The 71,823-nt window shown below is 48.7% G+C and overlaps 1 protein-coding gene across 1 annotated transcript; it reads right to left on the bottom strand.

The window, feature by feature from the left end:
* Positions 1 to 25,901: 25,901 nt before the first annotated feature.
* Positions 25,902 to 58,255, bottom strand: LOC138083701 (CMRF35-like molecule 2). The gene is made up of 5 exons (XM_068977523.1): positions 58,219 to 58,255; positions 52,248 to 52,595; positions 51,768 to 51,879; positions 50,531 to 50,677; positions 25,902 to 26,067 (listed from the first exon to the last, which is right to left on the bottom strand). The coding sequence occupies exons 1-5, from the start codon at positions 58,253 to 58,255 to the stop codon at positions 25,902 to 25,904; spliced, it is 810 nt and encodes a 269-aa protein (XP_068833624.1).
* Positions 58,256 to 71,823: the final 13,568 nt, after the last annotated feature.

Here is a 71,823-nt window from a genome sequence, read left to right as displayed (position 1 = left end):
AATCATAAATAAATAAATAAATGCATTTTTTTAGATAAAGGAGAGGGGGCAGGGCACAGAGGAGCGGGGCTCCCTGCAGGGAAGTGGGGAGGGGAGCGCAGAGTCAGTGGAATAAGCAGCTCGGTGGTCAGCAGCCCAGAGCCAGGGGAAGTATGCAAAGAGGTGGGAGGGGCAGCAGAATGAGGGGTGGGGAAGGCGCCTCTCCTTCCTTCCAACTCCCCCGCGGCAGCCTCTGCTTCCCAGGGACCCCGGACCTTAGGAGGCCAACCTAAAAGAGGGGCAGGCGTCGGGCTCAGGGAGGGACCCTGGCCCTGGGCAGGAAGGTGATCTGAGATGCACGGTGGGTGGGGGGCGGGGCTGCTTGCAAGGAGGGTAAGATGGGGCTGTTTGTCCAGCAAGGCTGGGCCTGAACCCCGAGCGCTACATTCTTCCCGATCACAGACCAATGTCTCTCCATCACTCGTCTCCCGGCTCTGCAGCACTCTCCTCCCAGCCCCGCCACACATGTCATGCTGTTCAACTGACGGCCACCTCCTCAGACCCTCACACACACTTGCAGGGAGATCTTGGGCAACTGGGATGCTCTGTGTCTCCCCAGCCACGGAGGACACGTTATCACACCCATCAAACGCTCTAAAGGACAACAATTCATGAAATGGGGAAGAGCAGAAAAACATAAGGGAAGTAGATGAGAAATACTAAAAACTAATGATTTCGACACATAGAGGGCGCTTTGCCTGTGGGTTCAGTTCGAGTCCCTGGAGAGCAGCTGGCATTGATGACCCACAGGGCGGGGACCGGGGCAGGACCATGTGGCTGCTCCCAGTCTTCCAGGTGAAAGGGGCTGGGTTTCAGCAACTGGGACCTGCCAGGCTGGGCTGGGACACAGAGAGGGTCTGTGCTCGGGGTAAACAGCTTTCCTGAATGAAAGCTACACGGCTCAAAATAGCCTGGAGTTAAAGCTCCCCTCCAGGTCCTCCCCGCCATTCTATACAGAGTAAAGAACTTTCTCTCCCCAAAGAAAGGAATGGATGCGAAGATGGATTACGTTCAGCTCCCAGCCGATCCCAGTCTCCGGCCGGTCTCAGGAATTCCTTGCCCCAGTTGTTGAAAGCTAACTAATCAAAAGTAATCTTGAGGAAAAACAGACCCCCTCAAAACAATGTATTTTCGCATATATATGCTTTCTATATATACCTACTCTCTTCTTGACTTAGCGCAGCAGCCCAGTAATCTGACTGCTGCCCCTTCTCACCTCATTAAAGGTGATCTGTTCCTGTAAAGTGCCAGTCGCGTTCTTTTTCGAACCTCACCTTCTCTAGTTCCCTTGACTTACATTTTTGGTGGCGAAACCCGGGAGGTTGAGGTTCCTTCTCATTCTCCACGGCCGGCTCTTCAGAGCGTGGAAGCCTGCCGAGCTCACGTTCCTGCCCGGGCTTTCAAGACTTCCTCGAGAGGACGCCCTGCGCCTTCGTGAACGGTACAAGCCCTTAATAAGGGCTTTATTGGTTTTCCACGTACCCCGAGGAGTACTGGCCTCTCTCTCTCTTTCTCTCTCTTCCTCTTTTCTCTACATTCTTTTTTTCATGAGACTGACCAACTCCAGGGCAGAGGCCTCTCGCCATTTGACCTTCCTCCATCCACCACGAATTCTTGCCTGACCCAGTAGCCCAGGGAAGCTCAGATGGTACTCTAGGGCGCCATAGACTATTGTTTTTCCGGTTTCCCAGGGTACCCTCCAGCCAAAAGGCCCTCTGGGGAGGTACTTGGGGGACGCCCCTCCCTCCTTCAGAGCCTCTCTCCCTTTGTCGGGTTGAAGGATTAGGGGATGACATTTTCTCTCCACCGGACAGTCGTTAGCCATTTGCTGTGGGGTCAAGCCAATCCATTCCACGGGACTCTGTCTTGGCCTGTGTAAAACGAAACCTCAAACCTCTACTCTTGACCACTCTTAAGGTTCATAAACTCGAGTCACTTTGCACTCAAATTTGGCCTCAATACAAATAGGGTAACCAAAACCACTGGCCTGAGTTCAGGACTTCTGATTTCAATATTTTATCAGATCTCACTAACTTTCTCAAACAGAAGGGCAAACGGTCAGAGATCCCCTATATTCAAGCCTTCTGGAAGCTTAGAAGCTGTCCTTCTCTCTGCAAGGACTGTTCAGTTCAGTTCAGTCGCTCAGTTGTGTCCGACTTTGCTACCCCATGAATCACAGCACACCAGGCCTCCCTGTCCATCATCAACTCCCAGAGTTCACTCAGACTCATGTCCATCAAGTCCGTGATGTCATCCAACCATCTCATCCTCTGTCGTCCCCTTCTCTTCCTGCCCCCAATCCCTCCCAGCATCAGAGTCTTTTCCAATAAGTCAACCCTTTGCATGAGGTGGCCAAAGTATTGGAGCTTCAGCTTTAGCATCATTCCTTCCAAAGAAATCCCAGGGTTGATCTCCTTCAGAATGGACTGGTTGCATCTCCTTGCAGTCCAGGGGACTCTCAAGAGTCTTCTCCAACACCACAGTTCAAAAGCATCAATTCTTCGGCACTCAGCCTTCTTCATAGTCCAACTCTCACATCCATACATGACCACAGGAAAAACCATAGCCTTGACTAGACGGATCTTAGTCGGCAAAGTAATGTCTCTGCTTTTGAATATGCTTTCTAGGTTGGTCATAACTTTCCTTCCAAGGAGTAAGCGTCTTTTAATTTCATGGCTGCAATCACCATCTGCAGTGATTTTGGAGCCCCCCAAAATAAAGTCTGACACTGTTTCCACTGTTTCTCCATCTATTTCCCATGAAGTGATGGGACTGGATGCCATGATCTTCATTTCCTGAAAGTTGAGCTTTAAGCCAACTTTTTCACTCCCCACTTTCACTTTCATTGAGAAGCTTTTTAGTTCCTCTTCACTTTCTGCCATAAGGGTGGTGTCATCTGCATATCTGAGGTTATTGATATTTCTCCCAGCAAGGACTGTTCTACCTATCAAATCCTTCTCTGCTCTCTCTCCCCCTCCACTACAAAAGAATCTGAATCTAAAGCCCCTAAAAGGCCCCCTAAACCCTCAGCCCCCGATTTCGACCCGGCAAATGGGCCTCCTCCCTACCACCCCAGAGGTGAGGCTTCCGGAGACAAGACACCACCCTCTAGCCCTTCCTCCTCCAAATTGGGAAGCGATGACCCCAAAACCCCAAAAGAGATTTCCTCTCCCCCGCTCCATCAACCAGGACCCTAAGCAAACACAGATTTTCTCCCAGAGAGGAAGGGACCAGAGGGGCCTACACTGGTCTGTGTGCCTTTCTCAATTTCTGATGTGAGCCAAATTGAACAAAAATTGGGGTCTTTTTCAGAAAACCCTACTAGATATAGGAAGGAATTCCTCTGTCCCACACAAGCATATCATTTAACCTGGAATAATCTCTATAACATCCTAAACGCCGCTTTAACCCCTGATGAAAAGGAACGGATATAGCGGACAGTCCGAGCTCATGCTGATCAGCTCCATAACCAAGACAGGGCTAATCTGGTGGCTCATGATGCAGCCCTTTTAACTGAGCCCCATGGACTTATCAAGCCGGCAGTGCCAGCATCCGGTACCTGCATCGTGTGATCACCAGTTTACCAGGAGGAATGCTAAAAAGCTCTCACATTCCTGTGAACTACAATTAGACTAGGGAAGTGACTCAAGAAAAGGATGAAAACCCTGCCCTTTTTCTTCCACAGCTTACTGAGGCAGTCCAGAAATACACTAACCTAGATATTTCCACCCCTCCGGACTCCTGTACCTACACGTCCAGTTCATAAGTCAGTCAGTCCCCGATATTCACTGAAGACTACATCAGTTACAAAAGGGCCCTGAAACCCCTTAGCGAGAGCTCCTAGAAATAGCCTTTCAAGTTTTCAATAATAGGGAGGAAGAAGCGAAAAAGGAAAAAGAAAAGAAAAGAAAGGCCAAATATGCTTTATTCGCTGCAGCTATCCAAGAAAAAACATCAACCCGTTTGGCCCGCCAACTTCGGCCCAGCTGTACAGGACCTAACCCTCCAGGACCCTGCTTCAGATGTAACCGAAAGGGACACTGGGCGAAGGCCTGCCCCAACCCCCGGCCACCCACCAAACCCTGCCTCCCCCTGCAAACAATGGGGCTACTGGGAAATGGATTGTCCTCAGACACTACCCACCAAATCTCGGGGTTCACCCCAGGCCCAACAACAATGGGCCGGGAACCAGACTCTGGGGGGCCTGGCACCCCAGACCATTGGTCTTCAAATGAGAGGGGAATTGACTTAATTGTGCCTGAATTATTCCAGTGATGGACCCCAAGCTTCAGACGCCAAGTCCGTCCTGTACAGATGGACTCGGAGCTTCAGGTAATTGGCACGGTGGCTGGACACAAAGTCTCGTTCCTAATAGACACAGGAGCAGCCTTTTTACTTTTAACCTCCTTTCAGGGCTGTCTCCAACCTTCAGAAGCGGCCATCAAAGGGGTCACAGCCGTCCCTTGTTCTCCCAAAATAACCCCTCCTCTCCTTTGTTCTTTTGGCAAAACAACACTAACACATCCTTTCATAGTAGCTCCTCAAAGCCCAGTGGCATTGACAGGATGTGATCTTCTGGTTAAGCTACAAATTTCTATAAACCTCCCATTCTTAGATCCCATATCAATTCTTTGCATCCAAATGGCACCCAAACCCACCCCTCACTCCCAAAACCTGCCCTCTGATCTTCCCCTGATAGAGTCTCGGGTTTGGGACACCGAAGCCCCATCGGTAGCTTGACACCATTCCCCGGACAGGTTTTTCTTAAAAACCCCTCTCAGGTCATAACCCAAACTCAGTATACCCTGACCACAGAATCCTGATAAGGACTTAAACCAATAATCTCTCCCGACTGCTCAAAGCCGGCCTTTTGCGGCCTATCTGTTCTCCTCATGAAGTGAGGTGAACTGAAGTGAAGTGAAGTGAAGTCGCTCAGTCGTGTCCGACTCTTTGCGACCCCATGGACTGTAGCCTACCAGGCTCCTCTGTCCATGGAATTATCCAGGCAAGAATACTGGAGGGGGTTGCCATTTCCTTCTCCAGAGGATCTTCCCAACCCAGGGATTGAACCCAGCTCTCCCGCATTGTAGGCACACGCTTTACCGTCTGAGCCACCAGGGAAGTTCTCCTCGTAATGATAATACTACTCCTATACTGGCAGTCAAAAAGGGACCCCACTCCTGGCATCTAGTCCAAGATCCTCGCAAGATCAATGAGGCCATAGTACCTGTACGCCCCATGGTCACTAACTGCTACCCTCTTCTCTCACTTATTTCCCCGACACACTCTACTCCATGGGACTGGACCTCAAAGATGCCTTCTTTACTAAACCTCTACACCGCTCTTCACAGCCTCTATTTGCCTTCACCTGGATGGATCCAGATACATAGCAATCTCAACAATTAACTCAGACCGTTTTACCACAAGGGTTTAAAGATAACCTTCATTTTCTCGGGCAAGCCCTCCAAAGAGACCTACAAACTTCAGACCTAGGCTCTACTGCTGCTGCTGCTGCTAAGTTGCTTCAGTCATGTCCGACTCTGTGCGACCCCATAGACGGCAGCCCACTAGGCTCCTCTGTCTCTGGGATTCTCCAGGCAAGAATACTGGAGTGGGTTGCCATTTCCTTCTCCAATGCATGAAAGTGAAAAGCAAAAGTGAAGTCGCTTAGTCGTGCCTGACTCTTAGCGACCCCACAGACTGCAGCCCACCAGGCTCCTCCATCAATAGGATTTTCCAGGCAAGAGTACTGGAGTGGGGGGCCATTGCATTCTACCTTCTCCAATATGTAGATGATTTATTGTTACGTAGTTTCTCTCACCGAAACTGCATAGTCCACACTGCAACAGTATTAAATCCTCTAGGCAACGGGGGCTATAGCATCTCGCTCTCCAGAGCACCGATTGCTTCCACCACTGTCAGTGACGTGGGATTGCTTCTCACTCCCAAACCCAAAATGATCCCAGCTCAGAGACTTCGAGCCTTGACACAGACCCCCAGGCCCCAAACCAGGAGGGAACTTCTTTCTCTATTAGGTCTATTAAACTTCTTCCAAATGTGGGTCCCCAATTTTCCCCTCCACGCAAAACCTCTCCACCAAGCTACTCAAGGAAACTTAGATGAACCCTTATTGGTTCCCACCTCTCTCCACACCCCAATACAGACTCTTATCAGACATTTACTACATCCAGGCCCCTTCTCTTTCCTTGCCTGATTACACCAGGCCTCTTTTCCTTTTTGTACATTCTCGACAAGGACATGACTTAGGGATTCGGCGCCAGAAATTGGGGGACATATGGGGCCCTCTAGATTACTTATCCAAACAACTCAATCTCATCACGTCGGATGGCCTCCTTGCCTCCAGGCCTTAGCTGCAACTACCCTCTTAATGCCTGAAGCCCAAAAACTAACCTGAAACGCTCCTCTAAGTGTATGCTCACCTCATTCCTTCAAAGATTTACTCTCTCATCAGGCTTTCCTTTCTCTGCCCGCTGCTTGACTACGGATCCTCCAGACACACCTCCTCGACCCCTCCGTTTCTCTTGTGCCTTAAACCTCTTAATCCTGCTAGCTTACTCCCCACACCAGATCCAGAACCAGAACACCTATCGCATGACTGTGTTCAGACCTTAGATATGACACTTAATCCCTTTGAACATGTAACTGGTCAGCCCCTTACTGGCTCCAAAGTCCCAGAATACTGGTTCATAGACGGCAGTGCCCAGACATAAGCCCCATCTGGGGCTGGATGCACTATAGTCCAGGGACAGCCTGACAAAGTGATCCCCCTCGCCTCACCAAGTCAGCCACACTCCCAGCTCACACATCCTCACAGCAGGCTGAACTGATAGCTCCTACACAAGCTTTGACCCTAGCCAAAGACCGACGGTAAACATTTACACGGACTCCAAGTATGTCTACAACATATTACATTCCAACATTATAATCTGGAGGGAGAGGGGATTCCTGACTCAGAAGGGCACACCTATTCTCAATGCTGCTTTTATTTCTGAACTCCTCCTTGTGGCTCAGCTCCCAAAACAAGCTGCTGTAATACATTGCTGGGGACATCAGCGACATGGTCCTATCTCCTTTTATAACATAGATCACGAAGCAAAGCGGCAGGCCGCCTCTGTTAGTCCTGTCTTTACTGTAGCCCAGATTGACGAGCCTGACATCTGCACATTACTTCCATATTTACACTGCCTTTTCCACCCCTCTGCAAGAGTACTGAAGACTTTCCTTCGGAACTTTACTGGGCTGACTAAGGGTGATGTGACTTATTTAAATAATCTGACCCAAACTTGTACCACTTGTCAGCAGACAAACCATAATTCTAACATTCGCCCCCCCTTTCCTTTCCCCACCCACCAAATTGGTGGACATCTTCCCACACAAGTAGATTTCACCCACAAGCCACCCATGGAAAGGGTTAAATTTCTCCTAGTCTTCGTAGATACATTTTCTGGGTGGATTGAAGCTTTCCCGACTACAAACAAATGAGCCCCTCCTGTGGCTTGTCTTATTCTTACTGAAATCCTCCCCAGGTTTGGAATGCTTTCCTCCCTCCAGTCTGACAACGGCCCGAGTTCACATCCCAGATCACCCAAAATACTGCACGGACCCTTCAAATTCCTTGGAGGTTTCACATTCCTTATCACCCCCAGTCCTCCAGTAAGGTTAAGAGAGCCAACCAAGTCCTAACAGAAACTCTGACCAAATTAACAATTGAACTTCATCAAGATTGGACTAAACTCCTTCCTTTAGTCCTCTTAAAGGTCTGGACCTTACCAAAAAAACCTCTAAATGTCAGTCCGTTCGAGGCCATGTTTGGGAGGCCCATAGTACTTTTAGGACACCCCCATTCCCCTGACGGTCCCAAACTGCCATCCCCTTTTCCCTTACTCGCCCAGATACGAGATGCCCTTTGAAGACATATGGATAACCTACTCCCTCGACCACATCCCTATCTCCCCATACCCATCCCTCCAAATAGGAGGCAAAGTCTATGTGACAGGTCAGTCCCACTCAGACCTAACCCCACAAGGACCCTACACGGCAATACTGCTGCCCCCTACCGCTGCAGAATTAAAGGAAATCACCCCTTGGGTGCACGTTACTCAACTGAAAAAGGTTATGCAGCCCAGTGATGAGAATGCTTACCAGACTAGTACTTATCAAGTTTCTCACACAGCCCTACAACGCTAAAGTTCTCACGGCTTCCACAGGCCCCAGCTGACGATGAATGAGCCTATCGGTTTCACGGCTACAATTATTTCCAGAACAACTCCTGGCAGATATCTGGGTCTCGAGTCCTCAAGGATCCACGTTCGAACACGTTGAAGATTACATCTCCACCCGGTGGCTGCAGGGAACGTTTTATAACTTTTACCCTTTTGAAATCCAATTCTTCTCCAGAATGGTTTATCTTATATTCACTTCCCCAAATGTTGGTTAACATCTTCTTATCTTCTTTCTTTCCTCTGACCCAAGAACTCTTTCAAAACCCTAAACTCAACTATCTATTCCGGACCCTTAATTTAACTCACACTCTCCCCAGTGCTTTTAACCCACAGTTGGCTAAAGACTGCTGGATATGTCTTTCCCTAACTCCTCTGGGAGATTCAGCCCTCTCCACATCCATCCTAGACTGGACCACTGGTAACGTATCCCTACACCACGCATACCGTGGAGAGCCTTTATTCGTCTCATATCTTAAATATCTTCACTAGTGATCATATCTGGAATTCGGACAAACTCTGAGAATCTTTACTCACTGACCTTCCCTCCGACAATGGAAAACCTCCAGTAGGAGGCCCTGTCGCCCAGAGAGCAGCACTATTACAGAAGTGAATTGAAGCCACTCAGTCGTGTCCAACTCCTTGCGACCCCATGGACTGTAGCCCACCAGGCTCCTCCGTCCATGGGATTCTCCAGGCAAGAACACTGCAGTGGGTTGCCATTTCCTTCTCCAGAGGATCTTCCCGACCCAGGGATCGAACCCAGGTCTCCTGCATTGCAAGCAGACGCTTTAACTTCTGAGCCACCAGGAACGTCCCCCTATTACACTGTTACAACCAGCTCCTTTTCGCATATCTAAAAATTCCCGAAACCGTTCATATGACCAACCCGTGGGCATAATCCCTAAACCCATGTGTAGCCATCCCTCCACTTTGCTCTTTGCCCCTGGAGAGGCTATATAGAATGTTTCTGGTCCTACAGGACATTTTACCTTCGCAGCACGGCTTCCCTCAGCACACTCCTCCACTTCTCCCATCACTGGGGCCACCTTAGCGGGGTCCCTGACCCTTCTTGAATGAACGATCAACCCCGCCCCCCCTCCCCCCGCCCCCCGCCCTCAAGACTCCTCTTCGCCATCAACTTTAGCTGTTGTATTGTGACACCTGGCCTCTTTTCCTTGTGTGGGACGTCTACACACCTCTGTTTACCTACCAATTGGACCAGAACCTGCACCCAGGTATACTCCAGTCCAAACATTTTTAGAGCCCCCAGTGATCAACCCCTACCTATTCCTCTCATTCACAAACAGATGAAATGAGCCATTCATCTCATTCCCCTCTCAGTGGGACTAGGAATAGCAGCTGGAATTGGAACAGGAACCACTGGCCTAACCACCTCCCTCCAAAACTACCTACCAGACAGCCTCCAGGAAATAACCCAGGATAATAATAACTATCCAAAATCGACTCGATTCCTTGGCGGCAGAGGTGTTACAAAATAGAAGAGGATTAGATCTACTAACTGCAGAAAAGGGAGGTTTGTGCCTTTTTCTGGACGAATCCTGCTGGTTCTATGCCAACCAGTCGGGTGTTGTCCAGGAAGCTGCAAATCCTTACAGATCGAGCCTCTCGAATCCACCAGAGATTAAGCAACTCCTGGCAGTCATAGTTGACGGATTGGAACTGGATGCCTTGGGTTTTGCCCCTTCTCAAATCCTTCATATTCATTATCCTCCTCTTCACATTTGGACATTGTTGGTTTAATCTTTTCCAGGGATTCCTCCAGGACCGAATCCGAGCCATTTCTAAACATCAAGTCAAGACTGCTCTTCTGCTCGAGATTCTGGCAGCTAGAATAGAAAATCAACACTACAGGCCTTAGACTTCCTTCCTCCCAGACCACAAACCCCCGACCCTCGTTTATCAGCCCTGAACATTGACAATGCCCACCTCTCTTTCTCTTTTTATATATTCCTTAGGATCTGGAATGAAGGAAAGCTACACAGCTCAAAATAGCCTGGAGTTAAAGCTCCCCAACAGGTTCTTCCCACCATTCTATACAGAGTAAAGAACTTTCTCCCCTGAAGAAAGGAACGGACGCTAAGATGGATTACGTTCAGCTCCCAGCTGATCCCAGTCTCCGGCCAGTCTCAGGAATTCCTTGCCCCAGTTGCTGAAAGCTAACTAATCAAAAGTAATCTTGAGGAGAAACAGACCCCCTCAAAACAATGTATCTCCGCATATGTAAGTTTTCTATATATACCTACTCTCTTCTTGACTTGGCACTGCTGCGAAGTCACTTCAGTCATGTCCGACTCTGTGCGACCCCATAGACGGCAGCCCACCCGGCTCCTCCGTCCGTGGGCGCAGCAGCCCACTAATCTGACTCCTGCCCCTTCTCGCCTCGTTAAAGGTGATCTGTTCCTGTAAAGGGCCGGTCTCGTTCTTTTTTTGAGCCTCGCCTTCTCTAGTTCCTTTACCTTACAGGGCCTATTCATTCATCTGTGCACTTAAAGAAAGGTTAATACGTTTATGTTCTCTGACAGGTTCGAAGTTAGGTGTTGGGGGAAAAAAATGGAAATGAATAAAATGAAGATCTGCTTTCTAGGGTACCGTTTCTGAAGGCTGCCAGATAGATAAGAAGACAGGAGTATGGGTGGACAGATAGATAGAGGGAGGCATGCGTGTACGGATGTGTGCGTGAATGTGTGAATCTGAGGAGCTTTCTTTTTTAATATTTATACATTCATGTGGCTGCATCAGGTCTTAGCTGTAGCACAAAGGATCTTCACTGAGTCACGCGAGATCTTTCACTGCAGCCCGTGGACTTGCCAGTTATAGCTCTCCAGATGGCCGTGATCTCCCTCCCTCCCAGGCTCTGACACTGACGCCACTTTTCTTTATGCATGGAGTGTTTTTCTTATAATAAAGAAGCATTTTGCTGTACCCTGAACCTTCCAGAAATGAGAAGGTGAAAGAAAGAACAAGAAGAATATATAAGAAAATGCTGTTTAATTCTATAATACTTGCCTTACTGCAAAGCTATAGTATTCAAGATAGTACAGACTGGCATAAGCACGGACAAATTGATCAATGGGAAAGAATGAAACATCCATAAAGAACTCACATGTTTGCTTTTTGACAAATCATCTAAAGAAATTCAATGGGAAGAAATGGGATCTGGGTAATAAGAATTCCAGAACATGGGGAGACCGATTGGCATCACTGCTTTGGTCAATTTCAAAGGTTCTTCTGCCAGGCTGGTTTACTGTAGATCCAGTAGAAACAGAATCAATAGGAACAGTTTCTCCAGAGCTGGGTGATGGGGAGGTTTCCCCTGGGCCTCCTGAGGTCGTCAGTACAAAGTCATCTTCTGTGCAAATAGGTCCTCTGCTCATTCCTCCCCATCAGACCAGTATAACACAGTCAGCCCAGTTCAGTTCAGTCATTCAGTCATGTCCGACTCTTTGCGACCTCATGAATCGCAGCACACCAGGCCTCCCTGTCCATCACCAACTCCCAGATTTTACTCAAACTCACTTCCATCAAGTCAGTGATGCCATCCAGCCATCTCATCCTCGGTCGTCCCCTTCTCCTCCTGCCCCCATCCCTCCCAGCATCAGAGTCTTTTCCAATGAGTCAACCCTTCGCATAAAGTGGCCAAAGTATTGGAGTTTCAGCTTTAGCATCATTCCTTCCAAAGAATACCCAGGACTGATCTCCTTTAGAATGGACTGGTTGGATCTCCTTGCAGTCCAAGGGACTCTCACGAGTTTTCTCCAACACCATAGTTCAAAAGCATCAATCCTTGGCACTCAGCTTTCTTCACAGTTCAACTCTCACATCCATACATGACCACAGAAAAAACCATAGCCTTGACTAGATGGACCTTTGTTGGCAAAGTAATGTCTCTGCTTTTTAATATGCTTTCTAGGTTGGTCATAACTTTCCTTCCAAGGAGTAAGTGTCTTTTAATTTCTTGGCTGCAATCACAATCTGCAGTGATTTTGGAGCCCCCCAAAATAAAGTTTGACACTGTTTCCACTGTTTCCCCATCTATTTGCTATGAAGTGATGGGACCAGATGCCATGATCTTCGTTTTCTGAATGTTGAGCTTTAAGTCAACTTTTTCACTCTCTTCTTTCACTTTCATCAAGAGGCTTTTTAGTTCCTCGTCACTTTCTGCCATAAGGGTGGTGTCATCTGCATATCTGAGGTTATTGATATTTCTCCCGGCAATCTTGATTCCAGCTTGTGCTTCTTCCAGCTCAGCATTTCTCATGATGTACTCTGCATAGAAGTTAAATAAGCAGGGTGACAATATACAGCCTTGACATACTCCTTTTCCTATTTGGAACCAGTCTGTTGTTCCATGTCCAGTTCTAACTGTTCCTTTCTGACCTGCATACAGGTTTCTCAAGAGGCAGGTCAGGTGGTCTGCTATTCCCATCTCTTTCAGAATTGTCCACAGTTTATTGTGATCCACATAGTCAAAGGCTTTGGCATAGTCAATAAAGCAGAAATAGATGCTTTTCTGGAACTCTTGCTTTTTCCATGATCAGGTGGATGTTGGCAATTTGATCTCTGGTTCCTCTGCCTTTTCTAAAATTAGCTTGAACATCTGGAAGTTCACTGTTCACGTACTGCTGAAGCCTGGCTTGGAGATGACTGCAGATAGACATAACTGTGAATGGAAAGACTTCCTGGCTACAGACAGGGGAAGATGGGGTGAACGACAGGAAGCTACCTTTGCTCTGGGTCAGTGTTTTTACTTCTTTGGTCTGTAGTTGTGCTTTTATGGAATTTTCCTTTTCTCTTGGCTTTGACCCAGTAGAATTTTGAAGGACAAAAGGTCCGTCTTATGGAAGGTGTATTCCTTCCTTGACTGTTATTCAAGGAGGCCCTTGGGTCTGGTTGAACTCTTCACAGTGCAGGAGGCGGTGGTCCTGCCCTCAGGGCAGGAGGTGATAGGTACATGGATTTGGGTTTTCCAGGTTCATCTGCCATCTCCAGTCCCAAAGAAATGAGCAGCCTGGAGCAGGGCTCACCAACCGTGTGGTGTTGATAAAACCCTGGGTGAGAGACCTACATGAAGTAGTGGTCCCGAGGGGCTGACTGGGACAGCTGCCCGTTCGCTGTTAAAACCCCGATCAGAGAAGGAAGTAAAAAAGGACCACGTGTCCATCAAGGACAACTGGGAAGACCACTCAATCACCATGACCATGGAGAAAAGTGAAATGAAAGTGAAAATTGCTCATTCGTGTCAGACTCTTTGCGACCCCATGTGCTATATAATCCATGGAATTCTCCAGGCTACAATACTGGAGTGGGTAGTCTTCCCCTTCTCCAAGGGATCTTCCCAACCCAGGGTTCAAACCCAGGTCTCCTGCATTGCAGGTGGATTATTTACCAGCTGAGCCACCAGAAAAGCCCAAGAATACTGGAGAGGGCAGCCTTACCAATCTCCGGGGGATCCTCCCAACCTAGGAATCGAACAGGGGTCTCCTGCATTGAAGGCGAATTCTTTACCAACTGGGCTATCAGGGAAGACCCAACCAGGGAGAAGCTCAGGCTAGACGATTCAGACACTTACTGGTGTGGGATTGAGAGAATTGGACGTGACCTGGGGGACCACGTTGACGTGACCATTGTCTCAGGTAAGAGTATATGTATGTGTGTGGATGTGACTCTTCAGGGCCTGCTCTGTCCAGGGACCCAACTGTCCCTCAGAGGGAATGTCACAGGGGTGGGGGAGTCCTGGGGGCTCACGGAGCCCCAGCTGACCACCTGGCCTGGGAGGGGCAGGGCTTCCCCTCGACGCTCTCCTGGCTCCAGGGCCGCCTCCGGCTGGGATCAGGCTTTCCCAGCACCCTGTTTCCCTGCGCACAGTCAGTGCCCGAGTCCGCTCCCAAGGAGATGAAGGTGGTGGTCCTGTGTCAGTCTGTGGGCCAAGGGACCCTCCTCTGTGGGACCTGGAGACCCCGATTCCTGCCAGTGATTTCCTGGGACCCCTGCTCTGCTGGGGGTGTTCCTGCTCTTTCTAGAGTTTAAGTCTGAGACTTCAGAGCTGCCATGCCCACCCCCTGTTCCATATCCCATCTCGGGGGAAAGACCCAGCATAGTAAGAGTGCTGTGGTTTATTATTTGGTCTGGAAGGCCTCCACACTCAAAGGGCATTGAAATCTACCAAATTCATTTGTCATGATATTCTCTTTACTTCACGAATATGGTATATCACACCTACTGATTTTCTAATGTTTAAACAGTTTTGCTTGCTTGGCATAAACCCAAATTGGTCATGAGGCATGTTTTTTCTTACCTGTTTCTGGATTCCGTTTGCCGATGTTTTGTTTCAGACTCTTGCATTTACACTCATGAGTGATAACTGCCTATCATATTTCTTCCTTTCACTGCCTTGTCAGGTTGGCATCAAACCTATGCCAGTCTTATGGAATGGATTAGGAATTACATCTCCTTTCCTCTGTTCCAGAATTTTTTTAAATATACAAGATAGACATTATTTCTTCCTTAAATATTTAGTAAATATTGACATTGAACTTTAAGAAATAATCTAGCATTTTCCTTGGGGAATATTTTTAATAATGGAGTTGATTCATTTAAATGGTTGTAAGATTATTTCAGCTTTTCTAATTCTTTTTGTGTTAACTTTTATATTATTTTTCAAAGAATTTCATCAAAAGTTTCAGATTTATTGGCATAACTTTGTTTAGTGTCATTTCATTATTGTAGCCACGTATCATCTTATCCTTGTATTCAGTCCAGTTCAGTTCAGTCCCTCAGTCGTGTCCAACTCTTTGCAGCCACATGGACTGCAGCACGCCTGGCCTCCCTGTCCATCACCGACTCCCAGAGCTTACTCAAACTCATGTCCATCGAGTCGGTGATGTCATCTTATCCTCTGTCGTCTCCTTCTCCTCCTGCCTTCAATCCTTCCAAGCATCAGGGTCTTTTCTAGTGAGTCAGTTCTTCACATCAGGTGACCAGAGTATTGGGGCTTTGGCTTCAGCATCAGTCCTTCCAATGAATATTTAGGACTGATTTCCTTTAGGATGGACTGATTCGAACACCACAGTTCAAAAACATCAATTCTTCAGCTTCGACGCTCAGCTTTCTTTACGGTCCAACTCTCACATCCATATATGACTACTGGGAGAACCATAGCTTTGACTAGACAGACCTTTGTTGGCAAAGTAATGTCTCTGCTTTTTAATATGCTGTCTAGGTTAGCTTTTAAATATGTGCAGGATATACAGTGATGTCTCCCATCTCACTAATGATTATTCAGACCTCTGATCTTTCTATTGTAAATATCTTTCAAGGGCTTTTTAAAAAGCAATCACTGACTTTGTTGATCTTCTCTTTTATCTTATTTTCTACTTCATTAACTTTTGCTCTTTTTTTCCAGTATTTTCTTCCTCCTACTTTTTCCTGAGCAAGTGACCACTGCCTGTCATTACGGCCCAGGGTGGGAGAACCATGTGAAGAGGTGGTGTCAAGACGGTGATCAGCAGAACTGTATCATCCTGATCAAACCATGTCATGCATGCAGAAGGAGACAGCGAGCCGTGTATGCTGCAATCAGAACAGACGCGTGTTCACCGTGACCACGTCTTTTGAGAAAAACACTTGTTTTTCTCACTTGCTACCTAAGCATTTTATAGGAAGATAACCCTTCTCACACTCGGAGCTTGGACATTCAGATAAAGATCGGAGTGTAAGATTCCCACCAGAAGTTCCTGCCTTACCGCTCCCGGGCCACCTTTAAAAATAACCACTTAGGGACTTCCCTGGAGGTCCAGGGAAGGCTCTGCACTCCCAAGGCAGGGGGCCCAGGTTTGATCCCTGGTCAGGGAACTAGATCCCACATGGTGCAACTAAAGATCCTGCATGCTGCCACGAAGACCCAGAGCAGCCAAACACATTTTGAAAAATAACCACTTCGCGTTAAGACTGCTAAAAGTCAGCGACCTCTGCTCTAACCACCTACCAAGTCACAGGTGCTTGCTGCCCTGCTCTCTGTCTTCTCCTCTCTCGTGACCTGGGACTGAGAAGCGCCCTTTCCTTGGCTCATTGCCACCCTGCCTCACCTCCCCAACCCTTCTTCTGAGATCTGTCACTAATAAATCTTTTGACTCTACTTCCCTCATACGGGAGTACTGACTCTGCCTTCAATCAAAGGTTTCCCTGGTGGCTCAGCGGTTAAGAATCCACCTGCAATGCAGGAAAGGCAGCTTCAATCCATGGATTGGGAAGATCCGCTGGAGAAGGAAATGGCAACCTACTCCAGTGTTCTTGCCTGGGAAAGCCCAAGGACAGAGGAGCCTGGTGGGCTACAGTTCATGGTGTTGCAAAGAGTCAGACACGACTTAGGCCCTGAACAACAACAACAACTTCAACCAAAAGGACTTCGTGGGTTTCACTTCCAAAGTGGGATATTTGGATGCTGACAGTCAGCTACCTGCCGACCCTGTGTGAGTTGCTTGTACCTCTGCATTCAATGGATTATCATTTTCATATTCTTTTTTTTATTTTGAGGGTTTCAAACTCTTTTTTAAATTAATTTTTATTGAAGTATATTTGATTTACAATGATGTGTTTCAGGTGTATAGCAAAGTGATTAAGTTGTACATAATACATATCATTCCTCAGAATCTTATAGGTTAATAGTAATACAAAACACTGAGTTGAGTTCCCTGTGCTATAAGTAAAGTAGGTCCTTGCTGGTTATCTGTTTTGTATATAGTAGTGCGTGTATGTTCATCTGCTGCTGCTGCTGCTCCTAAGTCACTTCAGTCGTGTCCGACTCTGTGCAACCCCACAGACAGCAGCCCACCAGGCTCCTCCATCCCTGGGATTCTCCAGGCAAGAACACTGGAGTGGGTTGCCATGTCCTTCTCCAATGCATGAAAGTGAAGAGTGAAAGTGAAGTCGCTCAGTCGTGTCCGACTCTTAGCGACCCCATGGTCTGCAGCCTATCAGGCTCCTCCACCCATGGGATTTTCCAGGCAAGAATACACAAACTCCTAATTTATCCCTCTCCTTTCTTTCCCCTTTAGTAGTTGTAAGTTTGTTTTTTCAGCCTCTTCATCTGTTTCTGTTTTTTATATGTTCATTTGTATCATTCTTTAGATTCCACATATGAGGGATGTCATGTGATATCTGTCTTCCTCTGGCTTACTTCACTGAGTATCTTCCTCTCTAGGTCCAGCCACGTTGCTGCAAAGGGCACTGTTTCCTTCTATGATCTGCATAGTTTTCTTTTGACACACTAGCTCCAGCTTCTCAACACATCTGCAAGAGCTCAGGGCAAACAACGCAGACACGTACTCATGTGGGGCTGAGAGAATCAAAGCAGACCCTGGGGTCTGAGCTAAAGTGACCACTGACCCAGGTAAGGAGCCTTCCTCCCTGCATCGTGTTGCTGGGAGATTGAGGTTTCAGGATCCCCTTCATTCTCATTCAGACTATAAAAATGAATCCCCGAACCCTTCCCTGAGACCACATGTGCGAGTGTGAGTGAGAGAAGGAGTGAGTGTGTGACATCAGAAGAAGATGACTGTCTTAGCCTCTTAGAGCAGGATGTGCTCAGCTCAGGTAGAAGAATTTGAAAAAGACCAGTTCCCATTTTGATCATTGATGGCACCCACTCTGCCTTCCTTGGAACTGGGCAAGCCTGACAGTCCTACTGCAACAGAACCTCCAATTTTTATCGTAAGATTTTCCCAGTATTTCATGGGATATACTTATATTTTCAAAGTATTTGCTGTTTAGCCAAACTTCAATTATAATTGAGTGTCCTGTGGAGCTTTTCCCAAGACTTTTTTTTTTTAATGTATACCACTTTAAAGTTTTATCAGTTTAAAATATTGCGTCTGTTTTTTATATTTCTTGCTTTCTTGGCCACAAGGCATGTGTGATCTTAGCTCCCTAATAGGGAGGACACCCCCCACATCCCCTACACTGAAAAGTGGAGTCTTAACCACCAGGGAAGACAGGGAAACCCCAAGTATGCTACAATTGTATTTGTTAAACCTGATAACTCTGTCCTCTGGGGGCACTCAAGCTGAGGCCCCCACACATGGTCCCTCTGACATTTCCTTGTGTCAGCAGAGTCTTTGGGAAGTCTGGGTTGGGCCTCCCCAACCTCATTTTGCCTTTGAATACAGTCAATTTCCCACCTGAGCTTTAGGTATGTGGAGACAAAAATCATCAGCTGGATGGCAGGACAGGAGGCTGAAACACTGATCTCTCTCCTACATGCCCCTCAACTCTCAGAGGGTAAGAGAGTGTCTCAAGGTTTGGCCTCTAGCTTTAGAAGAAAACAGTTGACCTTTTCTAAACTAGCTCCCTGAGGCCCTGCCCCCTTCCTCCAGAATGAACCAACAGGAACAGCTTAATTCATATCCCAGGACTCAGTCTAGGAAATTTTCCTGAGAATAAAGAGTCTTCTCCAAGCCCACCCTCCCCAGCCCACCCTAGCTCATAGCCACTGATTTGTTCTAACTCCAGGGTCTGACTGATGAATTACTCCACAGTCCCCAAAATGCATGGATGATCTCCTTGCAGACGCCAAGTGAGAGTCACAGCCAGACTGAATACATTCAAGAGAGGGAATAAAATGGAGATATTAATGGGGCAGGGACTTAGGGTGACAAGTAGAGGCTGTGAGGTCACTCTCATCTTCAGGTGTGCCCAGGACGTGAGGGATGGCGCTGGTAGAATCTCATTTCAAACACACAAAATACATCAGGGCAGGGATGCCAGAGTCTTCTGACCACTTTTTAAGAAAATATTTTCTTTATTTATTTGGCCGCATTGCGCCCCACCCCCACCCCCCAGGATCTTCATGAGTCATGCGGAATCTTTAGTTGCACTGCACGGTCTCGGTTCCCCAACCAGGGATCGAACCCACAGCCCCTGCATTGCAAGGCGGATTCTCACCCACTGGATCACCAGCAAAGTCCCTCTGTCCACTTATACTTGCATACTTCACATGCAGTTGGCATATTATCATCGTTTTGCACATTTTTCTACTTTCATGGGGGCTAGAATTTCCCAGGTGGCTCAGTGGTCTACCTGCAAATGCAGGAGATGAAGGAGACATGGGATCAACACCTGGGTCGGGAAGGTCCTCTTGGGGAGGAAATGGCAACTCACTCCAGTATTCTTGTCTGGGAAATCCCATGGACAGAGGAGCCTCGTGGGATACAGTCCATGGGGTCACAAAGAGTCAGACACAATCAAGCACACACACAGAGAATCTCAAACCCACAGTTGGCTGACCCCTGCCCCACACACAATGCAAAAACAAGTGCATTACGTTGTGTGTGACACAGACTTGAGATCATATATGTCCTCCAAGGAACTGGGCCCAGAAGAAGGCATCCGCTCTTCCATTCCTTCCTGTAGTTTCTCCTGTGTTGGAGGCCTCAGGATGAAGAAGGCCAGAGGCTGTGCAGGGAAGGACGAAACTAGAGCCAGACTGGAGCCTCACAGCAGCAGGTTTCCAGGGACTAGGGGACTGATTCTTGAAGTGGGGAGCCACGCTGCCTCAAGAACCACAGTCGCCACTGACGACCATCAATGCCTGAGAAAAATGCCTTTTCCTTCTGTTTGAGGGTCTTTTGCTCCTGGAATGTTGAAGACCATGGGGGCTGCTGGTTTTCCTGGGGCTTCCCCCTGGAGCTCCTCAGAGGCCTGTTGACCCAGAGGACAGCACCAAGCATGCCCAGGAGCAGAGGCACCTTCAGGAAGACCAGGAGCAGGAAGTGGATGCTGCCCAGCAGGGGCCTGTGGGGGACACGGGGACAGGAAGTGAGACGCCCCCCAGGGCCCCTCCTCCCAGCTCCCCCAGTGCCTGGGTTCCAATAATCTACATGAGGGCCAGCCTGGGACCCCAGGATACAACTGTCTTCACCCCCCAGACTCTCCTTCTTCATGTCTCCCTGTTCTGACCCTTGCTGCTCTCCTGGCCAGGAAAGGACCAGTGTCCTCATCAGAAGGAGAAGAGCTTAGAATATAGACACACACAAAGGGGAAACCACGAGATGCACAGCAAGGAAAACGGCCGTCTACACAGCCAAGGAGGGAGCCCTTGGGAGAAAGGAGATACGCTGACACCTTGACCGCAGACCCTGGCCTCCAAGTTGTGAAAAATGAATGTTGTCTAAGCCGCCTGGCCTGTGTTACTTTGCCATGCCAGCCAAGCTAATACAAGAATCATCCCTTATTCTTTACTCTTAACAGAAATTTGTCAAATGAAGTCATTTATCAATTAATCACTTAATTCTGTTTGGAACATTAATTATCTAATGTAAGTACCTGGAAAGCAGACAGCTGGATATTTGAATAATCCTCATATCCCCTCATATTTCTAAAACAGGGATGGGCAGGCTTCCCTGGTGGTCCAGTGATAAAGAATCCACTGCCAATGCAGGAAATATTAGAAAGCCCATGCACAGCCATGAAGACCGAGAATATCCCCCCCAAAAATAAAATAAATAAAAAATTTTTTGAAAAAAGGGATGGGCAGGAGTGGGTACCCAGTGCTTATTTGTTGGATAAATGAGTGCATCAGCCATCTCATGAAGGTCAAAAGCCCTAATTGGTACTTACAGGTGTCCTTCCAGGACAATTGATGCTGTGAACATGTTGGCATTGGAGGTGGGGCGGGTGGAGATCGACGCTGCTGTTGCAAGACATACAGACCAGGTTACACAGTACTCTATCTGTCCACCCACCTGCAGCCCCAAAAGTGCCTCTGAGTCTGGGGGATCTGGGTTTGGGAAGCATGGGCCTCCCTATCCTGAGTGTCGGAGCAGGACCAAGTGAGGGGCCAAGAGCCTGGACTGCTCATATCTCCTTGGCCTCCAGGAGACTCAGAGCCTCAGAGGCAGTGGGGCTGGCACAGGTCCAGATGTTAGAGGGGCCCAGGGTCGCCTCAGGCCAAGGGCACCTGGAGGGAGCGGAATTCAAATGCTCCAGCTGCTTGTGATGGGGCTGCAGCCAGTGCCTCCCCCATCTATTTATCCATGAGGACAGGAGTAGAATGGGGGTTACCAGGCAGCTGACACAGCCAAGATCTGCAACTTCAAAGGCCAGGACCAGCCCTGAGCAAAATCCCGAGGCTCAGGAAGAGCCTACATGGGGAGGACATTATTAAGCTCCGGCGATGGGGAGAGTCCCTCTCAGGAGTGTTGTCAGGATTGACTGAGATGAACCTGGTCTGCTTTGCAAGTATAATGAGCCTCACAGGTTCAGGGTGTATGTGTAGGGAGCTATTGACTGTGTGCCCACCCCTCTCTGCCAGAGGAGCCCCGTGAGCTGGTGTTGCCCGCTCCGAGGGTCAGCAGAAGCAGAGCCCAACAGACAAAATCGGTCAAACCAAAGTGCCTCTGCTAACATGCCCAGGAGTGCTTGCCTTCTAGATGGATTGAGGAAGAGTGTCATTCAATGCAAAGGCATAAATGGCTCATGATGGGGTTTCATGCATCAGAAATGCAGCCTTCTGACTGCGGACCCCTGTCCAGACCCCAACATTAAGCACAGCATCGCCCACTGGGCTGGGACTTCCCCCTGAGATGGGATATGGAACACGTGGTGGGAACGGCAGCTCTGAAGATCCAACCCCAAATTCCAGAAAGAGCAGAACACCCCCAGGGGAGCAGGGATCCCAGGAAAGCACTGGCAAGAATAGGGCTCTCCAGGTCCCACAGAAGAGGGTCCCTTGGCCCACAGACTGACACGGGGACCACCACCTTCATCTCCTTGGGAGCAGACTCGGACACTGACTGTGCACAGGGAAACAGGCTGCTGGGAAAGCCTGATCCTGGCTGGAGGTGGCCCTGGAGCCAGGAGGGCGTCGAGGGGAAGCCTGGCCCCTCCCAGCCCAGGTGGTCAGTGGGGGCTCCGTGAGCCCTCAGGACTCCCCCATCCCTGGGACATTCCCTCTGAGGGACAGCTGGGTCCCTGGACAGAGCAGGCCCTGAAGAGACACGTCCACACACACACATAGTCTTACCTGGGTCAACGGTCACATCAACTTTGTCCCCCAGGTCAGCTCCAACTCTCTCAATCCCACACCAGTAAGTGTCTGAATCATCTAGCTGGAGCTTCTGCATGGTCACGGTGAACAAGCGGTCTTTCCAGTTGTCCTTGATGGACACGCGGCCTTGCTTCACCTCCTTCTCTGATCCACGGTTCGTTTTAACAACAAACCGGCAGCTGCTCCAGTCAGCCCCCCGGCACCACCACTTCACGTGCGGCTCCCACCCAGGGTCGTATCGACACTGCACAGTCAGTGAGCCCTGCTCCACACCTCTCACTGCTCTGGGACCCGAGACTGCAAATGAGCCTGGAAACACAAATCCATGTACGTGTCACCTCCCGTCCTGGGGGCAGGGCCACAGCCTCCTGCATTGTGAATAGTTCAACCAGACCCAAGGGCCCCCTGAGCTGAGTAACAGTCAAGGAAGGGATACACCTTCCACAAGATGGACCTTTTGCCCTTCAAAATTCTAGTCAAAGCCACCAGGAAAATCCCATAAAAGCACAACTGCAGATCTCGAAGAAACCCAAACACTGATACAGAGCAAGAGCAGTTTCCTGTAATTATCCCCTCTTCCCCTGTCTGCGGCCAGTAAGTCTTTCCATTCCAGTCGTGTCCATTTGCAGCCATCCCTGTGTTACTCTGCTGTGATGGGGAGGAAAGACCAGAGGACCCGTTTCCACAGATGACTCTGCACTGACGACCTCAGGAGGTCCAGCTGAAACGCCCCCTTAACACGTCTGTGGGGAGGCTGTTCCTACTGGTTATGATGTAGTAAACCAGTAAACTGTAGTACACTGGGTATGGTGTAGTAAATGTACTGGCAGGGGCCTCCTTGAAGCTGACCAAAAGCGTGGTTGCTACTGGGGCTCCATGTGCTATGGACTCCATACAGGACACATCCCATTATGTCCACTGAATTGTAAATTCCACTCCCAAATTCCTGGGAGAAGTGCTTTTGTAGGACAAAAGCAAGGACAGGTCAGGTATGAAACAGAGCAACACCTATGAATGTCTTCAGGTGTCTTGTAAGGTTTTTATTAAATCTAATGGAAATGATTCAATCAGGAGATCAACACTGAGTAAACTGAAAAAGCTATTTCTCTCTTCTCTGCAACCATCTGCTCCAGGTCAGCGATCACTTGCTCATTATTTTCTGTCTGGGTCTGTCTATTCAAAGCTATGGTTTTTCCACTAGTCATGTATGAATGTGAGAGTTGGAGTATAAAGAAAGCTCAGTGATGAACAATTGATACTTTTGAACTATGTTGTTGAAGAAGACTCTTGAGAGTCCCTTGGACAGCGAGGAGAGCCAACCATTCCATCCTAAAAGAAGTCAGTCCAGAATATTCATCATAAGGACTGATGCTGAAGCTGAAACTCCAATACTTTGGCCACCTGACATGAAGAACTGACTCATTGGAAAAGACCTGATGCTGGAAAATATGCTGGGAGGAGAATGGGATGAAAGAGGAATAGATGGTTGAATGGCATCACCAACTCAATGGACACGAGTTTGAGTAAACTCCAGGAGTTGGTGATGGACAGGAAGGCCTGCCGTGTTGCAGTCCATGGGGTCACAAAGAATCAGACATGACTGAGTGACTGAACTGAACTGAACTGAAACTTGCATAAAGGCACTCGGAGCACTGGAAATAACTTAAATCAAACATCCATTAAGAACTATTTAAATTTGCTGAAGTCAGCACAAACCCGGAGCCTCCCAGTGGCTCAGGGGTAAAGAATCCATCTGCAATTCAGGAGCCACAGGAGACAAGTTCCATCCCTGGGTCAAGAACATCCCCTGGAGGAGGGCTTGGAAACCCACTCCAAAAGAGTTGGACACGACTTAGCAACTTAGTGTGCATGCATGCAAATGTAAACCCATTCACAGAAACTCTGAGCACTTCTTTAGAGTCAATAAACATTCAGCGTGATTGTTCAGCACGAGTTTGAGTTGGAACTAGAAGCATGTGCATCATGATCTAACAACTTCAAACAACACGTTTTTTTAAAGCACATAGAGAACATTTACAAAAATTGACCATTAAAGAAACCTGCTGCAAAATAGGCTATGAGAAGCCTGTGCACCTAGAGAAAGATCCCGAGCACCCTGATGACCCAGGGCAGCCAGAAATAAGGCTTTAAAAAACTCTTCAGGAGTGGATTCCTTCATTACCCCCATTTTCCTTCATTCATCTGTGTCTGTAGAATGGCTGAGGTTGAAAAACTCTGTCCTATGTGGGGACACTTTGGTTTGGTTTGGTTTCTTGTTTCCCAGCACCTAACATAGAAGCTGTGAGGTGTTAATAGTAAACATGATATTTGATTAACAAGTAAGTGTCTGGATGAATGAATGGACCCTGCCGTGTTCCCTGCCATGTTCCCCCAGGACAAACCCTCAGGATTTCCTACCTCAGTCACTCCAGGGTCTGAAGCCCTGCCCCACTCACCTGGGATGATGAGAAGAAACAGAGCCGGGAGCAGAAACGTGGTCTTGCCTCCCATCCTCGGACCTAACGAGCTCTCAGTCCCTTCAAGGACCTGAAGGCAAGATCAGAAGTGGACATGCCGGATCGCCCTCAAACCTCAAGTGAAGTCCCCTGTATCTCCTTTGCACTTGTCTCTGGTTCACTTCTCACTGTCAGCACCTACTTCTGCATTTTACAGATTAGGAGAAAGGGGTGTCACTCGTTCAGAGGATGAATTGCAGCAAGTGATGAGAGCTGTGTCTAGACCTCTGTGCCTTGGGGAAAACAAGTGGTCCGAGTCCAGGCAGGTTGCCCACGAGGAGCAGAGACATCGCTGCTGGGGGGAGGGGGCAGAGCTGGTGGTGAGTTAGGAGAGAGGACCCCAGAGAAGGGGTTGGAGGCAGGAATGGACTCAACTGGGTCTGCACTTGGGGAGAAGGCGGAGCTCAGGGCTCAGGTCCAGCCTCGCTGCAGAAATAGCCCCATCCTCCCCTCCCTGCAGGCAGCACCCCCACCTGCATCTCAGACCACCTTCCTGCCCTGAGCCTGACCCCTGCCCCTCCCTGGGGTCAGCTTCCTTTGAGGTCCTGAGTCACTGCAGAGCAGAGGCCGCCCTGGGGCAGGATCAGAAAGGAGAAGCCCCTTTTCCTTTCACACATTCTGTCGAGAGGCTTCCTCTCCCACGTCTGCACACACCCCGGCTCCTGGCTGCTGGTCACCACCCTGCACAGGCGCTGCTTATCTTCCGTCTCCTGGGTGACCCTCCCCACTGCCCACGGGGCCCTGTGTCCCCTGCTCCCTCTCCCCCTCCTCTCTGGACTGATTCTTTGTCTCTCCTTTTCTCTGTCATATTTTAGGAGGTGAGTTTCTCTCAGCCTCTGACCCCTTCTTTCTCACTCTGTCCTGGCCAGTTCTGTTTATTTCATGTAATGTGTGGTTTTGTGGCTTCTGTGCTGCTAAGAGCTACCCAGAGGTGAACAGGCCCAGCTCCCCAGGCTTGGCAAGTGTGCTGAGTGCCCCCATGCTGTGTGTGTATATGTGCGTGTGTGTGTGTGTTTAAGCCCCAGGTCGAAAGACTCCCCCTCAGTCACCATGAGATTCCACCGCCGGGATCTGTGCCTTGAGATCTACTCCCAGGCACACCCTCTGATCGCGATGAAAGGAACTCATTTTCTTATCTGCAGCAGGGGAGCCACTGTCTTCTAACGGGTGTTCAGACCTCTTCTGCCCACCCTGAGGGTTCAAGCACCTGGGCAGGCAGTGAGGAGCTTAAGTGCACTCGTCTCAGGGACTCAGTTTCCTTCTAGGAAATGTGTGTCCTGAATCACTAGTTGCAGCTGAGGATTTAACCCTGGCTGAAATTCCACTTCTCTTAAATGTAGGTCTCAGTCATTTCTCCAAAGGAGACATCCCAATGTTCTACGTAGGCACATGAGAAGATGCTCAGCATCACCAATTAGTAGAGAAATGCAACTCAGTGAGATATCACCTCACACTGGTCAAAATGGCCATCATTAGAGAAGTCTAGATTTAAGCAACACTGGCTAGAGGGCGGAGAAAAGGGAACACTCCTACCATGTTAGTGAGAATATAAGTTGGTGCAGCGACTATGGAAATTGTGTGGAGTTTCCTCAGAAAACTAAAAATAGAATTATGATATGATCCAGCACTCCTACGTCTGGGAATATACATGGACAAATCTCTAGCTCAAAAAGATGCATGTACCCCTATGCTCATAGGAGCACTGTTCACAATAGCTGAGACATAGAAACAAGCTAAATGTCCATGAACAGATGAATGCATGAGGAAAAGGTGGTGTGTATATGTGTACACATACATACACACACTGGAATATTGCTGCTGCTACTGCTGCTAAGTAACTTCTGTCGTGTCTGACTCTGTGCAACTCCATAGACGGCAGCCCACCAGGCTCCCCCGTCCCTGGGATTCTCCAGGCAAGAACACTGGAGTAGGTTGCCATTTCCTTCTCCAATGCATGAAAGTGAAAAGTGAAAGTGAAGTCACTCAGTCGTGTCCAACTCTTTGCGACCCCATGGACTGCAGCCTACCAGGCTCCTCTGCCCATGGGATTTTCCAGGCAAGAGTACTGGAGTGGGGTGCCATCGCCTTCTCCACACTGGAATACTACTAAGCCATAAGATTAGACATCAATTACAGGAGAAAAATTTTAAAAATTCCAACATATGGAGGCTGAACAACATGCTGCTGAATAACCAACAAATCACAGAAGAAATCAAAAAAGAAATAAAATATGTATAAAAATGAATGAAAATGAAAACACAACAACCCAAAACCTGTGGGACACTGTAAAAGCAGAGCTAAGGGGAAGGTTCATAGCAATACAGGCATACCTCAAGAAACAAGAAAAAGTCAAATAAATAACCTAACTCTACTCCTAAAGCAACTAGAAAAGGAAGAAATGAAGAACCCCAGAGTTAGCAGAAGGAAAGAAATCTTAAAAATTAAGGCAGAAATAAATGCAAAAGAAACAAAAGAGACCATAGCAAAAATCAACAAAGCCAAAAGCTGGTTATTTGAGAGGATAAATAAAATTGACAAACCATTAGACAGACTCATCAAGAAACAAAGGGAGAAAAATCAAATCAATAAAATTAGAAATGAAAATGGAGAGATCACAACAGACAACACAGAAATACAAAGGATTATAAGAGACTACTATCAGCAATTATATGCCAATAAAATAGACAACTTGGAAGAAATGGACAAATTCTCAGAAAATTATACCTTTCCAAGACTGAACCAGGAAGAAATAGAAAATCTTAACAGATCCATCACAAGCATGGAAATTGAAACTGTAATCAAAAATCTTCCAGCAAACAAAAGCCCAGGTCCAGATGGCTTCACAGCAGAATTCTACCAAAAATTTAGAGAAGAGCTAACACCTATCCTACTCAAACTCTTCCAGAAAATTGCAGAGGGAGGTAAACTTCCAAACTCATTCTATGAGGCCACCATCACCCCAATACCAAAACCAGACAAAGATGTCACAAAAAAAGAAAACTACAGGCCAATATCACTGATGAACATAGATGCAAAAATCCTCAACAAAATTCTAGCAAACAGAATCCAACAACACATTAAAAAGATCATACATCATTACCAAGTGGGCTTTATCCCAGGGATGCAAGGATTCTTCAATATCCGCAAATCAATCAATGTAAATACACCACATTAACAAACTGAAAAATAAAAGCCATATGATTATCTCAATAGATGCAGAGAAAGCCTTTGACAAAATTCAACATCCATTTATGATAAAACCCTGCGGAAAGCAGGAATAGAAGGAACATACTTCAACGTAATAAAAGCTATATATGACAAACCCACAGCAAACATTATCCTCAATGGTGAAAAATTGAAAGCATTTCCTCTAAAGTCAGGAACAAGACAAGGGTGCCCACTCTCACCACTACTATTCAACATAGTTTTGGAAGTTTTGGCCACAGCAATCAGAGCAGAGAAAGAAATAAAAGGAATCCAAATTGGAAAAGAAGAAGTAAAACTCTCACTATTTGCAGATGACATGATCCTCTACATGGAAAGCCCTAAAGACTCCACCAGAAAATTACTAGAGCTAATCAATGAATATAAGTAAAGTTGAAGGATATAAAATCAACACACAGAAATCCCTTGCATTCCTATTCACTAAGAATGAGAAAATAGAAAAAGAAATTAAGGAAACAATTCCATTCACCATGAATGAAAAGAATGCAATACTTAGGAATATATCTACCTAAAGAAGCAAAAGACCTATATATATAGGAAACTATAAAACACTGGTGAAAGAAATCAAAGAGGACACTAATACATGGAGAAATATACCATGTTCATGGATCAGAAGAATCAATATAGTAAAAATGAGTATACTACCCAAAGCAATCTACAGATTCAATGCAATCCCTATCAAGCTACCAACAGTAATAATTTCACAATTCGTATGGAAATACAAAAAACCTTGAATAGCCAAAGCAATCTTGAGAAAGAAGACTGGAACTGGAAGAATTAACCTTCCTGACTTCAGGCTATACTACAAAGCCATAGTCATCAAGACAGTATGGTACTGGCACAAAGACAAAAATATAGATCAATGGAACAAAATAGAAAGCCCAGAGATAAATCCACGCACCTATGGACACCTTATCTTTGACAAAGGAGGCAAGAGTATATAATGGAGAAAAGACAATCTCTTTCACAAGTGGTGCTTGGAAAACTGGTCAACCACTTGTTAAAGAATGAAACTAGAACACTTTCTAACACCATACACAGAAATAAACTCAAAATGGATTAAAGATCTAAATGTAAGACCAGAAACTATAAAACTCCTAGAGGAGAACATAGGCAAAACATTCTCTGACATAAATCACAGTAGGATCCTCTATGACCCACCTCCCAGAATATTGGAAATAAAATCAAAAATAAACAAATGGGAACTAATTAAAATTAAAAGTTTCTGCACAACAAAGGAAAATAATAAGGAAGGTGAAAAGACAGCCTTCAGAATGGGAGAAAATAATAGCAAATGAAGCAACTGACAAAGAATTAATCTCAAAAGTATACAAGCAACTCCTGCAGCTCAATTCCAGAAAAATAAACGACCCAATCAAAAAATGGGCCAAAGAACTAAACAGACATTTCTACAAAGAAGACAAACAGATGGCTGACAAACACATGAAAAGATGCTTAACATCACCCATTATCAGAGAAATGCAAATCAAAACCACAATGAGGTACCATTTCACGCCAGTCAGAATGGCTGCTATCCAAAAGTCTACAAGCAATAAATGTTGGAGAGGGTGTGGAGAAAAGGGAACCTTCTTACACTGTTGATGGGAATGCAAACTAGTACAGCCACTATGGAGAACAGTGTGAAGATTCCTTTAAAAACTGGAAATAGAACTGCCATATGACCCAGCAATCCCACTGCTGGGCATACACACCGAGGAAACCAGAATTGAAAGAGACACGTGTACCCCAGTGTTCATCAGAGCACTGTTTATAATAGCCAGGACATGGAAGAAACCTAGATGTCCATCAGCAGACGAATGGATAAGAAAGCTGTGGTACATATACACAATGGAGTATTACTCAGCCATTAAAAAGAATACATTTGAATCAGTTCTAATGAGGTGGATGAAACTGGAGCCCTTATACAGAATGAAGTAAGCCAGAAAGAAAAAACACCAATACAGTATAATAACACATATATATGGAATTTAGAAAGATGGTAATGATAACCCTGTATACGAGACAGCAGAAGAGATACAGATGTATAGAATAATCTTTTGGACTCTGTGGGAGAGGGCGAGGGTGGGATGATTTGGGAGAACGGCATTGAAACATGTATATTATCATATGTGAAAAAAATGAATAATGCCATTTTCTGGAGAAGGAAATGGCAACCTACTCTAGTATTCTTGCCTGGAGAGTCCTATGGACAGAAGAACCTCGTGGGCTACAGTCCATGGGATCACAAGACTCAGATACAACTGAGCAACTAACACAATACCATTTTCATCAACATGGGTGCAACTAGAGATTACCCTACTAAGTGCAGTAACTCCGAAAGTCAAAGACGAACACCATATGATATCACTTATATGTGGAATCTCAAATATGGCATAAATGAACATATCCACCAGACAGAAACAGACTCACAGATGTAGAGAACAGACTTGTTGTTGCCAAGGGAGAGGGAGGAGGGAAGGAAAAGGCTCAGAGTCTGGGATTAGCAGACGTAAGCTCTTACATGTGGATGGATAAGCAGCAAGATCCTACTATATACCACGGGGGACTGTCTGCAATATCCTGTGATAAATCACAATGGAAACGAATATTTTAAAAAGAACGTCTCTATACGTATAACTGAGTCACTCTGCTGTACAGGAGAGGTCAGCACAACATTGTCAATCGACTACTTCAATTAGAGAAATAAAATGAAAACAGCCGTTATAGAAACTGGGTCCTGACCTGATCTATACACGATTGTTTCTTCCGATAAAGAAAACAAAGGTCCCTTTAAATGCTAAGAAGAAGTATATAGATGTTCACCAAAAGCATGGGCCAGAATGTCAGGGCAACACTCCTCATAACAGTCAAAATGTGACATGACTCAGACACCCACCACCAGAAAGGATCGGGACTTCCCTGGTGGCTCAGTGGGTAAGAATCCACCTACCCGTGCAGGGGACATGAGTTTGACCCCTGGTCCAGGAAGGTTCCACATGCTGTGGAACAAGCAAATCTGTGTGCCAGAGCTACTGAGGCCTAGGGCCTGAGACCTGCAGCTGCCAAAGCCCCTGCCCCTGGAGGCCCCGCCCCTGGAGGCCCCGCCCCTGGAGACCCCCACTCCTAGTGAAAAGGAAAAGTTAAAATTTTACATCACCTCCTTCTCCTTCTGCCTCTGTAACTCAGTTTGCCTCTTGCAAAATCTAGATCACGTAGGTCATGTTGTCTCAGAAAGTGGGGACTTGCAATACGAGGAACTGGAATTTATCTCACTCACCCTTGTCCTGCTCTTTGCAATCGCCCAGCCCCTGCAAACCTGCTTCATCGTGCATGTCCAGGCCAGGCTTCTCCTTCCCCATTTTGACTACTGTTCCCGCACATGCAAAACCCCTTAGTTTAAACCTGCCTATTAACAGCTAGTGTTGCCCACTACAGTCTGTCTATAAAAACTCTGTAATCCCTTTGTTCAGGGCTCAGACCTTGGACTGTTAACTCCTCTGGGCCCACCATCATAATCAACCTGATTCTCCAACTCTCTGAGTGTGGTGCTTGTTTTCCCGAGCACTGGTTTCTGCAACATTTCTGGAGGCCCCAGCAAGATTCTAACCACGCCGGCCCCTTGAGCCACCAGACTGGTGGCTCTGCCAGGCTGGAGCGAAGGAACCCAAAGATGAACGAGGAGGTGTACCACCTGGCGGTATCCCGGGTTCTCTTTTGGACCAGTGTTCCAACACTCCGGACGGCCAAGCTGCAATGGGACTCTGGAGTGACAGACCAACTCACCAGGAATGGTCACAGGATAAGACAAGGCTCCAGGACTGGTCCCCAGGCAGGAACCTACACCAACAGGTAGAAGAGGAGACTGATCACCTCCCTGGGCTCCCAGGAAGGGAGCATCAGATAGGGAGAACTGGGGACTCCAGAGGAAGGGAGGCACTATGATAGCCTCTGAATGATTGTGAGTGTGTGATTGCTGATTGTGACCAACCTAGCTTGAGAAACATATATACAGGTCAGGAAGCAACAGTTAGAACTGGACATGGAACAACAGATTGGTTCCAAATAGGAAAAGGAGTACATCAAGCCTGTATATTGTCACCCTGCTTATTTAACTTATATGCAGAGTACATCAGGAGAAATACTGGGCTGGAAGAAGCACAAGCTGGAATCAAGATTGCTGGGAGAAATATCAATAACTTCAGATATGCAGATGATACCACCTTTATGGCAGAAAGCGAAGAGGAACTAAAAAGCCTCTTGATGAAAGTGAAAGAGGAGAGTGAAAAAGTTGGCTTAAAGCTCAACATTCAGAAAACGAAGATCATGGCATCTGGTCCCATCACTTCATGGGAAACAGATGCGGAAACAGTGGAAAAAGTGTCAGACTTTATTTTTGGGGCTCCAAAATCACTGCAGATGGTGATTGCAGCCATGAAATTAAAAGATGGTTACTCCTTGGAAGGAATGTTATGACCAACATAGATAGCATATTAAAAAGCAGAGACATTACTTTGTCAACAAAGGTCCATCTAGTCAAGGCTATGGTTTTTCCAGTAGTCATATATGGATGTGAGAGTTGGACTATAAAGAAAGCTCAGCACAGAAGAATTGATGCTTTTGAACTGTGGTGTTGGAGAAGACTCTTGAGAGTCCCTTGGACTGCAAGGAGATCCAACCAGTCCATCCTAAGGAGATCAGTCCTGGGTGTTCATTGGAAGGACTGATGCTGAAGCTGAAACTCCAATACGTTGGCCACCTCATGCAAAGAGCTGACTCATTTGAAAAGACCCTGATGCTGGGAAAGATTGAGGGCAAGAGGAGAAGGGGACGACAGAGGATGAGATGGTTTGATGGCATCACCAACTCAATGGACATGGGTTTGGGTGGACTCCGGGAGTTGGTGATGGACAGGGAGGCCTGGCGTGCTGCGATTCATGGGGTCACAAAGAGTCAGACACGACTGAGCAATTGAACTGAATTGAACTATCTCACTGTAGTGGGAAGCCTCATTCTTATTAAAAGTCTCTTATGATAGATTCTCCCTACTAACTAAACTGCTCCATAGTATAGCTGACTGCGCCCACCACCCCCCCCCCCCACCGCCGCCACTTTACAATAGGCTCAGTTGCTATAGCTGTGACAACCCAAAGATGGGGAGAAAACCTTTTGCTAGTGTTCAGTTATCTGTTATGTGCAAGTTGCTTTGCAGCCTTTTGGTGTCCCTTGCCGTAACAGATGATGCTGCCCCCATCAAGGCCTTTTCTTTCTTTGTGGGACAGATGCTTACTTATGTCTACCTGTCAATTAGATGGGTATCTTCACCTTAGCCTTCCTCACTCCCCAGATGAATATTGTCCCTAACAACCAGACTCTCACGGTACCTCTGGCAGCACATATGTGGTCAAAGAGGCATCCAGTTTATACCCCTACTAGGTGGTCTGGGAATCACAGCTGGGATAGGTATGGGAATAGGAGGAATTGCTTCATCAACCACCTTTTACCATACACTATCCAAAGACTTCACCGACAACACTGAGAGAGTGGCCAAATCTTTAGTGGCCTTACAAGACCAACTCGACTCCCTGGCTGAGGTGGTTTTACAGAATAGGAGAGGGCTAGACCTACTGACAGCTGAAAAGGGAGGACTCTGCCTCTTCTTGAACAAAAAATGCTGCTTTTATATAAACCAATCAGGAATAGTCAGGGACATGGCCCAGCAGCTAAGGGAACAAATCATAAAATGGAGAGAAAAACTAGCTAATTCCTGGGGTAATTGGAGCAATATCTGGAGCTGGGCATCGTGGCTTCTCCCTTTAACAAGTCCTCTCTTCATGCTCTTTGCAGTGCTCTTGTTTGGCCCTTGTATTCTCAATGTTATTACCCAGTTCATAACCTCTTGGATTGAATCCATAAAGTTACAAATGGTAAAAGCTCAGTATAGGCCCCTAAATGATGGGGAGCTCTGAATGTCCTACCGAAACATGAGATGATGCTTTCTACAATGAGTGATAGAAGCATCAAGGGGGAGAATGAAGAGGAAAGGTTAAAATTTTACATCACCCCCTTCTCCTTCTGCCTCTGTAACTCAGTTTGCCTCTTGCAAAATCTAGATCATGTAGGTCATGTTGTCTCAGAAAGTGGGGACTTGCAATACGAGGAACTGGAGTTTATCTCACTCACCCTTGTCCTGCTCTTTGCAATCGCCCAGCCCCTGCAAACCTGCTTCATCATGCATGTCCAGGCCAGGCTTCTGCCTCCCCATTTTGACCACTGTTCCCGCACATGCAAAACCCCTTAGTTTAAACCTGCCTATTAACAGCTAGTGTTGCCCACTACAGTCTGTCTATAAAAACTCTGTAATCCCTTTGTTCAGGGCTCAGAGCGTGGAGTGTTAACTCCTCTGGGCCCGCCGGCGTAATAAACCTGAGCTCTCCAACTCTCTGAGCGTGGTGCTGGGTTTCTCAAGTACTGGTTTCTGCAACACCAGAGCCCCCACTCCGCAACAAGAGAAGCCACCACAGGGAGAAGACTGCCCCCACAACTAGAGTAGCCCCTGCTCACAGCCACTAGAGAAAGCCTAAAGTGCAGCATTGAAGACCCAGCCAAGCCAAAGAATAAACAGATAAATCTTTTTAAAAAATAAAAGAAGCATGGGGGCGGCTGGGCAGGGAAGCCAGGGTGTGTTTCTCCTCATGCTGTCTCTGTCTGACCCTGGAGGCTGACCCAAGCTGACAGGGAAGACAAAAGCCTCAGCTTTCCAACCACAGGACCAGGAAGCAGGGGGAAGGGGTCAGGGAGTTGAAGAAGAGGAAGCAGCTCCAGAAAGGGACCCTGGGCAGTCAGCTCACCCTCCAAGCTGTGCGAGCTGGCGGAACCCTGAGACAGTACCCCAGACAGAACTGGGGAAAGGCCACCCCCTGTGTCATGGACTAGTTGCTGGGTGGCACACACGGGCCAGGTCCAAAAGCACATCAAAGCCTCTGAAAGCTGAACTCCGTTGGAACAGCAGTCCTGGGAAGCCTTCAACACATGAAGCTCTTGACGACCAGACGTTAAAGAAGTGGAATCCACAGTTGAAGACCCTGGAGGAAAGCGATGGAATTGTGCTGTATGTTTGTGGTGGTGTTTGCAAGAAATGATGCCTGCGTTAAAAATTCATCAAAGTATACATCACAAAAGAGTGAGTCTTATGCTATGCAAAATTTGAAAAATAATTAAAAAAGAAAACAGTTTTCAACTGGGCACTTTCAATGTACACAGCTTATTTTATCACAATTATAACACAATAGGGTCTTCCCAGGTAACTAGGTGGTAAGACTCGCATGTCAGTGCAGGACACGCAATTCCCATCCCTGGGTCAGGAAGACCCCCTGGAGAAAGAAAGGGCAACCCACTCCAGTATTCTGTACATGGGACTCTCCAGGCAAGAATACTTACCACCTAGTCACCTGGGATGGCCACCCACTCCAGTATTCCTGCCTGGAGAATCCCATGGACGGCGGAGCCTGGTGGGCTGCAGTCCACAGGGTCACAGAGAGTCGGGCATGAGTTAGTGACTGACCAGTAGCTTAGCTCGATAAAACCAGTGAGAACCGAAGGGAAGGAGGGGGAGTTGGTGCTCCCTGCAGTCCTGCCCACCCCCACCCCTTCATGAGTTCTTGGCTGCAGGCAGAACCATCTGGGCTCACTGGACCCCCCTTCTCCTCCCAGAAGAACCCTCAGCCCTCGGACATAAACGCACATAGAAGCGGCTCAGTGTCCTCCTCCTCACGGCTCCCTCCCCAGAACCGGCTCACCACCCCTCTCCTGCTCCTGCAGACTTGCCACAGCACCTCCAAGCCCCCCTCCCTTGCAAGGCCCTCGGAGGGTGACAAGAGGCAGAAAGAAGACTTGGGGGTGGGGGCTATGTCTTTGGAAGACTAGTCTAGAAGGGGAAGCCTTAGCCACAAAGAGATCAGTCTGAGGACTGGAGTCACAAGGACTTTCAAGGAATTTCATTCTGAACATATCTGAACATCGAACGGGGCAGGTAACTGCAGAAGTGCATTGGCTTTGAAAGTCAAGAGTGGAGTCGAGATGGGGGCAGAGATGTGCATGTGATGGCCCTGTTCATGGAGGGGATGCTGGAGAGAGCATTGGGGATGCTGCTCAGAGAAGAGGGCAACAAGGACAGAGTCTGGGAGATGCCGGGGTGAGGGGCACGAGAGTGAGAAGAGGGACTCGGCCTAGAAGAGAGAGGAGATTTCCCTGGTGGCTCAGTGGTTAAGAACCTGCCTCCCAGTGCAGGAGACACGGGTTTGATCCCTGACCTGGGAAGATCCCATGTGCTGCAGAGCAGCTAAGCCCATGCACCTCAACTACTGGGCCTGAGCCCTGAGCACTACATTCTTCTGAATCACAGACCAACATCTCTCCATCACTTGTCTCCCCGGCTCCGCAGCGCTCTCCTCCCAGCCCCACCACACACATCCTGCTGTTCAACTGGCCACCTCCTCAGACCCTCACACACACTTGCAGGGAGATCTTGGGCAACTGGGATGCTCTGTGCCTCCCCAGCCACGGAGGACATGTAATCACACCCATCACACACTCTAAAGGACAGCAATTCATGAAATTGGGAAGGAAGAGCAGAGAAACATAAGGGAAGTAAATGAGAGAAACTAAAAACTAATGATTTGGACACATAGAGGGCGGTTTGCCTATGGGCTCAGGTCAAGTCTCTGGAGAGCAGCTGGCATTGATGATCCACAGGGCGGGGACCTGGGGTTAGGACAGGTGGCTGCTCCCAGTCCTCCAGGTGAGAGGGACTGGGCTTTGGGAACTGGGACCTGCCAGACTGGGCTGGGACACAGAGAGGGTCTGTGCTGGGGTAAAGAGCAGGGCCTAACCATTCATCCATGCACTTATTTTTTTAAAGAAAGGTTAATACATTTGTATTCTCTGACAGGTTCTAAGTTAGGTGTTGGTGGAAAAAATGAAAATGAATAACATGAAGGAGATCTGTTTTCTAGGGTACCGTTTCTCAGTGCTGGCAGGTAGATGGGTAAGAAGACAGAAGGGTGGGTGGACAGATAGATAGACAGAGGCATACGTGCATGTGTGTGTGCAAGAATGTGTGAATCTCTGAGCTTTATTTTTAATATTTATTTATTAATCTGGCTGAATCGGGTCTTAGCTGCAGCACAAAGGCTTTTCACTACATCATCACGGTCTTCCATCGTGGCATAGGGGCTCCGGGGCATGCAGGCTCTGTGGTTGTGGCTCACGGGCTTAGTTGCCCCTCTGCATGTGAGATCTTAGTCCCCACCAGGGATCAAACTCTCATCCCCTGCATTGACAGGCGGATTCTTAACCACTGGACCACCAGGGAAGTCTGAGGCTCTTTTAAAGAGCACAGATGCTCAGACCCACGTAGTCAAGGTAAGGCTCAGCATCTGGGTCATTTCAAAGCCTCCACAGCTGGTCTGGACTTGGAGCCAGAGCTGAGAACCCTTCCTCTAAAAAGAGCTTGGAGGACAGGGAGGAAGACAGGCAGCAAAACCAGGGTGGGGCAGGGTCTCAGGGTGTCCCTCAACCCCGCACGTCAGCTGCCTGAGTTTCTGCTCCGGACGAGCCAAAGACCAGCCCGTGGTCCAGAGGGGCGAGTGTGACAGACGAGACAGGACAAAGAAGCCTGGTGGCCCCTGGAAGAGATCCAGTCAGCTTCAGAACCAGAGAGCCCTTAGAAGAGATGCTATCTGAGCCAAGCTTGGGGGGACGGGTGTCAGGGTCTGATCCTTCAATCGGAGAAGAGAAGACATTCCAGGTGTGGGAAACAGCTTGTGCAGAGATGTGGAGACACAAAAGAGCACGGTGTTCAGTGTGGGAGTGTGGGGTGTGTCTCGTTCATCAGAGCGTGTGTGTGGGTGTCATGTGTCGGGGAGGCAGAGCTCCGGGAAGTCAGCAGAACGATCTCCCCAGCTCTGGGCTTCGGGACTGAGCCTGTGGACTGCGGGCTGGAGGGGAAGGTGGTGTTGCCTGAGAGCGAAGGGTGGGAGAGTTTCTGAAATGAGGGTGTGGCTAGTGGTCCGCGGGATGAGGAGTCTGCAGATGCTTCTGTATTGAGCAATTAGGACCCCAGAGCAGAGCTTGATGAGACAGGTGACAGCAAAGGTGCCATTGCAGGGAGTAGGAAACAGGCAGGACATGGGATCTGAGCAGTCTGGGGGCAGAGGGCAGAGGCTCCTGGTCAGTCCCTGAGGAAGGTGCCGAAGCCTGGAGCAGCTCCCAGGCCCACCCTGGGCTGCAGGAAGGAGGAGATGGGGGTTGGATTCCTGTTTTCCAGGCTGCTTCTGCATCTGTGGTGTTGGTGAGAAGCCCCAAAGGTGGTCTGGTGACCATCGAGTGTCACTATGACCCAGGGTGGGCGAGCTACTTGAAGTGGGGGTGCCACAGAGAGAACTGGGGCTCCCACCAGATCCTCATGAAGACTCATGAAGGCTCAGAGAAACCAGTGTGGAAGGGCCGAGTGTCCGTCTGGGACGATCATAGGGGGCACGCGCCCACCATGACTGCGGAAGGGCTTGGGAGGGGTGACACCGACCCCACTGGTGCGGAACCAGAGAACTGAGCCTGACCTGGGGCACCAAGCCTACACGGCAACCCACCCAGGTAGGAGCTACCCTCCAGTCCCCCCCGAGGCCCTGGTACTGACCTGTGGGGGTGCAGAGCTCTTCCTCTATCTGCCTGAGGGGTGGCGGGGGCGGGGGGCCTTGAAACTCACCTGAGACTACATGTGTGCCTATGGTTTTGTGTGCCTGTGTCTGCACACACGTGCATGGAAGGCGGCGTGTAGATTTTTCTGGAAAGCCTGAAAGAAAGCGTGAACCTGGCATCTCTGCACGTCTCCATCTGTTGTCATTGGGGGAGCAGACTCAGCTCAGACAGGCTTGTCCCGGGAAGGCAGGGGCTCTTTACCAGGTCATCAGGCATCGTGTCCACCCTCAGAGTAGCCCCAGCCTGACCGGGGGCCTTGTCACTGTGCGGGTGAGGGCCAGAAAGCCATAATCCTGGGTGTCTCAGCTGACCAAGTGAGCCCCACCCCCGCCTTCTCTGGCAACACGAGGGCGGGGAGGATGAGGGACTCTGAACTAGGACAAGGAAAGGCAGGACCCACCGTAACCTAGGAGCCTCCACCGGCCTCCTCTGGCTGCCTCCGAGCCCTGGAGGAGATTCTCAACTCAGCCGTACGTGCCCTCCTTCAAACAGAGGCCTGGAAAGGGAGTCAGACTCAGCTCCCACCCCCAGCTCCTCCTCTAGAACCTTCACACCAAGGTCTTGTCTCCACTTCCAGCACCAGGGAAACCCCTCCACAGCATCCACATAGACACACAGATACTAGGTAAGTAACATCTCTGTTATTCTTTTTTTTTTTAATGGCCAGTTTCTTTTTTTTTTAATATGCATTTATTTGGCTGTGTCAGGTCTTTGACTGTGTGGATCACAACAAACTCTGGAAAATTCTTAAAGAGATGGGAATACTTGACCATCTGACCTGCCTCCTAAGAAATCTGTATGCAGGCCAGGAAGCAACAGTTAGAACTGGACATGGAACAATAGACTGGTTCCAAATCAGGAAAGGAGTACATCAAGCCTATATATTGTCACCCTGCTTATTTAACTTATATGCAGAGTACATCATAAGAAACACTGGGCTGGAAGAAGCACAAGCTGGAATCAAGTTGCCAGGAGAAATATCAATAACCTTAGATATGCAGATGACACCACCTTTATGGCAGAAAGCAAAGAAGAACTAAAGAGCCTCTTGATGAAAGTGAAAGAGGAGAGTGAAAAAGTTGGCTTAAAGCTCAACATTCAGAAAACTAAGATCGTGGCACCTGGTCCCATTATTTCATGGCAAATAGATGGGGAAACAGTGGCAGACTTTATTTTGGGGGCTCCAAAATTACTGTAGATGGTGATTTCAGCCAGGAAATTAAAAGACACTTGCTCCTTGGAAGAAAAGTTATGACCAACCTAGACAGCATATTAAAAAGCAGAGACATTATTTTGCCAACAAAGGTCCATCTAGTCAAGGCTATGGTTTTTCCAGTAGTCATGTATGGATGTGAGATTTGAACTATAAAGAAAGTTGCTGCTGCTGCTGCTAAATCACTTCAGTCGTGTCCGACTCTGTGCGACCCCATAGACAGCAGCCCACGAGGCTCCCCCGTCCCTGGGATTTTCCAGGCAAGAACACTGGAGTGGGTTGCCGTTTCCTTCTCCAATGCATGAAAGTGAAAAGTGAAAGTGAAGTTGCTCAGTCGTGTCCGACTCTTCATGACCCCATGGACTGCGGCCTACCAGGCTCCTCCATCCATGAGATTTTCCAGGCAAGAGTACTGGAGTAGGGTGCCATTGCTTTCTCCTAAAGAAAGCTGAGCGCCAAAGAATTGATGCTTTTGAACTGTGGTGTTTGAGAAGACTCTTGAGAGTCCCTTGGACTGCAAGGAGATCCAATCAGCATCCTAAAGGAGATCAGTCCTGGGTGTTCATTGGAAGGACAGATGTTGAAGCTGAAACTCCAATATTTTGGCCACCTGATGTGAAGAACTGACTCATTGGAACAGACCCTGATGCTGGGAAAGTTTGAAGGCAGGAAAAGGGGATGACAGAGGATGAGGTGGTTGGATGGCATCACTGACTCAATGGACATGAGTTTGAGTAAACTCTGGGAGTTGGCGATGGACAGGGAGGCCTGGAGTGGTGCAGTCCATGGGGTCGCGAAGAGTTAGACACGGCTGAGTGACTGAACTGAACTAAACTGGGCCCATCTTAGGTGCAGCATGCAGGATCTTCAATCTTTGTTGCCGCATGCAAACTCTTAGTTGCAGCATGTGAGATCTAGTTCCCTGACTAGGGCTCAAACCCAGGCAGCTGCATTGGGAGCTTGGAGTCTTAGTCAGTGGACCACCAGGGAAGTCCCTATCTGTGATTCTTAAGCCCACTTAGAAAGCAGAGAAAAGTCTTTTCAATTTTGGTAATATATGCAAATGTGGTATATAGAATAGGGAAGTAGGCTGGTTGTAGAATGTTCCAGAAATTAGCTGAAAAAGAGCAGCCAAGCTGGGGTGGATGTGTGGAAGAGGAGTTGGCACTGGGAGAATCGGAGGCTGAGACCCTCCAAGCCCGACAGTCCTCATGGGCAGGGTGGTGACACAGGAAGCCACTGGAGGTGGAAGGACTCCAGGGGGATGAAGGGGCCACTGGTGCTCGGTCGGGTCCAAGAGAGGGAGCTTGGGGTCACATGGCTTCAGGGCAGGAGGCCCAGAGCCCGCTGCAGCCAAGGCCGAGACTCAGAGAAAGCTATCTTGGCCTGATTTAAAACCCCAAGGAAGGACTTCCCTGGTGGTTATGGTTAAGAGTCAGCTTTCCCATGAAAAGAATGCAGGTTCCGTCCCTGGTAGGGGAACCAAGATCCCACGTGCTGCGGGGCAGCTAAGCCCCCACGCCTCAACCTGAGACCTGCGTGCTGCAACTGCAACCTAATGCAGCCAAAGAGAAAAAGGGAAACAACCCCAAGGGGTGGGAACTTGGTTCTGACACACTCAGCTATGTCAACAGGACTCTGCAATGACTCAGAATATTTGTAAAATGCCCACCTGGCCCGCCACCCTCAAATCCCTCACACGGTGGTAAATGGATTCCCTGTAAATGAAGGAAGGTTATGCTTTGAATAAAAATCAAAAAGCTGCAGGAGAAGGCCAGGGTGGCTGATCGGTGGTACTCAGAGAGAGAGGTTCTTAATGCCCGGGGGCAGTGGGCAGGGGTGGAGAAGGCCAAGGGGAGCCGCCTGGGTCACCTTGGGAGCCATGCTCTGCTCTGTGTTCAGCAGGAAAAGCAACACCCTCCCTGTCAACAACATTCACAACTGGACCTGTGACCACAGACACAGCTGAATCCATGACGACAGACGTGACTGAGCCTGCGACAGCAGACACCCTGGCCAGCCCGGCTTCCTCGCCTCCAGCCCCCGAGAGTGTCAGCAGCAGCCCACCCACGGCCCTGAGCAGCGTCCCCACCAGGCAAGCAGAGACAGCCTCCTGCAGACTTTCCCCACGGCTGCCCAGTGGTTGCTCCCCTGGGGCGCTCAGTCAAGGACCCCCGTGTGGACCCTCTGATGTCTCCTATGCAGAGAGAAGAAACAGTCGTCTGTCCTGGGCTTCCCCCTCCCCATTTATGCCTCTGAGGACTGACAGAGCTGCCCGCTCCCTGCAAGGAACCAGAACAAACCTCTCCAGCTGGGCTGCAGGAGGCAAGGCTGTGGTCTCCCTCTGACCTGCCCCCGCAAACCCAGAGAAGCAAAAGGAGGCGTAGTGGGGTTCAACCTCGAGTGTGCCAGAAGGCAAGCACTCTGTGAGTTTCCTGTGGCTGCTGTAACATCGCCACAAAATTGGTGGCTTCAATTAAGTTCAGTTCAGTTTAGTCGCTCAGTTGTGTCCGACTCTTTGTGACCCCATGGACTGCAGCACACCAGACCTCCCTGTCCATCACCAACTCCCAGAGTTTACTCAAGCTCATATCCATTGGTGGCTTAAAGTATCACAATTTTATTATCTCCTAGCTCTGGAGACCAGAAATCTGAAATAAGTCTCACTGGGCTACAATCAAGGGGCTGGCAGGACTGAGTTCCTTCAGGGGCTCTGGGGTAGCATCCACCTCCTTGCCTTTTCCAGCTTCTAGAGGCCACTGCAGGGTTGCCAAGGGGCTCAGTGGCAAAGAATCCACCTGCCTATGCAGGAGACACAGATTCAATCCCTGGGTCGAGAAAATTGCCTAGAGGAGGAAATGGGCAACCCACTCCAGTATTCTTGCCTGGAGAATCCTGTGGACAGAGGAGCCTGGCGGGCTACGGTCTATGGGGTTGCAAAGAGCCGGGCACAACAAGGAGACTAAACAACAAGAGGCCTCTGCATTCCTTGGCTCTGGGCCCCCTCCGGCTTCAAAGCCAGCTGTAGCGCGTCAAGTCTTCCCTGCATTGTGTTGCTTCCCTTTCAAAATCAGTGGATCGCCAATGTTAAACCTGTCTGCATGACGAAGCCCCCCTTGCTGTGTAACATAACACATTCGCAGGTTCTGGGGGTCAGACGTCTTTTGCGTGTGTGTGCGTGCTGAGTCGTGTCCCAGTCTCTGTGGCCCCATGGACTGTAGCCCGCCAGGGTCCTCTGTCCTTGGGATTTCCCAGGCAAGAATACTGGAGTGGGTAGCCACTTCCTGACCCAGGGAATCTTCCTGACCCAGTGATGGAGCCCTAGTCTGCTGCACTGGAAGGTGGATTGTTTACCACTGAGCCACCTGGGAAGGCGAGAGTCCTTTATCTGCTCGGGACAGTCATAGGCGTACGCTCTGGTCCTTCTCTCCCCAGGTGTTAGGACGTTCCGGGAGGGAGTGGGGAGCTAGGGTCCCTGCTTTCTCACATTCACCACATGGAAGAGAGGCGTGACAGCAGCCTGAAGCCCACCCCCTTCAGAGGTCAGCTCTCCCACAAAGGGCAGCGTCTCCCCCTCAGGCAGCCCCAGGTTCCTCCCAGCACAGCCTGGTGCCCTCCGGCTCCCACGGTCAAGGTTCAGTTTCTCCCTGGGTCCTTCCTCCCAGAATCGCCCTCCCTCATCTTCCTCCCCTGTTGCGGTCCAGCTTCCTTTCTCGAGGATCCTGTTGCTTGGAGCCTGGGCCCCTGGCTCTCGTTTGTTCAGTAATGAGTCTGAATGGAACCAGGTTATGGGAGATGCTTCAAGGCCGTCTTCCGTCTTGCTCACTCCTGTGGGGGAATTGTCCCTTGCAGCCACAGGACGCAGGACTTCAAGTGAAGCTGGAGAAGCCGGGAGCAGTGGGCAGGGGGTGGAGGGCAGGGAGGGTGGGGCAGTCTCTGTGCTGGGACTGGTGAGAAGAGCGCAGTGGGTGCAGGGCTATTTTAAGGCTGGCATCGCAGTGTGCCCACTCTCTCTCTCAGGAAAGCAGGTAGTGACAACATGACTCACCACGCTCAGGGCAGATGGAGGCAGAGACCAAGGCTGGCATGCCCCGGGTGGGGAGGGGGTGTTGCGGGGAGAGGGGGGTCCTGGCACAGCTTGTCGGGGAGAGGATCAGACTCTCTTCTGTACCAGGAGGGGCTATCCAGGGAGCAGAGACCACCACGGGCCCAGCAGTGTGAGACTAGACCAAGTGTCAAATATGGGTACTGTGTATATACATGTAACACAAGTATATTATTGTGTTAAATATTGTATCTTATGCATATATGTAGAATCTAGAAAAATAGCACAGCTGAACCTATGTGCGGGGCAGCAGTAGAAATGGATATAGACCACAGACTTGTGGGCACAGCAGAGGAGGCAGAGGGCGGGACAAACCGAGGGGGCCGAGGGTGGGACAAACCGAGGGGGCAGCATGGAAACCTACATTGCGCATGTCAGTCGCTCGGTCGTGTCCAACTATTTGCGACCCCGTGGATGGTAGCCCACCAGGCTCCTCTGTCCATGGGATATCCCAGGCAAGAATACTGGAGTGGGTTGCCATTTCCTTCTCCAGGGGATCTTCTTGACCCAGGGATCGAACCAGAACCCAGGTCTGCCACACTGCAGGCAGATTCTTTACCAGCATCTGAGCCACAAGGGAAGCCCATTACTGGGTGTGAAACAGAGAGCCAGTGGGCTCAACGCAGTGCTCTGTGACGACCCAAGAAGGGTGGGAAGGGGCGGGGGTGGGAGGGAGGCTCAAGCGGGAGGGGACATATGTGTATCTATGGCTGATTCACGTTGCTGTATGGCAGAAACCAACACAACATTGTAAAGCCATTACCCTCCAATTTAAAAATTACGTATGTGTTATATGAGATATTCCTTCTTATACGCACTGTCTGATGGGGGTCAGAGCAGGGACAGACCCCCCCCAGGAGAACCGAGCAGATAAACAGCCAGGTTGATGGGGGTTGAGGAACCTTTCTCTGCTTCTAAGAGGTGATATTAGATCTGAGCTTGAAAGACAGGCAGAATTTACCAAGGGCAACACAAGGTGGCCAGGGGTGCTGAGGCCAAATCAGAAAGAGGAGAGGGTCTAGACTGCGGGGGATTTGAGGAGGATCGAGGGGAGCAGTCTCAAGGCAGGATGGTAACAGATGGCAAAGGGTGCCAGCCCCCGGCACCAAGCCTGTAGGGAGGCCCTTGAGCAGAATGGCTGTGCCCCTTGAGGAGACCCCAGCAGGGACGCAAGCTTGCCCCTCTGTCACCCAGGTCTGAGCTCTGGGAGGGGGCAGAGAGGCAGGGCCCAGGGCTCCCCTAAAGACGCAGCTCACTCCTGTCACTTGGGCTTTGTAAGTGTCCTCCTCTGCAACATCCACGTGGTGCTCTTGACCTTCATGGAGGTGCCCCTGCTTGGGGGCCTGCTGTGTGCTGCAATGTGGCTGAGCAGGAGTCTGGGGCAGCCCGGGGGGCAATGAGCTGGGCTGAGCTGGAGAACCGCAGCGCACTCACCACCAACATCCGCCCGCCCGCCCACCTGCCGAGCAGATGGAGAAGAAGCTCCTGACTTCTTATCAGAGAAGGAGCGGTGATTTCAGTCCCAAATGAGATGAGTGTCCCTGCTACGGAGAAGATCCCTTTCATCCTGCCCTTGGAAACTTGACAGGGCCTCTCTGCCTCCTGCAGCCTCCACCGCAGGCTCCAAGAGAGGAGAGGAGATGGCATTCCCCTCATACACGGGGTCCTTGGAGGCCCCTGTGATCTCACCTGGAGTGGGGTGTGTCCTTCCAATGCCTCCGTCCCTATGACTCTGGAGGGAGGGCGGCTCTTCTTAGATAATTGACTAAGACCTTGTCCAGGGCTCCCGCCCAACAATGGGTTTCAAAATTCTAGACCCATCGGTTTACATAAAACTGGGATTAAACTAAAAAGCTTTGGGACTTCCCTGGTGGTCTGGTAGTTGGGAATCCGCCTGCCAATGTAGGGGAACACCGGTTCAATCCTTGGCCAGAAAAGATCCCACATGCCTCGGGGCAGGTAGGCCCATGCACCACAACTCCTGAGCTCCAGGGGCTGAGCCCCACAGCAAGACAAGCCACTGCAATGAGAAGCCCGTGCGCTGCAATGGAGAGCAGCCCCCTTGCTCACCACAACTAGAGAAAGCCCACACCCAGCAACAGAGACCGCGTACGGCCAAAAATAAACACAAAAATTATTTTTAAAAAAGCTTTAAAGTGTGTCTAGATGGGCAAAGACCCCCCACCATGGGCCAGGTGTCCAGGGGTCCACCAAGCCCACCTTCTGCTCCATCCGTTCCTCCTAGAGGAAGAGCGGCCTGGACACAGATCATTGAAGACAGAGTTGGTCCAGAGCCCAGCTCGTGTGTTTGCGAGCTGTGCATTTGTGCTGTACGTTTCCTATTAAAATCTATGGATTTCCTGTGCTCCTCTGAGACTGTTTCGTTGGGACACTAGTTTCATTTTTCATGTGTGAGAGGATGACCCATATATTCTAGAGGGTGTGAAGTGACCCTAAAGCAAACACAAGAGTTAGAATATATCTGGCAGTGGTGAGTCGGCAGCAAATAGAGGGGAGAGACCTGGAAGACCCCTTTTTATCCCCTCACGGAGGTCACAGTCAGATTCCCTACATGTAGATGCAAACTGTGAGTAACGGTTTTGCTGGTGGTTTAGTCGCTCAGTCGTGTCCGACTCTTTGCAACCCCATGGACTGTAGCCTGCCACGCTCCTCTGTCCATGGGATTTCCCAGGCGAGGATACTGGAGTGGGTTGCCACTTCCTTCCCCAGGGGATCTTTAGGAGGGTGATAATGGGAAAAGCATTGAGAAACATTGCTCCAGTCTGTGATTGAGGCAGTCCTAGTTCACCCAAACTCAAGGAGGGGAAGTAAGCCCCAACCTTTGATAGGAGGAGCATCAAGGAACTTTGAAGTCACACTTTAAAGCTGCCACACACAAGTCTTGATCCAGCACCTTCGCATCACATATAAGAACAAGGAGATGTGAAGGGTGAAGGCCCTGGGTGTCCAGTCACAGAGCCAGGTAGCAGAGTTGAATCTGCCCCGGACCAGCGTGTGTCTGGCTCACCCACCCTCCCCATAGATCCATCTGTGCTCTTGAGAAGGTCAGTTCCCAAGCCTGCTGAGGGCACCATATGGCCCCAGGCATAAATACCAGGCAGATACACAGGGTTCTGAAATTCTCTGCTTTGCTCAGAAGTCACAGACTGTATCTGTAACTTGCATGGATTTACAGACATGTTTCATTTTGATCATGGTATTTTATTAATGGAATCTCTTGCCCATATGTAAACATGCGGGATTTCATCTCCAGTTTCTCTCTATTTGCCATGCCATGCAGCCTTTGGGATCTTAATTCCCTGACCAGGGATCAAACCCACACACCTTGCTTTGGAAGCATGGAGTCTCAACTACTGGACCCCAGGGAAGTCCCCCAGCTTCTCTTTTAAAAGTAGCAATGGCTGAAAGCAATGGACCCACAATGTCACATCCTCTACATGGCATCAGAGTGTTTTAAACCTTCCCTGGGCTCCCCAGGCCTCCAGGACACCACTAAAACTTAAAGATTGGAAAGGAAGCATAAAAGTGTTCCTTTTCTCAGATGACATAATTGTCTATGTAGAAAATCCCATGGAATCTACCAAAAAAACAAACAAACTGCTCAACCAATAAATGAGTTCAACCAGATCGCAGGATGCAAGATCAATACACACACAAAAGGGTCATATTTCTAGATACTAGCAACAAGTTGGTAGAAAATAAAACACTATTCAGAGCTGCTTCCCCCCAAAGAAGAAACACCTGGGTAAAAACCTAATGGAACCTGCCTAGCATCTGTGTGCTAAAAGTTGCAAAATGCTGATGACAGAGGCCAAAGAATATTTAAATTAATTGAGAGATACACCTCATTTGTGGATGGAAGACTCAACATGGTAAAAACGTCTGTTTTCCCAATATTGATCTATGCAATTGCTTGTTTATTGTCTTGCATGCGTGCATGCTCAGTCAGTTCAGTGATGTTCAACTCTCTGCAACCGTATGGATTTTAGCCCACCAGGCTCCCCTGTCCATGGGATTCTCCAGGCAAAAATACTGCAGTGGGTTGCCATGCCCTTCCTCAGGGGATCTTCTCTGACCCGGGGATCTATCCTGCATCTCTTACTGTCTCCTGCATTGGCAGGGAGATTCTTTACCACTAAGCACTTCCTGGGAAGCCCCCAGTCCCTCCTAACTGCAGGTGCTTCAAGGACTCTGTCCTTGGTCCTGAACTCTTCCCTCGATGATTCTCCCTCTCCCTGGGCTCCAGTTTACCACCCCACACATCTTCGCTCCAGCATGAGTACTCTGCTAACCCACATCTCTAGCTTCTGACTGTTCCTCTATGCCTGGTAATCCCAGTCTCATGGAGAAAACCAAGCTGTTTATCCCTCTAGCCTGCTCCCGACTTCCCTATTTCTCTCAATGATGACCTATCCTTCTGCTCTTTCAGGCTTGACATCTCTGTACTCCCGGACTCTTCCTATCAGACTATCCTATTCATCAGCTGGGTAAACCTTCCTAAAACACATCCATGACTCCATGTTGATCTGCTCAAATTCATCCAAGTGTCTCAGTCAAAGCCTGAGTAGACGCTGGAGTCCAAACCCCTTCAGCACACCCGCACCTTAAAACTAAGGTCTTAAAACTGGGTCTTCCTAGGTTTTTCAGTTAAAACTGCACTGCCACAACTTCATCCCACCAGAATCTTAAACACACCTCCACCATGGGAAACTGTACGTGAACCTCACACTCTGCTGATTGGTCTTCTCTGCCTGACTATTACAATGAGTATTTTCTGCCTCCTTGTTTTCACTTCTGCTGTTGCTCTGAATATGTTCCTTCCCCCGGCTCCCCAACCCCACCTTACCACCCCACTCGACTGAAAGTATATACCTCCTTTAAGGTCAGTCTCAAATATCACCTCCTCCCACTGACCCAGCCAGTGTGACATAATATTTTCCCTTCTGACATCATGGAGCATCTCGCCTGTGACTGTCCTGTGGTGCTTGCCAGCCCTGCCTGTGCTCTACTGACTTGTGAGTTTATCTTCCTTATGAGGCACATTGCAAGCTCTTCTCTTGCCCATTATTATGCTTCCTATACCACCCTGTGTATATTTTACGGTTATGATTAGTATGTGCCTCTTTAGAATGAGGTTTTCCTTCAGCCGAGTCTGGGGCCAGCCCCAGCTCTCCCTGAGATGCCATGAATGTATGCACCCTTATGAGAGCCACATCAGAGCTCAGGTTCAGAGAACAGCAGCCCTGCCTGAGAACTCAGTGCTCAGAGGAGCTCTCAGAGGAAAAGGGTCACTCTGGATGCAGAAAGGTGAGCGGAAATGTTGACAGGCTGTGCAACTCTTGCCTGCATACGTCAGGGAGGAGTAATGGATACGCATCCAAGAAGCAACTGAGCACTCCCCTGGGCTAAGGGTGCCTGTGGTTATGGTGGTGTCGTACGATCCCAGCATGGTAAAGCATCTCCTTTCCTCTGTGTCCTCTACCCTGTGTTTGAAGCTATGTCTGCCTCTTCTGCAAAAATGGTTAATTGTTGATGGATGGTCTCAACCAGACTTCTCCTAAACTGGATAAACCTGGACTCTTCATCGACTCTGTGCATGGGAGACTCTCCAAGTTAGGGAATTCCCGGAGTGACATTAGAAGTATCCACTGCCTCCTTCTACCATTACTGCTCCAAACAGCCCCAGAAGTTTAACTTGAAGCTGCTCAGTTGTGGCTGAGCCAGACAGAGATGCACTCAGCCAAGTCACACATCAGTCACAAGGACACAAGAAGGTTTGAAGCCCAAGAGGCGTTGGAAAAGAGGAAATAACCCTGAACTCACAGGACAGCTGCACGAGCAAACTCTGTCAGGACTAAACTCCCTTGGAATTGTCCCAGAGGAGCAGATGGAGCCCTGTGAGCCCAGGACTGAAGCTGGGAGGGGTGTGTCCTCAGGGAGCCTCCTGTCTGCAGGGAGGAGGTGGTCATTTCCCTGGCAGTGCTGAACCAAGAAGCTTTTGTGCCAAGGGGAAGAGTAAAATGTCAGGCCTCTGAGCACACAACTTCCAGAGAATTCTTGCCCTTGGGAGGTGGGTGTGAAGCCCAGGAATCAGGATATCTGGGGAGGAGTAAAGAGAACCCCCAAGCAAGGGCAGGGGTGGCTGAGCCCTTCCTCACCCAAGGACTCAGAACGAGTGTCTTCTAAGATCCGGGACCCTCCCTGGACCAGTGCCCCCAGAAGACCTGAGTCCTTCCAGAATCTAGCAACTGCTGTCCCCCTGTCCTGGAGCCCAGAATCTGAAGGTCTCTCTTGTCCAGTCTGAAGAGCTGTATTCCTGGACAGGGCATTCCTGGGAACGGCACACTGCACGGTGGACTTCCAGGGTCAAGCTGTCTCTCCCTTCCTCCAGGGTGCCTCTGAGGTCTGTTCACCCAGAGGACAGCCCCGACCATGCCCAGGAACAGGGGCAGCTTCAGGAAGACCAGGAGCAGGAAGTGGATATTGCTGAGCCGGGACCTGTGGGAGACACGGTGACTGGAAATGAGCTGCCTCCTCTGGAGGAGGTCCCAGGTCCCTTCCCACCCCACTTCTCCCTGCGCCCCGACACTAGAGCCTAGATAAAGTGAAGTCGCTCAGTTGTCTCCAGCTGTTTGCAACCCCATGGACTGTAGCCCACCAGGCTTCTCCATCCATGGGATTTTTCCAGGCAAGAGTACTGGAGCAGGTTGCCATTTCCTTCTCCAGGGGATCTTCCTGACCCAGGGATTGAACCTGGGTCTCCCGGATTGTAGGCAGATACTTTACCATCTGAGCCACCAGGGAAGTTCCTAGATAACTCAGGAACAAACCTGGAAGACCCAAGTCAGGGCAGCCCCTCTCTGGGACTCCTGTCATCATTCCTGCCTCAGGAACTGCCCTTGGGACTCTCCTTACGGGGAGGGGAGGGAACGGAAGGAGGAGAGGGACTGGGCAGTGCCCACTTTCAGAAGTGTGCGTCCAAACTCGTCCTCTCCACCCCTTTCCTGCACACATCGTTTTCCCTGTTATCAGCTGACTTCTTGAAAGCAGTCCTCACCCACACTTTAAAGCCCTCGCCCCCTCATTCCCTTCAGGGTCTGACAGCAGCATCACAGCCCTTCTGGGTATCTTTGGAAGGAGGAGACAGACCCAAATGTCAGCCTGGAACCAGCGCACCTCCCACAGACCCCCACAGGCAGCTCCTGGAAGCAGAATCTCTGGTAGAGCAAAGAACTTTAGATGAGAGCCTGGGTTAGGGACTGTGGAATCAGGCCTCTGCATCCACAGCCCGGTGAGAAGGGAGACAGGGAGGGTGGGGATGGGAAGAGGGGCTTCAAGTCCACCTGAAACTAGCCTCCGTCTGTGTCCCTGCAGCTGCCCCTCAGGGGAGAGGGTTCACAGAACGGGTGCTGTTTTCCACTCCGCATGCAGCTTTGGAGAATATAAACATCAGAACCAGAGCTGGAGGGAAACCCAGCGAAGAGTGAGGTACAAAGGTCACGGTGTGCTGCCAGGCCCCGCCCCAGGCCCGGGCCGAGGGCCCCTGAGGCTGCTGACCCTCCTCCCCCACGGTCTCCCAGGCCCTTACCCCGGGCAGTGGGTCAACATCTCCTCGGTGCTGAGGTTCTGTCCATCATTCACTGTCTGGAGGGTGTCTGGTACAGCCAGACAGGCGGTGCTCCCTGGGGTGGTACTTGGTGCTGGAGATCAAAGCATGGCTCAGGCATCACTCTTTCCCCAATCCCACATTAAGCACCCACGTGGCTCTGATGTCACACAGAATCATCCAGTGACCACCACTTTCTACCGAAGCGAGTCAGTGTGTTCAGGGGTCTCTGCCTCTCTGTAAGGGCAAGGATGGTGCCCTGTGTGGGGTACCTATTCCCCCCAGCCCATGCCAAAGCTGAAGGGTCAGCTGCCTTTCTCCCTGAGCACACCCTAGGCTCCTCCCAACACTGCTGAGACAGAGGACAAGACCCAGGACACTGTTCATCCTCGTCCCCCATCTTTGTCCACAAGCCCACTCTTTTCCCATAAGCTCTGCTGCTGGACCAAAGGGAGCTCTTACCTGGGAAAACAGACACTTCAACCTGGACCGAGGGGTCCCAGGACAGCACGTCCAGGATCCAGATGGTCTGAATTCGACACCAGTAGGATCCAGCGTCATTCATGTTGAGGTTCTCCATGGTCACTGTGAAGGTCAGGTTATCCACGTGGTCTCTGATGGACACGCGGCCATTCCTCTTTTCTTTCTCTTCTCCTTTGGTCTCCACAATCTTGCGACACACTCTGCCATACTTTCCTCGGCACCAATATTTGTTATGCCCCTTGTATGCCTTCTCATACTGACACCGGACCTGCAGAGAGCTCCCCGTGGTGCCCGCCACAGAGCCAGGGCCCGTCAGTGACAAACAGCCTGGAAAACACAAGTCAGATCCCAGGACTCCGTCCCAAGAGGCCCCACCAGCAGCTATTTGCTTGAAGCCCAAGGGGAAAGTTACCAGGGAGGCGTGGACCATTCCAGGCTCGGGGACGGGGACCTGGAGAGACACCTTGATTTAAGACCTAAGCCAGAGGGTCTGGAGACAGCGGTCAGCAGGGCCAGCTCAGACCCGTGCCCGGCGAGCCCAGACACGCTGCCTGGCTGCACCGGCACCCTGTCCCTGGGAACAAGGGGAGTTGGGCCACGGTTGGAGGTGGGAGTAGAGAGGGCTGGCAGTCCTGCCCTGTTCTTTTTTGCTGTTTGCTTGTTTTGTTTTAATTTAAACTTTGAAATTTCTATTGGGATATAGCCGATTAACAACACCATGATGGGTGAACAGGAACAATTTGTTTCAGGTGAACAGGAAAGGGACTCAACTGTAAATACACGTGTATCCATTCTCCCCCAAACTCCCCTCCCATCCAGGCTGCCCCATAACATTGAGCAGAGTCCCCCGTGCTACACAGTAGTCCTTGTTGGTTCTCCATTTTAAATAGAGCAGTGTGTACATGTCCATCCCAAACTCCTCAAGTACCCTCTCCTCCCATCCGTCCCCCCCGGCAACCATAAGTTTGTTCTCGAAGCCTGTGAGTCTCTTTCTATTTTGTAAGTCTCTTTGCATCATTTCTTTTTAGATTCCACATGTAAGGGATGTCACGCAATGTTTCTCCTTCTCTGACTGACTTCACACAGTGTGACACTCTCTAGGTCCATCCATGCTTTTTAATATCCTTCCCTGTCCTTAACCCTCCAACCTCTGCCAGGCATGAGGGTTGGGCGTGTAACCAAAACACTTGCCTTTGGAGTAAGATTTCTGCATCCTGGGTGTTTTGTAGTTCAAACTATTTCTTTAAGAGTATAACTTCTTGGGATTTCCCTGGTGGTCCACTGGTTAAGAATTCGCCTTGTAATGCAGGGGACGTGGGTTTGATCCTCGGTCAGGGAGCTAATATCCCAGTGCTTCAGCCTTAGCATAGACGAACCCTCACACTGCAACTAGAGAGTCCATAAGGCACAACAAAAGACCACCTGGCAGCCAAAGGCCTCACGCGCCGCAGCCACGGCCTGACGAAGCCAACACATTGTTTAAAGAGTATGACTTCTTGTCTACTCTGCTCTCCACATGTTCTCAAGGGAGAAAAAATAAATCTCTGGCTCTCATCACAGACCCTCAGATTTAGAAGGTGGATTATAATAGCTCAGCCCAATTTTCTACCTAACCCACACATATATCAAAAGTGTCCATGAAATATGTTGACAAGTGATACCAAGTTACTGGTGTTTGAATGAGGAAGCCAGATTGGATTGGGAAGGAGCTGGTAGGTCTAAGTTATAGGTAGCATCCCAATTCTTGGGTTGGCCAGTGAGCTCACAGAGGTTTGCTAAATTATGTATGGTTAACATAAAAGAAGGACTTCCCTGATGGCTCAGAGGGTAAAGCATCTGCCTGCAATGCAGGAGACCCAGGTTTGATTCCTGGGCCAGGAAGATCCCCTGGAGAAGGAAATGGCAACCCACTCCAGTACTATTGCCTGGAAAATCCCATGGACGGAGGAGCCTGGTAGGCTATAGTCCATGGGGTCACAAAGAGTCGGACACAACTGAGCGACTTCACTTTAACATAAAAGAGGGCCTTGTATGGACCAATGATGAGAAGGCATCCAGGCAAGACCAACCCATTCTGGATACCAGAAGTTAAGAAAAAGAAAAGAAGATTCTACTAATTCCAAGAGAGTACTCTCCTCTGTCCTGCTAGAAAGTGCCTGGATGCAAGATTAGCAGGTCTTACGTGGGACCGTATAAATTCATGTGTGCCTTTTTTAAGGAAAGTGTTTGCTGGTTGCTTACAGGAGCTCAAGTCGGAAAGCAATGAGTTCATAATGGAAACACTAGGTGGTCAGCAGAGCAATCTGCAGGATGCACCTTCAGCGGTTTTGTGAATATCACAGGCTTTGCTTTGTTCTAGATACCCCGTGGGCATTGGAAAGAGCCCTGGGGAGGAGGGTCATCTGGATTTAATTTTCAGTTCTTTCACTTACTGGATATGTCACTAATCCTTTCAAGGTTTTATCTGTGAAGTGGGAATGATACTAACTGCTCTGTGTCATGAAGTTACTCAGAAGGGAAGGGCAGGAAGGTTCCTTAAAAAACTAAAAATAGAGCTACCATGTGACCCAGCCATCCCACTTCTGGGCATATGTCCAGAGGAAGCCATAATTCAAAAAGATACACACACCCCCAGTGTTCACTACAGAAGTATTTACAACAGCCAAGACCTGGAAGCAACCTAAATGTCCATCGACAGGGGAATGGGTAAAGATGTAGTACATACACAATGGAGTGTTACTCATCCATAAAAAAGGATGAAATAATGCCATTTGCAGCAACATGGATGGATCTAGAGTTTGTCATACTGAGTGAAGCCAGTCAGACAAAGACAAGCATCATATGATATTGCTTATCTGTGGGATCTAAAACATGGTACAGAGAGTCACAGAGGTAGGAAGCAGTGTGACGGTTACCAGGGGGAAAGTGGGGGAAAGGATAAATTGGGAGGTGGGGATTGAAATATACAGACTACTGTATATAAAATAGATAACTAATAAGAGCCTCTGTATAGCACGGGGAACTCTACTCTGTACTCTGTAATGGCCTACATGGAAAAGGACCGAAAAAAGGGTGGATACATGTGAATGTGTTCCAGGCAGATTCTTTACTGCCGACCAGCAGGGAAGCAGCCTGCAAAGCAAGAGACACAGGCTTGATCCCTAGGTTGGGACGGTTCCTTGGAGAAGGGAATGGCTACCTGCTTCAGTATTCTCGCTTAGAGAATTCCACAGACAGAGAAGCCTGGTGGGCTACAGTCCATGGGGTCGCAAAGAGTCACACACGACTGAGCGACTTTGACTTATACCCGCATGACTGATTCACTTCGCTATACACCTGAATGCTGTACACAACATTGTAAATCAACTGCAATCCAATACAAGTTTTTGAAAAGTTGCTCAGAGGGCTAAATTGTACCATAGGTTTGAAAGTGTTTGCAGGTTGTAAAGAGCTTAATAAATATAAGTTCTTTTCTTGCTCATTTTATATCGGAATTCACTTCCTCCATCTCCATTCTTTTTCTCTTTGCTCTGGAATCGCCCTTGCCATCTTTCTTTATATCCCTGACAACCCTCTTGGGTGCCCTCCATAAATTTAAAGTAATCACATTTTCTCCATACCATGTTTGTAACCCCAGACGGGTGCACAGGGTGGAGGAGGGAGCTGGGATGAAAAAGAAGAACCAAAATTTAAATCTTTACAAGTGACTTCAAAGTTCCAATCTTAGCCCATGGGAAACATCAGCTGCAAATGTTCTTAAGATGGAAAAATGAGCCTGTGGGTCTGGAGAGTTCAGCCAGTTCCTCAGAAAGGGTGGGAAGAAGTTTCCATCTTCAGTTTAGCTGCACCCAGGCTGGGGCACTTAAACATTTCATTAGATTTAAGCAAGAAGATTTAAACAAGCACTGATATGCTGGTAAACCAACTCTCTAGGGGAGAAGCCTGATTTGTAGCGTTTGCCAATTTCCAAGGTGTGAATACTCTAGCCCATGACTGGTTTCTTTTTCCTTTTTTACTTTTTTTTTAAAAAAACTTTTTATTTTGGAGTATAGTTGATAAACAATGTTGCGTTAGTTTCGGGCTGTACCACAAAGTGACTTAGTTATAATGTGTAATATATTCTATACACATAGTATATAGATATAGATCCTTTAAATAGATCCTCAAAATCTCTCCCTTTTCCACCCACTTTTCCAGAAGAATCTGTCATTACATTGGGCAGGCTCTACATTTTGTGAGGGAACCTAACAAAAAAAATTACTCTAAAAGCATGAAGAAAACCCTCTAATCTTTATCTTAAACTTACAAATATCATATATTAATGCATATATGTGGAATCTAGAAAAAATGGTATAGACGATCTTATTTGCAAAGCAGAGCCGCAGATGTAGGGAACAAACATGCGGACAGCAAGGGTGGAAAGTGGGGCGGATGGGACGGACTGGGAGAGTGAGACGGTCATACATACATTACTATGTATGAAGTAGATGCGAGAACCTACTGTATGGCTCAAGGAACTCTATTCAGTGCTCCGTGGTCATACACACGTTACTATGTATAAAGTAGATGTGAGACCCTCCTGTATAGCTCAAGGAACTCTATTCAGTGCTCCGTGGTGACCTAAATGGGAAGGAAACCCAAAAAAGGGGGGTATATGTGTATGTATGGCTGACTCACTAGCCTGTACTGCAGAAGCTGATGCATCACTGTGAATCAGCTCTGCCCCAGTAAAAATTAGTGTTAAAAATGTGCTCTCATGCACTTTGAATGTCTCTTTAAAGATTTTTTCTTCTGAAAGTTCAACCTTTGAGGAACAATATGATCATGCTCTTCCAGGAGGGAGTTAACGTAGAAGCTGCGGTTGCCCTTCTAGACTCTTCGTTCATCCCTCCTGATAAATCTTTCGTATCCCCTTCAACGGAGCCCGGACCAAACAGAGCGGCTGCTCCTTCCTGAGCTTTCTATGGTCTCCAGCATCTCCACGCTTTGGCATTAGCTACTCCGATTTTCCACTCAGCTGACTCATTCATCCTTCCAGACTAACTCCCAGTGATGCTTTAGGGAGACCTGTATCCTTCCAGGAGCAGAACTGGGGGTCCTGTGTGCACACTCATCACCATATGAGTGAACCTCTTCTATAGCAAGTTCTACACTTGTCTGACTGTTTGAGACCCCACTGACTGCAGCCCTCCAGGCTCCTCGGTCCAGGGAATTCTCCAGGCAAGAATACTGGAACAGGGGACTCCCCTGGTGGGCCAGTGGCTAAGAACCTGCCTGCTAAGACAGGGGATGTGGATTCAGTGCCTGGGCAGGCAAGATCCTACATGGTGCAGGGCAAGTACTGAGGCTGCACACCTCAAGCCTGTGCTCTGGAACGAGACGCCACCACAACAAGAAGCCACACCACAGCAGGGTAGCCCCTGCTTGTCGCAACTAGAGAAAGTGACAAAGACCCAGTGCAGCCATAAATAAGTTCTTTTTTTTTAATTAAAAAGAATACTGGAGTAGGTTGCCATTCCCTTCTCCGGGGGAATCTTCCTAACCCAGGGATCGAATCCACACCTCCTGCATTACAGGCAGATTCTTTACTGTCTGAGCTAGCAGGGAAGCCCTAGTTTCATGCAGTAGCACAGGAACTTGACACCTTCATCCAACCACGAGTCCCTGAGTGCAGAAATTGCTCTGAACTACCGCATTCAGAACAGTCCTGGCACACAGTTGGTGCTCAATAAGTGCATGAAGGCACACAGATGGTGCTCCACAAGTGTGCGTAGGACCATAAGATGAATGTTTGAATGTATACAAGGATATGCAGACAGATGAATTGATGTGTCCCTCCCATTTCTGCTGATGCTCTGCCTCTGGCTTGAACCCAGGACAGACCTTCTCTACCCTTCCACGGTCCTGCCCTCTGCAATACCAAGTTCCCAAAGGCCCCAGCCCCACTCACCTGGGAGGCAGAGAAGAAGAGCTGAGGGCAGCCACATGGTCCTATTTCCCTGGCAGGTGGCCCCAGAGGATCCAGGTCCCAGCTGAAGTCTAGGTGTCGACAACAGAGCCCGGGTCACCCACCTTCCACTTGTTCAACATTCCTGTGGTTACTTGCTCATCTACTTCCCTTATAATCTCTTAGCTACTTCCTAATTTGAAGCCTTACTTAGAAAAAGGGGAAGGGTGGCAAGAGACACTTCAGAGAGCAGACAAATCAATGAGAGAAATCTACCCATTTTTTTGTCCATTTAGTGACAATATAAGGTTTGGCTCACACCTTGAGCCTTCATGATCTCAATCCCGAGATATAAAGCAACAGAGGAGCCCCCTGGCCCCTTGCCTTTCTCTGTCTTCCCTCCTCTCTGGCTGCCTACTTTTGCTGTTGCTGTCGCTTTGTTTTGTTTCTGGACACACCACATCACACGTGGGATCTTAGTTCCCCGACCAGGGATCGATCCGGAGCCCCCTGCACCGGGAGTGCAGAGCCTTAGCCACTGCGCCATCAGGGAAGACCCTTCTCCTGTGTCATTTCTTCAACACTGATAACAGCTGGAGGGAGGCTATGGTTCGCACGTTATTTGATCCACCAAGAGGATCAAACAAATTTCCAGTCCCTTCGGTCTTGCTTTTCTGTTGTTTTCTTCTGCTTTCTTTTTTAATTTCTCAATATGATCCTGGAGATGTTTATAAAGTAAAGGAAACCCGAGCAAGCAAAATCAAGTGCTGATGGCTTAAAATATATATAAAATATGACTCATGTGGTCACATTTCACTAAAATCCAATAAGAAAGCGCACCCCCTATGGTAGATGAGTCAATACAGAGACTTCCTCCTAGACCCAAACAGGAATTCTGTATAAAACACAACTCTGAAAGTTGTAGTATATGACTGAGGTCAAAATCATCCAAAGAACATCCCCAAGTGCCAGAAATGGAAAGGGAATTGAAAGTCAAGACCAGGAGTGGGACCTGATACCGAACAGCTAATGGAAACTATTAGAAATGGATAGTTCTCTTTCAGGAGGTGAGAGGGGCATTTAAACAGCCACTCGGGACTGGGAGGTCCAGTAGCTAAGACTCCGTTTTCCCAGCGCAGGGGGTCTGGGTTCGACCACATGCCACAGCTAAGACACACACAGCCAGATAAATCAATAAATATCCAAATAAATGAAGAAACAGCCACTCAGGGCCAGGAGCCGATGTCTCAGGTCTATATTAGGCAGGAGCTGGAGCTCCCTGCCAAAAGCTGGCATCTGTAAAGAGACCCTACAGCCTCAAACCCTAACCCTAACCCTCATGGAATCATGACACCATCCTGACCCCTTACAGCCACGTATTAAAGAGTCTCCCATAGAAACGGGGACCTAAGTTGCACCACATACAAATATGAGCTTCAAAGTCACAGTTTCTCATGACATGACAAGTAAAATAATATAGATAAACTCCCCAGCGATCTGGTGGTTAGGACCCCATGGTTTTACTGCTGAGGGCCCAGGTTCAGTTCCTGGGAACTGTCAGGGAACTAAGATCCCACAAGCCACATAGTGCAACACCACCACCACCCCACATAAGAAAAAGAAAAAAATATAAAAGCACACTGGCAATCGATGAGGCTTGTAAGGTTGTAAGAGATGAACACAAACCCACAGCCACACCCCCAGCCCTCCCCTTTTTTTGCACAGCCCATAAGCTAAGGACAGTATGACATTTACAAAGAGTTGGGGGGAAGATCAAAAGCAAAAATATTTCATGACATGTGAAAATTTCATGGAAGTTGAATTTTAGCCTGCATAAATAAGTTGTGTGGGAACACAGGTACCCTGGTTGATTTACACGTTCTCTATGTGGCTTTCCGGCTCCAACAGCAGAGTGCAGTGGTTGTGGCAGAGACCAGAGGGCCACAAAGTCTAAGATGCGTGCTGCCTGGTCCTGACAAAAAGAGCTTGCTGTCCTCTGCTCTTAGGATGGAACCCTCCCCACGTGTGCCTAGCGGTTGTTCCTACCCGTAATTATAGAACCAGGACTCTGAGAGCAGAACACCCTTGGGATAGTCAGCGCGTGAGTAACAGGAGCTACGTTAGGTGGTGCGATGGTTTTCCAGGGTCCAAACAACCCAGAAAGTGACCTCAGGCCAAGTCCAGCCCAGCTCAGTCCAGGCCAGTTAGAGACCTGGGTGCGTCTTCCTGGCCCCCACCGTCTTTCTTTGATAGCCCAAGATGTGGGCACTCTCTTCTGGGTTCCATTCACTTGGTACAGCCCCACATGGCTCTGGAGGAAGCAGGTGGGCTTCACCCATGGACAGCCCCTGGCCCCCTAAGCGGCTCTAGTCACACCTGGCATTCCTGCCCGGTGTCTCCAGCCCCTCGCCCCAAGGGCCCAGCTGAGCCCCGTGACCTTGGGACGGCTCCATCCTGATTCCACTGGCATCTCCAACTCAACACAACCAAAGTCTAACCCTTCTCCCTCGCTCACGCACCACCAGCACCAGCAGCATCCCGCCTTTCCTCCTCCACTCTCTGGGGCTCCCACTCCCGACCTTTCACTTCCTGCTTTTACGTTCGTCATAAGTGCTGCTGTTCCAAGCTGCCCTGAGCCCAGGAGACACCCTCTTTGATAGAAGAGAGAAATTAGCCAATGGAAAAAACCACTCTAACTAGCTTGAAGTTTACTTCTGATACAGATAGACTAATTGCAAGTAATCAAAAGAGAGAACATATAATGAGATGTAAAATATGCTTGGGGCTTCCCTGGTGGCTCAGAGGGTGAAGAATCCACCTGCAATGCAGGAGACACAGGTCCCATCCCTGGGTTGGGAAGATCCCCGGAAGGAGGGCAGGGCAACCCACCCCAGTATTCTTGCCTGGAGAATCTCATGGACAGAGGAGACTGGCAGGCTACAGTCCATAGGGTTGCAAAGAGTCAGATACGACTGAAGCGACTGAGCATATCATTAAACATATGTTGAATATTAAAAGTAGTCTCCTTAATATATTTCATGCAAAAAATGCTGTATATATTTAATGCTTTAAAAAGCTCCTAAATAGGCCAGTTTATGGAGATTTAGAGTGTATTTCTGCCAAGGGTGGAGAAAGGACTCTATTTCCCAGGCACAGAGCGGGAGGAGCTGGTCCCCTCCAGGCCCCTCTGTCTGCAGGAAGGAGACTACTGTGTCCTGCAGGAATCCCCCAGAGAAGCCGATGCCTGTGGATGAGGAGAGGAGCAGGGGGTCGGGCAGGTAGGGGACAAGGAGCCTGGACATCCAAGGAGGAGGAGAAGGGGCAAAGTCAAGGACGGGGCGGGCTCTGGGAACTCAGGGTGAGTGTCCCCCGGGCAGAGGGGACGTCCACCTGTGGAGTGAGACTTCCTAATAACGTGCTTTCACCGCCTTGAGAAATTTCACAGGAACAGCACTTGGAAGAACAGCATATGTTAAGAAAGTGTGTTATGATTATTCTTCATGTTATTCTTAGAATAGGAGCCTTGTTACAAACCCCAAGGCCAGACCCAGAAGAGTATGACTGGGATCATGAAAGCATGGCCCTTGGAACACCAGGTCAGCGGCAGGTATGAACACTGCCCACGCACTTGCTGACTGTTCCCAAGACAATCAGAAACGGCCTGGGGCAAAAAAACCAGGAGATCCGGACTATGTCAATGCAGTGTCTTTGGAAAAATAGATCAAAGAAAGTTTGGTAGTCTGCAGTCAGGAATAAAAGCTGGACTCAGAGTGGACGCTACACCTCCAGTCCAATAGAGGCTGAAGGTGCCCGGACCCACTGCACCGGATTTCATGTTCTGTTTGCATTTTCTTCGCTCCCGGACCTTTAAGGCAACACACCTGCTTGGCCCTAGAACAGGAAACAGCACTGTGTGTAGCGAAGGGGCAGGTCCCGAGCTGGGTGTCCAGAGCTGCAGAGCCGAGCAGGAACCAAGCCAGACTCGAGTTGGGGCTTTGCTTCCTCAAAATCAGCAGCACTGCCACCGCCCCTTGAAGCCCGTGCACCTCCGCCAAGGGCACCCCGCCCCCGCGCTCCACACCCAGAGAAAGCCCGCTCACAGCAACCAAAATACAACTTAAAACTAAACGAAAAATAAAGAGCTATGGCAGTGGGTTTCAGCGGAGGGATTTCTGGCCCTAGGGGACATTTGGCAAAGCCTGGAGACAGTGGTGGTTGTCCCAGTCGGGGTGGGGGACGTGTTACCGTCATCTAGTGGGCAGGGGTCAAGGATGCTGCGTTCACAGCAGTGCACGGGACGGCCCCACCACCAGGAGGTACCCAGCCCAGAGTGTCGGCGGGGCCGGGGCTAAGGGGGAAGCATTCCAGGCCGAGGGAAGAGCAGACGCGAAGGGCCTGAGATGAGAAACCACTGGATGAATTCAAAGAACAGGAAGGAAACCAGGAGAGCCCGGCACACCGTGGGGAAGAGAGACGCAAGGGTCTGAGAGGGGGCCTCGTCGAGCGTGGTAAAGAGCTGGAATGTTCGGTGACAGCTGTGGGAAACCTCCGCAAGGTCCGGGGCAGGATGGGCTCTGGTTTATGTATTAAAACAACCACTCCGCTGTGCAGATGCGGGAAAACGAGAAGCAGGGAGGAGCCCGGCTCTGCTGTCACCCGGGAGGGCAGGGGCGGCGTTCTGACGCAGTGATGCACCCAAGCCTACGGTCCCGGGGGCTTCCGGGAAGCCGAAGCATCAGGATTTGTGACGAACTAGGTGCAGAATGAGGGGGCGGGGTAGGAGGAGGAATCCCGAGTGACTCCCGGGTTTCCTCCAGCGAAACTGGGTCAGGGTCAGTGTTCTTAGTTTGCTAGAGCTGCCGTAACAAAGGTCCTTATCTTTTCATACTTCTGGAGGCTGGAAGTCCAAGAGCAAGGTCCGGCAGGGCTGGTTTCTCCGAAGGCCTCAGTTTGTAGATGACCATCTTCTCGCTGTGTGGACATGGCCTTCCCTCTGCATGTGTCTGTGACGGAGTTTCTTCTTATAAAGACGCCAGTCTTACTGGGTTAGGACCCACAACCATGCCCCCATTTAAACTTACTTCTTTAAAGACCTGGTCACCAAATACAGTCACATTCTGAGTCACTGGGAGTTAGGACTTATTTCTTCTTCTTTATTTATTTTTTTGGCTGTGCGAGGTCTTTGTTGCTGCCCAGGGGCTTTCTCTAGTTGCAGCGAGCAGGGGCTTCTCTTCGCTGTAGCGTATGAGCTTCTCATTGCAGTGGCTTCTCCTGCTGTGGGGCACAAGTAGCTGTGGCTCACAGGCTTAGTTGCTCCACAGCATGAAGGATCTTTCTGGACCAGGGACCAAACCCGTGTCCACTGCACTGGCAGGCAGATTCTTAACCACTGGACCACCAAGGAAGTCCGGGGGGTAGGACTTTAATGTAAGTTTTCAGGGGACACAACTCAGCCCGTAAAACTGGTGATGCTTCCTAAGATGGGAGAAGGGCTTTGACGGTGAGGATGGATGTAGAACCCCACAAGGATGTAGTAAGCTCCCAACGTACATTAGACGTCAGGTGGAGATATTAAGAGGGGACCTGAATATGCAGTGAGGGAGCCGGGTGCGAGACACCCATTTGGAAGACCGCAGTAGTTACTGGTACTTCAAACCGTGAGACTGCGTGAGGTACGCAAAGGACCAGTGGAGAGGTCCAAGAGCTGAGCTGCCAGGCTCGGAAATATCTTCTAAATCAAGAAGGGGAGAAAGTGATAAAGTAAAGTAAGGGAGGAGGAAAGCGAAGCAGGAGGTAAACCGGGAGAGCCTGAAAGCTAGGAAAGGAGCCAGTTTCCGCCAGGGAAAAGTGATCAACTAAGTCAAATGTTGCTGAGAAGCCAAGGAAGACGTGGACGGAGATGATGCCTTTGGACCGGTCTATAGACTGCTGGGAAGACCGATGAAAAGCACTGCAGAGTGAAGAAGCAAAGAGGAGACCAACAGCTGGAGAGGCTGGGGGCTAAGGGGCGTGTCCTTCTCAAAAGGAGGAAGCTTTCCCTGTGCCGCTCGGCTGTGAATGACCAAAATGTGAAGCTGAACCTTCAATTTATTAAAAACCCACACTAACTGTGAAGGGCAATAACATAAGGTGTGCCAGGAGATGACAGATGGGTGGGTAGACAGCGAGATGAAGGCCGAGGAGCAGACCGCTGGGCGGACAGGCAAGTGACCAGTAAGCTGTTCTTCTTCTTCTTCACCTCATTCGAGTTATGGAAACATCACTTTAAGGCTTCCCTGGTGGCCCAGGGGTCAGGACTCTGAGATTCCACTGCACGGAGCACAGGTTCGATGCCCGTTTGGAGAACTAAGATCCCGCATGCCACAAGGCACAGCCAAAAGCATAAATAAACATTGCTCTAAAATTATTCTGCAAACTACACATATATGTTTTACACAGCCTTCTCTAAGCATGATATACATTACCTTTAAATGGACATATATGATTACATATATATATATATACAATTAAATATACATATATATGTAATGGAGCAATCTCCATGGATTTTGAGAGAGAAAATCAATGCCCAAGAATGCTACACTTTATAGAGAAAAAACAAACAAACAAACATGGTTTTGAAATACAAGGACTCCACATGTACATTATCCATTTGTAGTCTTTAAAAGAAAGAAACAGAAAAAATAATTCAAAGCACTCCACCCAACCAAGAAATGAACCCAAATAATTTTAGTTTGAGGAAGAAACGATATAAAGGAAATAACAATGGAAGACAAGTCAGTTAAGCCTTAGAATTTATGTCTAAATCATTATTAATATGGTTATATTTATTGAAAATGCTAAAGTTAATTCTTGGAAGAAGACATATCATTTTTTTAAATTAATAAACATTAAAGAGCCAGGTCTCAGAGGTCGTATCACCAAAGACACCTCTCACTTCCTTCGACGATTCCAGGTAAGAAAAGGGTGCCTGGGTTAGTGGGTTCTGCTCAAACATGGACGGGGGTGTGGGCCCTTCTTCCTGGGCAGGACGCTGTATGTGGAAAATCAAATGTTCTGGTGGAAAGCTGAGTGGGAAGCTGGCCGTAGGGCAATGTGAGCCGGAGTTTCTGGAAAAGACCAAGAGCATCTCAGGGGAGCAGTAAGTGGAGGTGCAGCCATTGGAGGAGGCCAAACAGGGTTCCTAGTTACAGCAGCTGCTGTCCTGCCTCGAGCCCAGTGCCGGGGGCTTTGCCCAAATTATTTCTAAGACATGCGCGCGTGTCTGCTCAGTCATGTCCGACTCTTTGAGACTCCAAGGACTGTAGCCACCAGGCTCCTCTGTCCATGAAATTCTCCAGGCAAGACTACTGGAGTGGGTTGCCATTTCCTGCTCCAGGGGATCTTCCCCACCCAGGGATCGAATCCAGGTCTCCCGCATTGCAGGTGGATTCTTGAGCCACCTGGGAATTCCAATTATTTCTAAAGCTCACAACAAAGCTGTCAGATGGGTACCATTATCCCCAGGTTACAGATAAGAAGACAGAAGCCCAGACAGGCCCTGAAACCAGGCATCATCTCATCAGGCTCACAAGTCCCAGTTCCGTTTGGTGTCCTTTGGGATGGTCGGGGAAAGCCAGGGGAAGGGGCAGGAGACGTGCTTGTGGAGGAGACAGAGGGCTGGGTGGCCAGGAAGTAGGCAGATTCCTTTCCCAAGGAATCACAGCCTAATCCCCAGTCCTGCTGGCCCCCTGCCCCTCCGAGCTGGGTGTTGAAGGCTGCAAGGGACACAGGAGACAGGAGAGCTGCCATCTGGGCCTCTCACCACTGCCCGACCCATACCCGCTGGAACCACCCAGAACATGTGCATTTGGGGGAAGCCGCCACACGGAAGAGGCTAAGAATCTGGAAGAGAAGCTTCTCTGCTCTTCACCAAGATCACATACATCCTCAGCTGCCGCTCACCTCTCCTGAGCAGGTCCTCAGCGCTCTCTGAGAGGCTGTGTCCCAGGACCTAGTTTTCTGCTGTTCACTCACTAAGTCGTGCCCGACTCTCTGTGACCCCATGGACCGCAGCACGCCAGGCTTCCCTGTCCTTCACTGCCTCCTGGAGTTCACTCAGACTCATGTCCATCGTGTCGAGGATGCCATCCAACCATCTCATCCTCTGTCCATGAAAGAGGACTCATCCTCTGTCTCATCCTCTGTTTCATCCTCTGTCTGTTGCTCCTTCTCCTCCTGCCATCAACCGCTCCCAGCATCAGGGGGAAAAAATTAAAATGAGTATTTTCTGTTCATCAAAAACACAGTGTAGAAAATGAAACAGCAGGACAGAAACTGAGGGAAAATGTCTGCAGCGTATCGTGGACATCTGAACACCGGATGTCTAGAATATATAAAGAACTCTTATAAATCAGCAATAAAAAGGGGGAGCAACTCAAGTTTTCAAATAAGCCTAGGATTTATTTGAACGGAAACGTCACTAAGGAAGATACGTGAAGAGCTAACGCACACATGAAAAGGTATTCAGCCGCATCCGTTTTCAGAAAAACACAACTGAAAACTGCAGTGAAAACTGGATGGATGGTTGGGCAAAAGAAGTGAGTATATACTCAACGCCACTGAACCGTGCACCTTGAAACGGTTTAACTGGCCAGTTTTATGGTATTAATATGTATATCTCAACACAGTTTTTTTTAAAAAAAGAACAGGAAATGGGCCTTCCCTGGAGGTCTGGTGGTTAAGACTTCGCCTTTCAAAGCAGGGAGTACAGGTTCAATGCCGAGGTTCAATCCACCAGGTTCAATCCCACGTGCTTGGTGGCCAAAAAACCAACACATTAAAAAAAAGAAGAAGAACAAATTCAATAAAGATGATAAAATGGTCCACGTCAAAAAAAAACTTTTAAAAAAGCACATTAAAAAAAATCATAACCTGAGCTTGTGACCTTTAGGTCCCCACGTGTGCCCTGTTCATCTTTTATTGTAGTTTTGTTTTTTATCTTCTAACTCCACACCCACCCCTTGCACCCACCCAAACTCCGTCTCTTGAGTATTTCTATTAGATAACATTTCAGCTGAGCAACATCTCCTTCAGCTGCTTTCTCATCTGAACATCAAAGTTCTGAGATTCATCCCGGAAGCTGCTGGTCGTCCCTCCTGATGGATGGAGACTCTCCCACCCCTTCCGGGTGCCATACTGCATCAGCTCTTTATACACATTTCTGACCAGGGACCTTCACTGTCCATCCTGGAGTCACCCTCGTGTTCATCTCCTGTATGTCTGTGACCAAGGGCACCCCAGGGAACTTCCCTGGGCAGAGCCTCAATCCCCAGGAAGAAGAAAAAAAAAACAAAAAAAACAAAGGGTAGGTGTCTGCCTGAGTTGTAATGCTAATTAATGCTTGGCAGAGTCGGGGATTAAAATGCCAGCCACCAGATTCCAGAAACCATGTGCGTCTCTGGGCCAGGAGGCTGGAGTTGGCAGGAAACACATGTCTAACAATCAGGAAAGAAACGACCGAATAAATAGTTGCCGGAAGTAATGTGTAACAATGTTACAATGTGTCACAGTGTGTTAGGGTCTTTCCAATAGCGACTACAGCCTGTCTCTGAGAGCATTGCTGTCCTTCAGTTGCTCAGTCGTGTCTGACTCTTTGTGGCCCCATAGACAGCAGCATGCCAGGCTTCCCTGTCCTTCACCATTTGCCAGAGTTGGCTCAAACACATGTCCATTGAGTCAGTGATGCCATCCAACTGTCTCATCCTCTGTCGCCCACTTCTCCTTCCACCCTCAGTCTTTCCCACCATTAGAGTCTTTTCCAAGGAGTCGGCTCTTCACATCAGGTGGTCAAAGTTTTAGAGCTTCAGCTTTAGTGTCAGAACTTCCAATGAATATTCAGGGTTGATGTCTTTTAGGACTGATTGGTTGGATCTCCTTGCTGTCCAAGGGACTCCCGGGAATCTTCTCCAGCACCACAGTTTGAAAGAAGCATAACACAATTTAAAAAAAAAAAAAAAAAAAAACAGCAATCTGGATCAGCTCAACATAGGTGACTTCCGACAATAGTCATTCTGGATAACCGATTCTTGTTTTCATCAAGCAGCGTTCAGACTGGTCATTTGGTCTCCAGAACAAACCTCGGCACAACCCCGCCATTCTCAACTCTATCTGGGCCCACCCGGCGGAGAGTAAGGATTACACTCTCCTACTTCTGCTTTTTTGTCTGTCTCATCACTGCGGCTTTCATTCACAATCACAGCCATTGTTTATTCTGCTGCTTTTTCTTTTTTTTTTTTTAAGGAAGAAACTGGACAGAAAACCTGTAAGCGTCTGGCAGACAAGCACTAGAGGAAACAGCAGTGTGACCTCCTCCTGTGCTCACAGCCTGGAAACCCCAGCAGTACTGCGGCCATGGAGAGAAAATCCATGTGCCGAGGGCCCGAGTGCTCGTGGGAGGGTCTCCTCGGAGTGTCAGCAGAGAGAGCCCTGGACACAAATGCTCCTGAAGGCTTTATTCACAACTGTCAAATCTTGAGGCAACCGAGCTGTCCTTCCAAACGTGTCCTTCTGAGATGTTTGGTGACTGGCCAAGCAAACTGTGCTACATCCCACAAAGGAAGGTTATTCAGTGCTAAAAAGAAACGAGCTGGGACTTCCCTCGTGGTTCAGTGGTCAAGACTCGGAGCTCCCAGGGCTAGGGGCCAGGGTTTGACCCTTGGACAGGAACTAGATCCTTCGTGCTATAACTAAAGTTCCTGCATGCTGTAACTAAGACTCGGGACAGCCGAATATATATATATATTTTTGTTTGTTTGTTTGTTTGTCTTTAAAGGAGACACAAGCATAGAGAACAAACTTGTGGACACGGTGAAGGAAGAAGAAGGTGGAATGAAAAACGAGAGTAACGTTGAAACATACATTACCGTGTGTAAAACAGCTAGCCGATGGGCGTTTGCTGTTTGACTCACAAGCTCAAACCCGGTGCTCTGTGACAACCTAGAGGGGTGGGATGGGGTAGCAGGTGGGAGGGAAATTCAAGAGGGAGCAGACATGTGTATGCCTATGACTGATTCATGTTGAATAATGCAAAAACCAACGCAATACGGTAAAACAGTTCTCCTCCAATTAAAAATAAAAAAACTTTATTTTTTTAGAAAAGAAAAATTACAGGTTGATATAATACATAAGGCAAAATTACAAATGAAAACCAGTAAGTGTTTGGCAGACAAGTACTAAAGACAAGGACTTTACTGAATTAAAAATTAAATAAAATACTCACAAGAAAGAAAAGAAATGAGCTAAAGCATCACAGTGGCAAAACATATCCTCCTTTCTCAGTCAGTTCAGTTGCTCAGTCATGTCTGACTCTTTCCAACCCCATGGGCTGCAACACGCCAGGCTTCCCTGTCCATCACCAACTCCCCGACTTCACCCAAACTCATGTCCATTGAGTCAGTGATGCCATCCAACCATCTCATCCTCTGTCGTCCCCTTCTCCTCCTGCCTTCAATTTTTCCCAGCATCAGGGTCTTTTCGAATGAGTCAGTTCTTCATATCAAGTGGCCAAAGTACTGGAATTTCAGCTTTAGCATCAGTCCTTCCAATGAATATTCAGGACTGATTTCCTTTAGGATGGATTGGTTGCATCTCTTTGCTGTCCAAGGGACTCTCAAGAGTCTTCTCCAACACCACAGTTCAGTTCAGTTCAGTCGCTCAGTCGTGTCCGACTCTTTGCGACCCCATGAACCGCAGTATGCCAGGCCTCCCTGTCCATACCAACTCCCAGAGTCCACCCAAACCCATGTCCGTTGAGTCAGTGATGCCATCCAACCATCTCATCCTCTGTCGTCCACTTCTCCTGCCCTCAATCTTTCCCAGCATCAGGGTCTTTTCAAATGAGTCAGCTCTCCCCATCAGGTGCCAAAGTATTGGAGTTTCAGCTTCAACATCAGTCCTTCCAAAGAACACCCAGGACTGATCTCCTTTAGGATGGTCTGGGTGGATCTCCTTGCAGTCCAAGGGACTCTCAAGAGTCTTCTCCAACACCACAGTTCAAAAGCATCAATTCTTTGGTGCTCAGCTTTCTCTATAGTCCAACTCTCACATCCATACATCACTAATGGAAAAACCATAGCCTTGACTAGATGGACCTTTGTTGGTAAAATAATGTCTCAGCTTTTTAATACGCTGTCTAGGTTGGTCATAACTTTCCTTCCAAGGAGCAAGTGTCTTTTCATTTCATGGCTGCAGTCACCATCTGCAGTGATTTTGGAGCCCCTCAAAATAAAGTTAGCCACTGTTTCCCCATCTATTTGTCATGAAGTGATGGGACCAGATGCCATGATCTTAGTTTTCTGAATGTTGAGCTTTAAGCCAACTTTTTTGCTCTCCTCTTTCACTTTCATCAAGAGGCTCTTTAGTTCTCCTTTGCTTTCTGCCATAAGGGTGGTGTCATCTGCATATCTGAGGTTATTGATATTTCTCCCAGCAATCTTGACTCCAGCTCGTGCTTCTTCCAGCCCAGTGTTTCTCATGATGTACTCTGCATATAAGTTAAATAAGCAGGGTAACAATATACACCCTTGACATACTCCTTTTCCTATTTGGAACCAGTCTGTTGTTCCATGTCCAATTCTAACTGCTGCTTCCTGGCCTGTATACAGGTTTCTCAAGAGGCAGGTCAAGTGGTCTGGTATTCCCATCTCTTTCAGAATTTTCCACAGTTTATTGTGATCCACATAGTCAAAGGCTTTGGCATAGTCAATAAAGCAGAAATAGATGTTTTTCTGGAACTCTCTTGCTTTTTCCATGATCCAGCAGATGTTGGCAATTTGATCTCTGGTTCCTCTGCCTTTTCTAAAACCAGCTTGAAACATCTGGAATTTCACGGTTCCTGTATTGCTGAAGCCTGGCTTGGAAATTTTGAGCATGACTTACTAGCATGTGAGATGAGTGCAATTGTGCAGTAGTTTGAGCATTCTTTGGCCTTACCTTTCTTTGGGATTGGAATGAAAACTGACCTTTTCCAGTCCTGTGGCCACTGCTGAGTTTTCCAAATTTGCTGACATATTGAGTGCAGCACTTTCACAGCATCATCTTTTAGAATTTGAAATTTGAAACACCACAGTTCAATAGCATTCAATTATTTGTCACTCAGCTTTTTTTATAGTCCAACTCTCACATCCATACATGACTACTGGAAAACCCACAGCTTTGACTAGACAGACATTTGTTGGCAAAGTAATGTCTCTGCTTTTCAATACGCTGTCTAGGTTGGTCATAGCTTTTCTTCCAAGGAGCAAGCATCACAGTGGCAAAATACATCCCTCCTTTTTAACCCCCCTTTCAGGAACTAAAAGCCAGCATCCACAAGCAAAGCTGCCTCTGTGGGAGTTATGGGATCCAGCACCATACACCAAGGGACCCGGGAGGGGTCTCAATCACCTGTGCATTGAGTAACAGGCAGACAGATCTTGCGAGAGGCTGTGGAACCAGCCGAAGCCACGGGACTGGTCCCAGCCCTGCTCAGCCACAGCTGGGGAAACCTGGTGAAGCCTGACCTGGGCAGACACCCCCGTACAAGAGTCTCTGAAGAAGCCCAGGCTTCCCTGGGCAGATGCCAGCACT

This window comes from Capricornis sumatraensis, chromosome 8 (genome assembly GCF_032405125.1).
Source record: "Capricornis sumatraensis isolate serow.1 chromosome 8, serow.2, whole genome shotgun sequence".
NCBI lineage: Eukaryota > Metazoa > Chordata > Mammalia > Artiodactyla > Bovidae > Capricornis > Capricornis sumatraensis.
This window is presented reverse-complemented; position numbering and strand designations above follow the sequence as displayed.

What these genes read in the sequence shown, in the direction of transcription:
- LOC138083701 (XM_068977523.1), bottom strand. Translation starts at nt 58,255, where the DNA reads ATGTGGCTGCCCTCAGCTCTTCTTCTCTGCCTCCCAG. An exon ending in ATGTTGACCCACTGCCCGGG is followed by an intron (nt 50,678 to 51,767) that starts GTAAGGGCCTGG and finishes TGTCTCCCACAG; the next exon opens with GTCCCGGCTCAGCAATATCC. An exon ending in CTTGACCCTGGAAGTCCACC is followed by an intron (nt 26,068 to 50,530) that starts GTGCAGTGTGCC and finishes CTGCCTGCCCAG; the next exon opens with GTGCTTGAACCCTCAGGGTG.